Source organism: Manacus vitellinus, unplaced genomic scaffold (assembly GCF_001715985.3).
Source record: "Manacus vitellinus isolate BGI_N305 unplaced genomic scaffold, ASM171598v3 scaffold_20_pilon, whole genome shotgun sequence".
Lineage (NCBI taxonomy): Eukaryota > Metazoa > Chordata > Aves > Passeriformes > Pipridae > Manacus > Manacus vitellinus.
The window spans coordinates 6,166,953-6,239,041 of NW_021939471.1; positions in this window are offsets into that span (position 1 = coordinate 6,166,953).

A 72,089-nucleotide genomic window follows, 5' to 3' on the forward strand; every position below is an offset into this window, starting at 1 on the left:
CATCAAACAGGGAAGTGCAATAGATGGGTTCTTAGGATCTATGTGCTCTGCTTCTGGTACCATCTGTGTTTTAGATGTCTGCAAGTGCCATGGCTGTACACAGAGTTACACAGAGAGGAAGGAGATAAAAATAGGCCTAAATTCAACCACAGAGGAAGAATAATTCACCTCCTCAGTCCTGCTAGTAATGCATTTACAGTAACACACTCTAGCAGGGCTGCTTCTCAAGAGAAGATTGTGTCTCTCATACTGTGGTCTCACTTGTGCTCTTTTACTCTAATGTTTGTTATCACAAGAACAAAGGTGCAAGGGGGAGTTGGGTATGGAGGTGAATGAACACACTGTACAGACTGTACATAATTTCTGTATCATTATATATATGTACATATCTGTATTTCTTTATATATTCACATACATATGTAATTATATGTAGGAAGAATACATGTATGGATGTAGTCTATGTATTATATTTAGACTACTTGTGTTCTAGTTCATTGCAGTAGGGCAAGGTGAATAAGAATTGCTTAATGACACCTAACTTTTCTTCTGAGTTGATTCAAAGTACAATTTTTTTGCATTAATTTATTACTTAACCTTCTCCCTATCATTTACTTTTACATTCAGTTTTCTATTTAGTTCTGCCTCTGATTAATTTTCTTATAGATGCAGAAATTACAAGCTTTTAAGCTTTTATTTTTTTTAAACAGAATTTATTTGCCAGATTGGCTTTCTTCCACAAAGTCTAACAACTCCAATGCTCAGAGCTTGTTAGGACTGATTCTTTTCTAACAATATCCATGCATTCAGGAGTGTGATTAGTTCTCCTAGAAAAAAAAAAATCTATGCAGTCGGTGGTTTTAAAAAATGTATAACATGGATAAGTGTCACACAGCTGGCTATGAAAAGAGAAGGGTACTAATCACAACATTTAGATTAGATTATAGATGCAGTTGAACTTTTTCTCCCTTGCTGCAACCATTCTTTTTAGAACAGTCACTGCTCTGCTATTCTAGCAGGGAGAAAAACACTTTTAATTTATACAGCTTGAAAAGGCTTGGCCTTACTTTCAATATCATCTCATGAATTTGATAATCGTGGCTCGTTGAAGAATATAGGCTCGAAGATAAGAATTATCCTTAGTTTAAGATTCCACAAACCTCTAGAAGAAGAAAAATCTAAGAGGTAAATGACCATAACCATGTTTGATGGAAGCAACTGTAATATATTAATTAAAATCTCAGACTGCCTTTATGAAGCATGGAATTAGTGACCCTCAAGAGCATCACTGTGAAGCTGGTCCTTAGAGTTTTGGCTCAGGCCTACCCCTGCTCCCTTAACAGACAAAGGTAATGCTTCTGATATTTCAAAAGAAGTCAGAGCATTCCCCCATTCTGCTTTTGGTTCTCCATTTCTAACAGCCTGTCAGTTATGAAGAAGGGCAACAGGACTTTCTTTTTGTTGTGGTTTAGTTCTGGCAGGTAAACAGCTCTTTGCTCACACACACACGCACAGGGGATGGGGAGACAATAGGAAAAAAGGTAACATCCTTAGGTTGAATAAAGGCAGTTTAATAGCGCAGAAAATAATGATAATGATATAAAAAATATCCTAAATGAGGGAGGCACAATCAGTTTCTCTTCACCCACTGACTGATGTCCAGCCAGTCCCCAAACAGTGGGCCACAACCCCCAGCCAACTCCCTCCAGCTTTATATGCTGAGCACAGCACCATACAGTATGGGATATCCCTTTGTCCAGCTGGGATCAGGTGTCCTGATTGTGGCTGTGTCCCCTCCCAACATCTTATGCCCCCCACCCCCCTTGCTGCCAGGATTGTATGAGAAGCTGAAAAGCCCTTGACTTAGAGTAAGCTCTCCTCAGCATCATCTAAAAGATCTGTGTGTTATCCACGTTATTCTTGTCCTAAACCCAAAACACAGCACTGTAATAGTTACTAGGAAGAAAATTAACAGCTTAAACCAGAACACTTTTCCAAATGGCTGGATTGTCCCGAGTTCTTCCCAAAACAACCACATGTTTATATTGAATCTTTCATAAGAATCTTAGTAGCAGGGAATGGCATCTTCAGCAGAGGTTGTTGGGGTGGTTTTTCAGACTTTTTTTTAATCTGAAAATACCAATTTTCTAAAATGGCCATTGGCTTAAATGGTGTCTCAGATCAAACAGGAGATAGAAACCAATGTAAGAACCTCATAACTAGAACACTTGACATAGCAAAGATGCAGCAGTGCAGAAGCTACTGTAGCACTTTACACACCAAGCTGTACAACACCAGGTTGTACAGCAGCCATTGCTGTCACCCAATACATACTTAAGCATTCACACAAAGTGGAATAGGCCTTTTAGTCTGAATGTGGAAAACAACAGATCCAGAGCAGGGCGAATGCCTAATTCGCAGGCACCTGCTTCTCTCTGTCTTGTTTTTTCTCACAAAACTCTGAGAAGGTTCATTTCCTTTGGAAGCATAAAAGCAATCATTGATAATATGCAGCAGAATTTTCTAAGTCTAAATCCCCAGTTTCTTCTTCTATGCCATCACAGGTGCAGGTAAAAAACCTTTTTGCCAAACAAACTTTTCGCTGTGGAATGATGCCCCTGAGGTAGAGCAGGCCTGTCAACAAAAAGTTCTTGAGGGGATTTCATCATCCCTCAGCAAAGTCAGGACATTTATATCACTGCTATCAGCTTGTTTAGCTGTTCAATTTATTTTGTGTTGTTCAAAGAAAGAATGATAAGAAATGCTTGGGGAACAACTACATGTCTTTGGGCTAATTGCAGGTGTTAAAGCTGCAGGTTACTCCTGAAAGCCATCCTCAAAATTATACCAGGTGGGTTCTGACTGTGAACTTCTGTTTTACTGGCATGGGCTGAGTGAGGTCAGAAACCTGCAACTCCTTTTAACCAACTATTTCTCTCTGGATTTCATCACATCTTTATGTTAAAAAGTCTCAGAAACAAAACAGGATGGTACAAGTTAGTTTAAAGTCCCTAACTCATTCCAGTCAAAGCATTGTAATTTTCCAGTCTTCAGGATGCTTTTACTTTGATAAAAGTTAGTTTTGGAGGGCTGCCTCTCATGCTTTATTTTTTTGATGTATGTTTTTTTAAATATACATGGAGCAGGTAATTACCAGAAGAGGCAAATGAATACACTTAAAGATATTTTATTCAATGTAGCTTGGTACTAGTCCATTATTTCAACTTAAATGTAGCAAATTACTTTTTCCCCATTTTAAGCATCAATTTTTGTCTGAAGATTTTTGTCATGTGATCCCTTCCTTACTAGTAAGCGCATGTTATTTGCTCTCCAATAACTTTTTTAATAGCCACCCAATGGGGTCATATATAACCTTATTTGTTCTATCTGCATCTGGTCAAACTGTTCCTAAAAAAATCATTTATTGAAAACATTTTACCATTTTTTCCGGTTCTACAAAATACCCATAAGAAGAATGTGACTTTTATTACTTCATTCCTTATTCATAAGTGTTTGTCAGATCACTTATGTGAACAAATTATTGCCTGTGGAATTTTCTCAAAACTCCCAATCATTCCTTGCCATCTGGACAACAAGGCTGGCTCCATTAGTCACACAGTCTTATTTATATCCTTTGATATGCAATAACCATCCTCTTGGAGACCGAATTGGGGATGTCCAAGTTAAAAGCAGAATTCATTATAGCCTGAGTTCACTCTCAATAAATCTGCAATGGACTCTCAGGAGCACACAGAGTAACAAATAATGACTGAGGGAAAACATGAATAAACTAAGTTTGGAGAAACTGCCTAGAACTTATTTGGAAATTTTCTAAAATATCTTTCTTTTTTTTTTTTTTACTCCCACAAAAGCAAATACATACTTTTTCCTACTTATATACAGTATCTGTGCTCAGTCCATTCCTGAATGGACCAGGAAGATAGATAATCATCTGCTGATTGTCTGAATTGAATCTGGTTTGCTTTATATATCATATAAACCTATGCAGATGTGTTTGTGTACTGGGGTGTATTGACACGACATAAGTGTACAGTGGACCACGAATTCCTTGTATTTCTCATCTGATTTATGTAGCAGCTGAGGCAATAAGTCTCTAGCCAGGAATGCTCATAAAAATAAACACATATATATTACATATTTATAAACATATCTCTTGACACATTTCACGCAGTGTTTGTATGGAGACGTTGCTTCACACTTCTCACAGTGGTCTGCACTTACTCACTGGGCTCTTCTGTCACACCACTATTTGTGGATCAGTTGTGATAGGCACTGATGAGAGGGGAGGAAGCAGCAGGTCCCTCAGGTCTCCTGCCCATGCAGATCTGTCCCACTGGGGATGCAGGGCCACTTGCAGCCTGTCCTTGTTCCTCACCTTTCCTTAGCCAGCTCTGTCCCCTTCTGCTGCTTTATTGACTGTCCTGTCCATTGTTCAACTGGATTATTAAGTACACATACTTCTGGCTCAACTTGCCTTGTTCTGTGGCTTAGACTTTTAAAGAATTCCCACTACCTAATTCTCTCGGTATTTTTAATAGATGATAATTTCTTGTTATATATCTTTTTCTATTAAACATTTTCATTTAGAATTCACACCTGGAGGTTTTCATTTACTTTTCTAATGGCTCATTAAAAAGTGAATATCATGGTTTAGGAAATGATTTGGGAACATAATTCGTCATGTAAGCTAGGCCTAGTTGCTAATTATCATGTGTTAATGCTTGAAGGGCCTGGCTGCTTTCTGAGCAACCTAAATCAGTGCAGATATGCCACAGATTTCCCTCCCTATATTTATGCTAAGTTACTGAGATGTGAGCTGGGAGCCTGAAGGTCCTGCACAGTCGGTAAAAAAAATAACCTTCAGGTATGAGAATTGAGCTACAAAGTAAGGAACCACATCTTGGTTAATTCTTCTGGAAAAAGACAAGTAGTGGAAGTATTTAGTAAGTGGTAGTTAGTAAATAAGGTCACTTAGGAAAACACTGAAAGTCTAAATGTTGTGCATGTAAATGACAGAGCCTGGGTTAGAACTCTGGGCTTTTGTGCTACTCTCTTGGGCTCCTGTGCTCTTCATGGACTCTTGGATTCCAGAAGAGAGTAAGCACTTGGATCTTTGGAAGTGAAGGACTAGACTGTGATGTCACTTAAATTCAAGGGTAACCTTGGAGCACATCTCAGCTGTGTACCACAGGCAGGTGAGCTTGGCAAGCACAGCCTGTGAGCCTCCTCACAGGCATCAGCCCAGTCTCCTGCTTTGAAACATCTGTCCCACCCCACCAGCACTCATGTAGCTCTTTTTATTCTGTTCTACACATCATGCATTTTTTTCATATTGTACACCCTAAAAACCAGAATCCTCTACAATTTTTATTTTGGATACCACTGGTAAACGTATATCAGCAGTTTGTTTGTTTGAGAGAAGAAATATTGTCTGAAATACCATTTTTAATCAATACATTTTGTTACTCAGGAACAAATAAAACATGCTGGGGGCAGAGTTTAGCTTGGAAACACGAGATGTCAATGGGACTGAGCAAGGCCTAAGAGGGGATAAGAAAGAGGAGCCTAATACTGTAACAATGCAATAGATGGATTCTTGACCAGGGGCTTAACAACCAGTGGTCCAAATCCAATAAATTTTATCCACAGGGTTGGCAGAAAGCTACTGCCAGTGAAAAATAATTGACTGTGCCTCAGGGCAAAAGAAAAAAAACTTCATCACACACAGAGCTTCAACATAAGGCTCTAGTGATTTTTCTGTCACAGTTGAGCTGAAGGCTTTGATGTATCATCCAATGCTGTAACCTCTGTCCTAATGAATTAATAATTAAAAAACTTATAATGGGAATACTGAGACAAGTTATCAGGTTACCAGAAAGATTAGGAGGAGCCTGATTAATATAATCTTGGAAACAGTCATAGTCGTTCAATATGTGTTCATCCCCTGTGTGGTCCTTCCCATTCGCTTTGAGAGGTTGCTGTTTCTGTAGAATCAGGTCACATCAGCACTCTTAAGGTAGTCCTGGGCAGAGTTAGAGGGAAAATCTTACCACGCAGTGTGTTTGTGAATTTTCTTATGAAAAAGGGACTGACATGTAAAAACTTCTTCAATCTCCAGAAGTTTTCAGTAGACGCACTTTAATATCACTGAATGGCCTTAGTTTCTGATATTTGAGGTATTATAGAGAGACGTGGAGGTGAGGCTCACCTGTCTGAAAGGACTTGTTAGAAGTAAAAGAGACAAATCTGTGACATTAGATGGCCTCTAATGGCTGACCACTGCCCTTGTCCCACACAAGCAATCCTTGAGCTTCATGTGGAGCACAGAGCTGTGGTGAAAATCCAAGAAAATTGAATGGATCTATATTAACTAAATTAATTTAATTAAAAAACATATATTAAACTAATGCAGAAGTTAGTTTAACAGTATTAAGAGGATTAATTTTAAGTCAGGAAACAGTATTAAAATTATTCCAGTACAGAAGAGGTTAGCTATGAAAATGAAAACAAGAGCCTTAGTATTTTCAGAAAGTGGTAAAATGAATTAACCACTTCTGTATGTAGTGAATAAATGAGATAGTTAGATTGGGTTCTCATGCTGCCAGATGATCAAGAAGAAATTCTCTCTATCCCCAAAAAAATAAATTCTGGAGAATGATGCTTGAGTTATACTTGTTAATACAAGCTTAATGGTCTTCCAAAGTGCAACAGCCTCTACATAGGGAGAAAGATTATCCATCCTTTGCAAGATAATGCCATCCATAATGCACAAAAAACTAACTCTGAAGCAGAAAAATTAAAGCAAATGATTGTATATAAAATAACTCAGCTTTCTTTTTTTTTTTCCTTAATCAACTCCTGGCTTTTTTTTTCATAACTTGAAACTGAGGAGCTGCTTTCAGTGGGACACTTTTGACTGCTGTTGCTTTGACATTTTATTTATTAGCTCTGTAGTTGTCACATGTTTTACATATTGCTGGATGCAAGAGTTAGAATGAAAACAACTGCAAGAGAAGTACTAGAAGAATGGCTTAGACATAAGGTTAACCTTCTATGGAAATTCATAGGTTTTAATCTTTTTTTTAAACATAACTCTTTACTTTGTTTTATTTTCTAATAGGGTATTAGAAAAGCTCTGGTAAGCAATTTAATCAGCACATTGAACTAGAATTAGATAAAATATTAACTGTATAGTTTTAAAACAACCAGAAATTACATAAACAAAATTAAGGTGGATCACATGGAAACAGCCAATCAGGAATGTTTCCTTATCTGGTTTTTATAGAACATTTCTGTAGTGTTAAAAATCCTTTCTCATTATGGAGAGGTCAGCTGGATTAAGCAAAGTTGGATGACATAAATTCTCTTGAAGCTTGAAGGCTGAATTGATTATAGTGTATCAGTCTGGAAGAGATAATAGTCCTGATAATTGAATTCACTTCATTTCTTTAAAAAACATAGATAGATGGTTACAGGAGTGAGGATATATAATTCTGCCCTAATTCAGTCCTCCAGTTAGAAAAAGTTGCTTGGATTTCAGTGAAATGGCACCATTTTATAGCCAAACACCAGATCTACTGTTTAATTTCTTATATCACATATGGAGTAAAAAAGTGAATGGTCAGGTTGGGGAATAGGTTTACTTGGTTTTTTTAAGCTTGATTTTGTTTGATATTAGTACATATTTATGAATAAGTATTGTTGAGTATATTCCAGTCATTTTAGGCAAGATATTATCCTAACCTTCAAATTCATAAAAGCGTTAAAGAATATATTTGGCAAGTGTACCCAGACATAATCAGTTCTTTCCCAATAAATTAATTAGAAATTCTTATTCTTTAAAGATACTAAGAGGAAAATAATCAGTTGCAGACCGTGTCCGCAATTTTATCAAACCCACTATTTCATGGACTGAACAAATGGATCTGACCACACAAAACATACCTGACAGAAGTGCCGCTGAAAAATCTATAGTAAGTTTTAGGCTGAAGGAAATTTAAATGACTGAGCTATAAACGTCTACATAAGAGGATCTGGAGAAACTGCTGACAGGCCCCTATCTCCGGTGATGCTGCCAGGTGCTGTTATAATTAGTTCTTTGGAAGCAAAGAGCTGTTCATTTCTGCAAGCAGAGTAAAACCTTGTGTGCAGGCCAGGTCTGTTAATTTGAGACTGAGCGTTATTTCAGCGCTTGGTCTACTTAACAAGAGGAACCTTTTGGTAGAGGTCTTTGGTGCTGAATAAACATCCTCAGGTCTAGACTTTGGGTTCCCTTAGTCAGCAGAAACTGGCAGGGGTTAGGAAGATCTGAGTGTTTTCAGCTCATTTATGATGTAGTTTATGAAATAAACCTATGGACAGATATTTAAAGTAACAAACTTCTGGGGAAAAAGGGTTTCTCATTCAGCATTTCAGCTGACAGGGTGTTAGAGTCAGTAAGAAAATCACTCTTTTTTCCTTTTTAAAGTTAGAGAGAAATGCATGTAGCAGAAAAAAAAAAAAAAAGCCCAACACTGGGCAAGGTAGCTTTGGAAAAAAAGGGAAGAGCACAAGGTATCTCTTAATATGGAGATTCAGTAATATTTTGTAAGAAGATGCAATTCAGTCAATACAAAAAAGCCTGAAAAGAGTTTAATATTCTTTTCCTGCCTCTGCTAGTCTTACTGTCTTTGCAAGCTGGACTCTAATTTATCTATTAATGAAATGCATATGCAAATATTTTTGACATTTTGGGGTGTATTAGGAGGCTGAATGAGTGCTATTCATCACTACTCACAAATTGGAGTATACGTTCTATTTTTTAGATTTACTGAGAAATAAAAAGGTCCAAATGTATCTGCAGTGTGATTGAAGAAAGGTAGTAGGGTTGGTAGAGTTAAATTATTCTTAAAAAAGGAATAATTACAAGGTAGTTTCGTACTTGGGGCAAAAATTTCTATATTTCCTACAGCAGAGACACTGTTCTTAAATGAAGAATTGGCTGCCACTGCGTCCCACAGAAAATCATGGAAAAGCTCCCCTTATAAATAATCCATAGTAGAGAGATTAGATGTATAATTATAGAGATAGATATTGGGAGGAAAAAAGAAAGTTAAATTTGATGGTTTCATAGCTGCAGCTATGAAACTCTGCATCTCATTTTAATGCTTGTACATTAGACTCCACAAATGACATTAACTGTATATCACTGCTGTAAAAACATCCTCTTTGTCTCACTAAAAATGATTTCCTCTAAACTGTAAGTAACAGTCAGCCTCAAGGACCTTTTGTGTCCAACACTAATAAATTCTAAACAAAGTTGTAATGTCACGTGGAGCAGAGCATTTCAAATGCCTTTTGCATGATCCAAATCAGGCTACTTTGGGGCTGCTGTGCTAATCAGGAGTTCAAATTCCTGGAGCTGCAAATGCTGAAGACATCTCAGCTGTGAAATCGTGGTCATCCTCGCCCTGAGATATCTCACCAGTTCCTTGAGAGCAGTTCATGCTTTCTGGGAGCCAGCTGGAAAAGCAGCTCTGAACATCTATGTCAAAAATTTATTGCTGACACCACCAAATTAGGGCTCTTGCTCACTGTGAGTGGTCTGATAGCAACAAATACAAATTTGCATTTGCCCTTAGTGCTAATCTGGAACAGAAGGTGAAACACAAACTGGGAAGCTGGCAGTAATAAAGTTACAGCCTTAACAGAAAAAGAAACGTGAAAATAAAGCTGATAGTTATCCAGCTCTTACAGTCCAGAGGCAGTCTAGAGGCAGATGTTGAAATAACATCTTTCTACCTTTAAGCATATGAAATAGCTAAAATTCAACAAAGTAACAAATTTCTTAATGGAGGGAGGGTAAACTGTGACCCACAGGCTGTCTCTGACCATGGGGCTGTCACACGGTGAAGTCCTACCTCACCTTGCCCAACACACATGTAACCATTTACCCTATTTACTCCTTTCTTTGTTGGTTTTCCTGATTGTGGGCTGCAAGTCAGCTGTGCCTTCTCATTTAATCTGAAGTTCACTATCTACAGCTGCTGCCAAAGACCAAAACCTTTCCTAGACCCTCAGCTCTTAAGATTTCACAAATCACACACAAGCAACAAGCTAGGTGTGCTGCTCAGTTTTCTGGAGTTCTGAAGTGGAAAGAGCATCTGTTGTCTTCTAAAGGTATGTTTTTTACTATTATTTTACTAACTCCTGGTTTTGAATTCAGTGGTACTGCTTCACAAATTAGTCCTTTTGTGGCTTCTAGCTTTTGCAGGATAATGTTGAAAAAAAAACCAGAAAGGAGACATCTTAAGTTCTAAGAAAAGAAGTGCTTTCTTGTCCTTGTTGAGTTGGTTTATGTTTTTAATTGTGAATCAGAGGAGTTACCTGGTGTGACTTGTGCACTCTTTAATCTAGCCTAGATCCAACCTGACTGTCAGATAAGTGAACTGCAGAGAGGGTAACACAGAAGACTTTTATGCTTTTCTTAGGACTTCTTGGCTGTCTCACAAAGTCACCTCCCTAATGGTAATTCTCAGGCTGCCTCCCTGGTGTTGCTTCCTTCCTTGCTTCTGTGACTGTCCCACCCCTCCGAGGGTCAATTATGAGAAGTTAATTTGCGTTGTAGAGCTGTGCATTTGCAGAGTTGGAGTGTGTGTGAGAAGAGCTCCCTGTATGGGCTCCATGGTCTCCACCACCAGCTGGGCTCTGGGGAAGGGGGAGATCATGGGGTGGCTCTTGTGGTTGTGATCTACTCAACTTTGAAAGTGAAATTGGGGTAAAAACTTGGGAGGTAGAGGTCTTCGACCCTCCCCAGGCAGTAATTTTGGTACAATTCCCATGTCTGCTCCTTTCTGGTAGAATAACACGCTTTACTGTATGGTTTTTTCATATGAAGGAAATCCATACCTGCTACTTGAATCTGTTGATATTTGTTTCACTTTTTCTCCCCTATCCTTGTCTGCATATAAATCACTCAGGTGATGCAGCTGACAGATCCTGTGGCTAAATTTAATAATGAAAGCATGTGTTTTCTTAAGCTAATTATCTCTGCCACCCTTGAAATTCAGATTAAATTTCTGCTTCTGAAGAAAAATATGTTTTAAACTACAGATTTCTGGGTTTGTCATAGTCTTTCAGTTCTGTTTCTTTTTTTTTGCATATAGATACATAAAGGGTTCTTCTAATGAAGCATCTTTTTGCGAGGTAAAAGTCAGGGCCACGGTGATTATAGCTAGTCAAATAGGAGGACTGTAGCTGGACATTTATATTGTATGCAAGTGTTCTGAGAGGCACTGAAAGAATTTTGTAAACAAAGCTGCCCATATGTTGCATCTTGAACATTTTAACAATGAAGTTGATTATTTTTCCCCCTCTCTTTGTCTGACAACACTCACAAGGGTTCATGATTTTTCACTGATAAAGCTCCTGCAACTTTTTCTTTTTATTTTTGTAAAAATACAGAATAAAGGCACATCTAAGACAGCATTTCACAGAATAGATGAGCTCCCAGGAGGCTTAGTTTCTTAGGTTGGCAGATGATAAAGGAAGAAGCTTGTTTTGATGAAAGAATTTGGCGAATGTGAATGAATAATGACAACTAGTATGTATAGAAACAGGAATGTTTTTCTCTGGCTTTTGACCATGGATGAATACCTTAAAACTTGTCATCAAGATAAGTAGTTTGAAACTGTATTAATGATTAAAGTGAAAGGAGACTGTGGGAGGCAGAAGAGGAAGAAAAAGGGAATTCATACAGTGCTGTGGGTGGCTTTTTTCTTTTTGAGAGTTTCATAAAACATAAAGGTGATAAATACAGGGTAAGGACAGAACAGTTGAAAGATTCTGGTAGAAAGAAGAAAACTTTGTTTGGCATTTACAGAACATCCACAGAGCTGGGCTTGAGAGTAGGAGTATGCAGCATATCTGAATGGCAAGAGCAACAATCTATCTTAATTTGAGCCTATAGGCATGTAAAATTGTACCAAGAATTAGGCTCAAAATATTAAATAAATGGAGCCATAACTGAAAGAAAACTGGTATGAAGAAGCAGATCGTGAAGACAGCTAAGAATGGGAGCTGTAAAGTAAGAAGAAAGGGTAATGAAGGCAGATAATTGACAAGTTGGGAACAGAGAAATTAAAAAAGACATGTTCTATGAAATACAGTTTTCTGTCATTGATTTCTTTCACTGGGTGAATCAGAATTCAGAGAGTATTTTCCTCCTTTACACCACGTGGCATTAGTAGAACTGCAGTAAGCAGCTTTGCTTCTTCACTAGGGGAGAGAATCTCCCCTTCTCCCACATGGGAGAGAATCAAGCCTGACATAAGTAATCTATTTGATTTTCATACTTCTTGTTTTCCCGGTGGACTTTCTTTGTGAACTTGAACAAAATCAAGAGAGAAGTAAAGTGTACTGATGTCAGGATTGTGTGGAAAGAAATAGGAAACAGTGGTTTTGAGTAATTTTTGTTTAATTTTGTAGAAGGCAGAACTGCATCTGCCTTATTGTGATGCTGGTTTTTTTCTTTCAATGTTAATTGTGTGTGATTTGGGCAATTTACTGTGATTTTTTTTTTTTTTGGTCTTCTATGTTCAGAGTTTTCTGTGCATTGATCCCCAAGTTCTCTTCTTTCTTGTTTAATGAAAGTCTACCAGCTTGTATTGGTGGTTAAACAGTGTGTCAGAAGCTAGATATCATCTTTAACCTTATTTTCTATTCTGAAGTGTAATTTTAACAATTAACCTTTTTGTGCAATGAAAAAAAAGTAATGCAGCAGAAGTGACATTAGGAGGGGAAACTGTGCTGTTATTAAAGCTGCTATCAGGATAAATTAGTGTCTTCACAGATAACTGCTTTCGTCTTTTGTGCCTCCTCATGTTAGAGTGAACTCTTACCACCCCCATATGTCAGAAATCTTTTCATTAACTCTTTTGGGGAGTATCTACCAAGTATGAGTGTCTTATCTGTATGCAGTTAAACTAAAGCATATGCTGGTGTGAAAACCACAAGCAGTAGTTTTTTAATGATCTTTTATGTATGTGTTCAAAACAAAACCATTAAGTCCTATTCTGATAAAGTCAGAATCTAGCTAATATTGGAAAAAAAAAAACCCTTTTGTTTTTAACTCTAAAATGGTGTATGGCATTGTTTATGGAGATGAAGGAAATACATTAGACAAAGTATTATGCCCATACCAAACACGTCAAACAATTAATATTAAGAGTTAGTGATTCTCCCTGCAGGCTCCCCTACACTGGAGGGCAGTGTACACAGATAAAGAGCCCAGGCCAATAAGTGCCCTGTGCATTGCTTTACTGTGCTTCTACTGGGTGTGTGAGTGGTCAAAATCACACCAACAGGGGCTTCTTAGCTTCTTAAGCAAAGGACTAGCGTCCCAAAACCAACACTATCACCAAATCAAAGACATTTGTATCTCTGAACTGCTCATCAAGATGAGGGGCCGGGGGAGAAGAAGAGGGGCTGCACCTTAGGGGAGTCTCTGGGAGAAATGGAGGGGGAATAGCAGTTCTATTTGCCTTGGCCTCTAAATAAATTGCAAGAGGGGTTTCTGAACAAAAGCTTTGTGTGAGCCACTGCTGTCCTAAATCACATTTTGCAGATAAGGGTGTGCTTCAGCTTGTCCTGCCCTACCCCATCTCCTGTGTCAGGGAACACTGCCGTGGTCCCCTGCTCAGAAAGGGATTGCTGGCTGAGGTGGTCTCCTGATGGTCTTCCTTCAGCACCTGGACACACCTGTAGCAATTCCTGATGGTACCAGCTGTTCAAAAGGGTGGAGAGAAACAGCAAGTAAACAGTGTATAAAGCTGTTCTGAGAATAACTCTGAAGATGAGGAATGATGGGAGCTTTTATGTGTTATCTCAGCTGTTCTTCAGGGGACCTAGTGCCCTGCTATCACAAAATGCCATCTCACCTTTCATCAACCTGACAATGCCAGATTTGCATGTAAAAGGCCTATGAGGAAGGTTTGCTGACTGCATCTGGGACTAAAATCTTAAACCTGGTGACAAATAATATGTTACACAAGCACTCATTACATGAGTTTAGAGATGTCACTGGATTTGAGGCCAGGAGGGACTAGAAATATCAGCTACTCAGGCTTTCTGCTTTATATACACCATAGAAATTCCACCTAGTAATTCCTTTGTGAGGTCCATCACTTCTAATTAAGATGGAATACAATCTTAAGATGGTTAAATGGATTCAAAACTTAATGTGATGAATAATACAGATCATTGCTTGTTAAATTTAATGGGGAAGATAATTTACCTGTGTAACAAATGTAGCACGCATTTGTTTAAATTTGGCATATGATCCTTCAGCCTTCAACCATCTGAAGTAGTGATAGAGCAGCTCATTTGCCTGAACGTTTCTAGTTTAATATGACAACTACTCCTGCACATGTACGTATTTACAGTGCTATACATCATCTGGGTTCAATGCCTATGTGGAATCTACCAGCTCTGCCTAAGAGCTGCATCCTTTGAATGCCATTACTTTGTTCATGGAGGCTACATCGTCCCCAGCCTCAGCAAAACCTGCCCAGGCGTGTTTGAAGGTGATGTCGTCCGTAGCTGGAGGCAGTAAAACAGAGCTTTCAACAGAGCCTCTCGTACTCCCTGCTTCAAAAGTCAGCTCTGGAGGGGCTTCCAGGTGGATCAGACAGTTTGCTGTCTTTGCCTTCCTGTGTAGGCTGCCTTTCAGCATGATGAAGTTCAGCTCTGTTTACTGAGATTGTACTTGATCCATTATCATCACAGAATGAATATTGACAATCCTATTATTTGACATGTCTCCAAAGAAGTACTCCTTGATTTCTTTTTTCAGTCTTCAAAACTTAGCTTGGCTTATCCTGAACAGCAAAATCACAAAAGTTAGCAAATTTTTGCACATGTAGAGATACAAAAATGATAGAGCATCATATCTGATATGGCTTCCCAAGAGGTGATTCTGTGTGGCACAATTGTGAGAAGTGGACAATTTCAGTAAAGTAATGACACATTTGGATTTTAGGTGGATAGTAGGTGTAGAAACATCTAGTTAAAACTTGCTGGTATCTCTGTATACAACAAAGTTCTTACATTTGACTATCAAAAACCATTTGTTTAAAGTCTTTTTATCAGGGACTGTCCAATATTACTGTGATGGAAGGAGAGTTCAAAACTCCCATAGGCTTTATGCAGCAGCTTTTAAACTCTTGATCATTACAACTTCCCTGAGGGGTCAGTACAGTTTGGTTTGTTGTGTAATTCTGCACATCTGGCTTCATCCACAGAAGCTTTTTAGCTTGCAGTTATAGGTATTTTGCACCTGTAAATTTGTGAGAAATATTATTGAATTCAATATACGTTTTTAGCACAGAGGGGTTGAAAAATCAGAATCAACTGAATAATGAAAGAACTCATTATAACAAGGCTCAAAGTCATTTAAAAACTGGATAAAAGTCATTTTTCCAAGTGAACTCCAGAGTGTCAAACTGAAGCATGTGAGTTCTAGGTGTGACAATGAAGTATGAAGCCTTCAGAAGGAAGCAGGTTCTATTGATTCAAGAATGTTACTGTCTTCACGAAAGTCTTGAGTTTCAGGGAATTAATAGGTGTTTGTGAGGTTTTGTTCTTTGTTGTGATGTTTTCTCTCTTTAAAATGTCTGATGACTTTCTTACAATAATGAAATTGCTGTCCCACTACACAGCAATTCAGTGGTTGCAAATGATGTTCCCACCGCAACCAGCTTTGTAAGCCAGCTGTGTGCTTTGCTCTGCACTACAGGTCTTGTCAAATCTTGGATTATAAAACACATTTATAGTCCAAATTTCCCTCATGTTAGTAAGGATATTGCATCTGATAGCTACTTATTGCAGGGAGAGAGTAATATTTGCTAAGTCTTCTGAAGACTGCAGAATGTGACAACTCATTTGATGGCTTTATCACCCTTACACTATTTTTAAAAAAGTTTTATTTAATGATAGAAGTGGCACTGATTCAATGTGCACAGATAAACAAACATCGTGTATTCTGAAAACTATTGATAAGCATCTGACAAAATATGTGAAATTTGGAGAAAAAAATTAAATGCCATATACATATCTAAAAAGTTGCATTATATTTCTAACGTCTAAATGAATTATATTTATTGAGTAAGATGAGCTTTTTGAGTGGGAGGACTCCATGCTATGTTTCTTTTTTCTTATTCTGATTTCTTTTTACCTAGCAGGATAGGGGTTACTGATGTTACCGCTGTGTTTGTTAATTTAGCAGAAGTTAGAAACAGTCACTCAGGCAACAATATATAATAACCAATAAGATTGTAATAAACACGTTGCTGTGTTAGACATACAGAGAAGAAAATGTGCAAATAACAATGCAGTGGGTGTATCTCTCACAGGCTGCTTTTTTGTCACAGCAATTTAAAAAAATCAATGGCAGACAGAATGAAAAGAGGTGAACAAGAAAACATCATCAGTGTTGATGAGCATGTGTGGGAGCATGCTGGAGCCAGGCTGGGAGTTGTTTCTATAGGGAAGATGCAGCTGGTTTTAGAGGATGAACTTCAGTTCCCAAAGATAAACCTGTATGGAGATTTAGAAGGGGCCAGTCTGCACTTGCTGCATGAACCCTCCGTGTGTGCAACCAGTTAGTGTTTGAGTGCACGTGGAAGTGTCTTTGGGAAAGCACAGCATGTCAGATGATATTTAGCCACGAGCTTTGGCTGGTCCCAGGCACCATGCCCTTGACTCTGTCACGTCCTGTAAGCTGTGCTCTCTGTGCTGCTGAAGGCAGGAGCAATGTGTGCTCTTCCTGCAGCACAGGGGATGCTGCCTCATTTAGCATGCACAACATACAGACCTTCTGCTTTGTAGCCACAACTCAGGGAGCTGCAAAGCAGCTAAACTCTGCCACCATTATCCTGGCAACTTGAAACATCTCTGTTACAAAGGTGGGGAGGACAGGTGAAAGAGATACCAGAGCAGAGAAGTGATAAATAGAGATTAGTTTTCCCCATTTTGTAGTTTGGGACATTTATTCCTAAAGATCTGTATCAATAGGAGTGTCTGAGAACAGACCACTTGATGCTGACAAACACAATCTTCCAGAGTGTGTTGTGATGAGGCACAGCAATACTTGGCAATGCAGTTTCCTCCAAAGCTCTTGATTCATGCAGGGGGGGCTTCTGCTCTTTGTGAGCTCAAGTCTGGCATCTTGGTAAGAGGGAAAGCACTCTCTTGGTATACAATGAGAATGGGAGACAGATGTCTGATTGCTAAGTATCTAATACAATTTCTAATGGATAGGGAAAGACTTTGTGCGTTTTCATAATCTTAATGATTGAATGTGAAGATATTTTTAGTCTGTGAATAGAATACTTCTCAGCATCACCTACTTCAGTATATTTCACTCTTTGGAGTGCTGAACAAATGCAGCTTGTGCAAAGTACTTAATGGGGAAATCAGTCTTATTTCTTTTTTGGTCTGTAAAAGGGGAGTCTGTCTCATGGCACTGTCTGTGAGTGACTTGATTGAGCTATTTACTATTTTGATATATAATCTTGTATTGATCTAATGCTGGCACTGAGGAGATTATTTATAGTGACATGGATGATCCAGGCACAAAAATCCAGTGTCACTGCTGAAGCCCCTTGCTGGCTGAGGAGCAATTGTGAGCTTTGCTCTATCAGAAGTATTTGCCTCGATGCTGTGGTGTAATGTGAAACGTTCACAATGCAACAGATAATGTAATGGCCAAGACACCAAACTCTGTCTGTGATGCCAATGGAAATACCTTTCTCCAAGACTGCTGCCACTGGCTTACAGTTTAGGGGCACCTTGCCCTTTTTCCTTAAGATCTTGGCAGATTGCACACCACTGAGTGGTGGTTTACATGCTTTACTGCAAAGCACTGGCCCAGTAGCTGATCCCGTTGTACAGCGTCACAGGCTGCCACTGCCTGACTCACACGGGGTTTGTTAGCTCTTGCTAAGTGTGGGAGCATGTCCTATGAGTTGCTGCTGATAAGAGCCGCCTTTGGAGTTTTTCAGTGTTTCAAGGACATGATTATAAAGGCAACCTGCTAGAAGAGAAAGATTGTAAGGAAAAGGATGCAAAAATGACCACCAGTATACCTTAATAAAATAAATTCTGCGATGGGTTACATCAGTATAATTCTTGATGAACGCTATCTTGTTTTTGTCTTAGTTTATGCTGTGCTTCCATGGGAGAAGAAAAAACACCCAAATGTTTATTTAAAACTGCCAGGTGGCTAATTTCAGTGAAAAAGGAAAAGCTGAGATGGATTCTCCTCCTTGTTGACTCAGAGCAGGTGCATGTGTGAGCGACAGCCCTGTGCCATACACCAGGCTGCTGCTGGCTTGAAATGTTGTGTAACAACAAATGAGCGCAGGATCAAACCCACAGCAAAGAAGAGCCTGTCACAAATTGGTGTTGTCACTTCAGACAAATAACTAGGATGTCTGTTCCTTCTTACATAGCATGTCACACCAGTAAAATCTCATTGTGTTCTATTCAGTTAGAATGTATTTTAGTTTGTATTTCAATGTGATAGATGTATTTCAGATACTGGTTCTAAGCAGCTCACAATGTCCAGTTCCTCAACATGTTTAGAGATGGAACTCCCCTTTAAACTGGAGACTTCTTGGAAGTTTAAGGGCAGAAAACAAAAGCTGGAGGTATAAAGCAGCTCGCATTTCTCTGGAGAATGTTAGGAGGTAAAAAAAATAGAAAGTATTGCCTAAAGAAAAAGCAGCAGGGAACAAAATGCTTTTTCAAACATCCCCATTGCTATTCTAACCATAGCAAAAGAAGAGAAAATAAAATTAGTTGTTTGAGTAAAGTTTTTTTTTTTTAATTGGGAATTTTTTTGTTTGTTTGTTGGGGAAGGGGGTGTGTGTGGCATTTGGTTGGTTGATTGCTTTGGTTTTGGTGCTGTTTTTGTTGGGGTTTTTTTATTACATATGTTAGTACTTGCTTTGTACCCAAACAGAAGTTCGAAAAGGACCAGCTTCCTATGAACCAGTCAGCAGAGTATCAGTATCCTCATATGATAAAGCCTTTAGATTCTTTTCCGGGTAAACATAAATTTGATTCTTCTATCAAAGTAGGTAATGTGTGTGTCATCCATACAAATAGCACAAATGCATCTTTGCTAAGCAACACTTAACAAGTTTTCTGTGTCATCCTCCTTTTATTTAGTACCTCTTACATTTGTTTTTCTTTCATCTCTGAAAGCACAGATCATTATATGCTATTTCTTAGATGCTGATATGAGAGCATCACTGTCGCTTGAGTTTTATATCTTATAATCAGTGAAATACTTTGCTATCTAGAGACATCTAAGTTTTCCTTATTGGTGCTCCTCTTCTCAATTTTTGTGGGACTTCCTGAGAAAAGTGACTTTTAATGTTCCTGACAGTGTTAGACTGACAAACTCAGCTGAAAGAATTGCCTATAATTTTTTCTATTGAGGAAGTTCAAAGAAAAGAAAAACCTGCTAACCAGGCTATGAAAATGTCCCTTGTAAATGGGGTATATCTTTCAATGTTAATATATGAGGGGAATTTATTTCTTTACTTCCTCTATTACACTTTCCCTCCTTTATTTTATCTAGAATTACTTAAGCAAGGAAACAAATACAACATTCAAAAGGCTAAAGCATTCAAAAAATAATTTTCTTTTCTGATTGTAACTTAGAATTTTGTAAGTTATTGTAATTTAATAGAAATTTCAAGGGCTTTGTTCTGAAATCAAACATAAACTAACCAATACACTAGTGTGTGTGTGTATATATATATATGTACTAGTATAATGCTACTGTACTTACCATTCATTTAGATAAAAAAATTATGGATTGCTTTGGAATCTTAACAGTTGTGCTTGTTCTGTAGAGGCAATAACAGTGTTCTGTCTCCCCAGACACGGAGAGATCTGGTGTATCAGCTCAGATCTTAAAGCTTGTGTAAGCTTCAGATGTCTTGACATGCAAGACATGGTGAAGTTTAATGTCACTATAATCAATATCTTCAGAAAAGCACAGCAAAATGCTAAAAGGATGCATGTTATTAGTAAGGCACATTTTGAAAATATTATATAGAGAAATACCTTGCTATTCAGTCAGTACTTCAGGTGTGTCTTAGAAAATGGCTTTTCAAATTATTCTTACAAAGTAAGGTTTGACAAATATCTCTGATTCTGGCATAAGTGTTTAGTTCTATCATTAGTTTTAAATTAATTTGGCTCTATCACTGACTTGCAGATATGCTATCTAATGATGTGACATGTTTCCAAGAAAGTTAGAAAGATTCTGTCTGATAGTATGGCAGCTTTTTAGATTAGAGAGTTGCCAGAAAATAGTTTCAGTTTTTGGTGACATAGAAATATTTTTCTTTGTTATAACATATTTTATTTTAAATTACATTAAAAACTCAAGGAAATACTTTACTTTCCAGTCTAGGAAATATTCTCAATCTTTTTATGGCCAGAAGATAAAATTAGAAGTAGTATTTATCTTTCAACATGGTAGTCATTTTATACTGAAGAATTTTGAAACTTGTCAGAGGCTGGAGGGTGCCCACAGCTGGATGGCTGCTGTGCACAGTACCTCCTCTGGCTGTAAACAAGAAAGGTGACTGCAGATCAGCCAACTGCTCCCTTTAACTCTTGTGCTCTGATGACATCCCTTGCTGTACTATCCAAATTGCAAAACCTACATACAGGAGAGGACAGAATCCAAGGAATCCTCTTTTTCAGTACAGTAATAAGTACATAGATTCCTGCTGCCTTGTACTGAGGAACTCTTGTGTGGTTTTTTGGTTGGTTGGTTGATTGTTTTTTGGGGTTTAAGAGTTGGAACCTCTCCTTATGATTCAAATTCCTGATATATCTGACAGAATATGGATGAGACCCTATCACCAATCCATATACTACTGTACAACAATTTGTTGTGACATTGTGGCGTTCTGTCTGCATTACCTGCTATTAGATATTAATTCAGAATGAAGAAAGCTGACCTGGAAAGGCAAAAATAAGCAGATTTGGTATATACACAGTAGTAAATTTAACAAAACATGACTTACCAAAACAGAGCCCATGTCTCCTTGTAATGCACGTAACAATAATAAGGATTAATTTCCTCAAGAATTTCACATTGGAAGTTTTTGAAGAGAAAATAATTAATGGGATGCTAATAATTTGTAATGTTACCTAAAATAAGCTATTACCTTATCACTATAAAACCTATTTTTTTCTTCACACACATTAAAACCCTTTTCAATAACAAGGATTACACTTCCAATAAATGCTTATCTAAAACCTTTGAAAGGATGAAGGTAATGTTCAGGAAGCAAGAAGGCAGTTCAAAACAAAAGCAAGCTTTAATCTGCTTTGTTTATGTCATCTGATAAGCTGGCTGAGCAGCTGGCAGTGGGTGGCTGGCACAAATGAGTCTGTTGGTGTATTGCACCACCAGGTCCCTTTGTGCCCAAAGCCGTTTACTCTCAACTGTTTAGCAGTTACAGAAACCCAGACAGCCCTTTATCACTCCTTCATCCTGGTAGAATGAAAAAAATAACCCTCCTGTTGAACAGGGAACAGGGAACAGGGAACTCGAATGAAAACCTTTGTCACTGTGTAAATATATTCACCATGTTAGTGTGTCCTAGGCTTGCCATTCAACTGGCTGTGTCTTTCCTCCATGTGGACACCCTCGTGGTCTGAGTAAAGCCATCCTCCCCCAGCAGCCAAATTAATCCTATGGGCCAAGCTTCAAATGAAGCTGTAATTGGGAGTTTATGGTATCACAGGAAGTTGCAAATATAATTGCCATGAGTAGCTCTGCTTTAAAGAAAGACATAATGTGTGGCTGAACTGCTCAAGTCCAATAAAATATTTAAGAGTATAATCTATTTCAAGTGCAGCATGCCATGTTCTTCCCTGGGTGAGAATGTCTGGGACAGCTCTCCAGCTGGTGGGAGCTGGCGTTGTTTGACTTGCTCAGGCAGGGATGTGCAGATTTACTGCAGCTGAAGATGAAAACAGCTTTGCAGTTTGAGTGTACTTTTTCACGTACAGAAAGAATTTATTCTAATCCCAAATCGTGAGTGAAAGTTAAGTGTGAGAAGATATTTCTTTTCTCCTTTTGACAAGGCTTCCTGCCTCTTTAAAGAGGAGTAGATTACAAGGCCTTTCTGGCTTTGTATCTCTGTAAATTAAGAGGTTTTTGAGGAAGAAGTTTGAGTATTTGAAGCTGATTAAGCAGCCATTATCATTAGCTTAGTTTTAGTAAACTCTGTTTTGATCTGTTCACTTTCCCCTTTGACTTTGTCATTGTCTGACTCCTTTTTTTTTGCTTTTGAGTATTTTCCTATGTATTTCAGCATTCAAACTAGACACATTTAAAGCACCATTTAAAGCTGGAGCACCCTGGTAACCCAACCTAAATGGGAGGGGGTGGTTGGAGGGACTCTCTAGTGTGAAACCTTGCCTCGTTACCTTCAGGCAAAAAGTTTCTAAGCTTGAGTGCAATGACCAGAGTAAGATTAATTAAATGCCCTGGTTCTGCTTCTAAAAGGAGGACAACAGAAAGCAGTTCACTTTACATCCTACGTGCAGCTCAATATTAATCACTTAAAGATATAATGAGGATAGAGGGGTGGGGAAGGCTATCTCCCCGCAGGTAGGTGGGAGCTGACTTGGTGTGTGACGCTGTTACTGTCTCTAGACCCCCTGCAGTTAATTGATTGTCCCTTGGCTGCTTGCTGGTTTTCCACCTTGTTACTTTCTTAGGTTTTCATCTGCTGTATTGTCAATGGCAGCCTCCTTCCATGGCTTACTGCGAGCAGAAAAGCTAATAACTTTCTCAGGCAATATATCTTTGCTATCTTACTGAGAATCCCTTTCATCTCACTTATCAGTAATGGAAACCACCAGTTGTCTTTTAAAATGCTCAAACCTACTTTATTTGTACACAGCTGCCATTTATTGATAAATAACTAAGTAGTAAATAACAGTTTAAGCGCTATTTTCCCTTCACTTTTATTACTTCTAGTGACTTGTATACCCTTCAGCAGATGTGCTAGTCTTGTATAATATTAGAGAGCAGTTAAATTTTTGAGTAATGGAAAACTAAAATAACAAAATAGATGACACTAGGAAAATTTGTCATTTTTCTCATATTACAAAGGAGTAATAACCATCTAGGACCTGACTTAAAACTGAAAGTGTTTAGGCTGGTTTTTGCATGGACGTTTTGTGGCTTAACTACACTCTGTAGTTTTGATGCTGCTTTTGAGACAGGAAACAAAAAGACTCATTAACAGTGAAGGCATAAACTTAGCATGAAATCTATAGTTCTTCTTTCTGTACTTTTAATCTCAAACTAGAAAGCAATTTTTCAGGTTAAGGAACAAGGAAGAGGTGGAAGGCTGTGGGAATAACCTTGAAAAAACACTAAGATTCTCGTGACAGTTCAGCTTTATAGATACAAATCTAGTAAAATGAGGAATTTAGGGCTAGCTGTTGTATCTGAACAGGTGTACTAGTGTACTACTTGAGCATCATTAAATGCATTGTTGAGCTCTCTTTCTTTTATGGTTCTTAATGTTGCGTCTTAACTTTGTGAAAGGCTGTTAAAAAGCTTCAGATGCCAGATATTTAGAGAGCAGCACAAGTGGAATAAGTTGCACAATATTACTTCCAGCATCATGACTCAGTAATTTCTAAGCAAAGTTATTCAGCTTATACGTCCTGCATTATATGCAGAAGTGTCATATCTGACTCTCAAAGCAGTGTATTCAACTTATTCCTGCCAACCATAGAGCCAATGGGTATTTTGTCTAGTATTTCTTATTAATGTTTTCCCTCTCTTCTTTCCAAAGGGAAAGCAAGTTAGCTTCCCTCTCACTCCTTATTCATTGGAAAATGTTTATATTCACATCAAGCTTGAAATCCATTGCTGCTGGAACTACAGTGCATCTTGCGTTGCTCCCTTTCCCCTCTATGCAAGACACGTGCTGCTTTTAGACCTTGTCATATGCATTGCTATGACTTATTGTCTATACTTTTAAATAATTCAAAAGCATTGCCTAAGGTACACTCTGCAGGAAGAAGTTATTCATGTGCATTGGGTCTGTTTGAGGTCACTTCAGGCTGAACTTCAGGTCTAAGTTCAAAGAAGGAAGGTGATGCTCATGTACAAATGGCCCGGCGAGTTAAGGACCAGGGCGGTAAAAGTAGACATGTCCTAGGGTAATCCTGCCATGTACAGGACCAGCTGGACTTCAGGAGATTCCTAGAAGTTCTAGAGGAGCTCCCAGGAGCACCTGTGGGAGAAAGAAATGCTAATTAACTCTTTAGGATGACACTATGCTGTGTATTGTCACTAGCTATCGTATGTATTTGAGAGCCAACACAGACTAGCACTCCCTGACAATCTAGCATAATTAAAACAAGATGTAAATCCATTTCCTGTGCTCCACTGTTGAATTGAAGCTGACCTTTGGTGTACCTGGCACTGCTTGTGTGACATAACTGTCTTAACTAGGAGGTGAGAGTTAATCTGTCCAGGGAACCCTTGAGCATTTGGTGTTTCAGTAGCACAACACACCTGAGCCCCCTGTGACTGTGCTGCTGCTCTCTGACACAGAGGAGAGAATGAAGCTCAACAGCTTGCTACCACTAGAAAGACACAATAAACCAGTTACCAGGGAGATGCAGACCCTGAGCCTCCACTGAAAGAAGTTTTCACTCGGTGCTGTTCCTAGCATTGGAAATGCAAAGTTCTGTTTTGTGTATTTTATGCAAAGCAGATTGAAATCAACATCACACTTCATTTGGCTCCCAGCAGTTGAAGAGGAAAAACACACAGAACTATAAACATATTTATTTTGGAGTATTTTTCAAAGGGGGAAATCAAGCACCTGAGCCAAGCTGTGGGTTTGTGCACTGGACAGACTTAGGATGAAAAAGTTACTAGATGTTCCAAGCTGCAAGAGTTGCAGAGTTGCAATTAACCAGTTAACCCTCTGTAAAGTTTTCAACACCCCCTGGGTGTTTAAAAAAGGGACAATGCAGTTACTCCTAGACAGAAAGAGGCTACTACAGATGTATGGTCACCCAAACTTCTACACAGTAAACTCCCTGATTCTCTTCAGAGACAGAGAGGAAGATTTTCTGTCTTCTGCTCAACACTAAAGAAAAGTAATTGCAGGAATTTCACAGGTCTGTGCTAGTGAAAACCTCACTGACAATGTAATTGCTTTAATGCTTATATTTGTGGAGCACTGAATTCTTGGATATAGCTTCTTGGTTCCTGACACTCTACAGTGTGGTAGGTGTTTCTGTAGTTTGTGTGCAATTCACATGGCATGTTATGGATTAAATCAGATTTTATGGGAGACAAAAGTAAATGAGTATAAACAGTAAAACTTAGTAGAAATAGAGATAAGGGGGTTGCTGGGTTACTTTAACTTTAAAGGTTAATTCTAAAGGTGTTTACTGATGACAAACGTTAATTGTTACAAGAACTTCAAGTTGTAAAAATGGACTTTCATGTTTTGCATCCTGTGAAACTCCATTTCATAAGAAAATGGCATTTCCCTTGCAAAGAACTGAGAGCTCTTTCTCTGGGTATTTCTGCTAGATACAAATTTTACAGTTTGTAGGATTCTTACCATTGTTGAATAAGTATGTGACACCCTAGGAAGATCCATGCTGCTGCCTGCAGCCAGGCAGTACCTGTGAAGTGCTCTGTGGCAAGAATCAAATATCCCAGGCTCTCATTTGACAGAGGCTGGTAGGGTTGGAGCTGTTCTGCTCCAGTGTCATCCCTGCTTTCACAGATGACAATTTATACATTTTTACAGCTGACTTCACATTTAGAATCATAGAATACTTTGGATTGAAAAGTACTTTTTAAAGGACTCTAGTCCAGCCTCCCCCCCCCCCGAAATAAGCAGGGACATCTTCAACTACATCAGATTGCTCAGAGCCCTATCCAATCTGACTTGGGATGTTTCCAGGGATGGGGCATTTACCAACTCCCTGGGCAATCTGTTCCTTCATTTCACTACTCTCATTGTAAAAACTTTTTTCCTTACATCTAGACTCAATCTATCCTATTTTAGTTTAAAACTGTCTTCTTGGATGGACAACCAATTCCTTATTCAGTCTACCCATCAAATTTTTCTCTCTCCAATATAGATGGAAGTATGTTGTTGTGGACTGTGTCAAAAACCTTAGAGAAGTCCTGATAGGAGATATCCATAGCTCTTCCCTTGTTTTACCACTCCTTCAGAGAAGTCCACTAGGTTGGTCAGGCAGGACCTGCCCCTGGTGAAGCTGTGCTGGCTGTCTTGAATCACCTCCCTGTTCTCCATATGCCTTAGCTTAGCTCCTAGGAGGATCCGTTCCTTGATCTTTCCAGGTGCAGAGGTGAGGTTGAGCGGTCAGTTCCCAGGGTCTTTCTTTCTACTCTTTTTAAAAATGTGTGCAATGTTTCCCTTTTTCCATTCACCAGGATCTTTCCCTGATATTTGAAAAAATCCTGATGGTCAGGTGTAGTGGTTTGGCAACTACACCAGTCAATTCCCTCAGGAGTCTGGGATGCCCCTTGCCAGGTCCCATGGAGGCAGGCATGCTCAGGTTCCTCAGGTGGTCACCATCCTGATCCCTTACAATGGGAGGGACTTTGCTCCCCCAGTCTCTGTCTTGTGGTCCATTCACTTGAGATGTGTGGGAAGAGAGATTACAAGTGAAAACAGAGACAAAGTTGAATGCAGCAGTCTTCTGCTCATCCATTGTTACCAGTTTCCCAGTCTTGCTCATCGGGGAGATGCACTTTCTTTGACCTTCTTTTTCTCTCTGAGATACCTGTAGAAGCTCTTGTTATTCTTTGCCTCCCTTGGTAGGTTCAGCTCCAGCTGTGCCTTGGCCTTCCTCACCTTTACTGACTTTACTCAGTAAAGTCACAAGAGACACCTTCCTTCTGAAAAGCATCTGCCACTAAGCTTTGTCCTTTTAATTTTCTCTGCTCCCCCCTGGCAAGTTCTGTTTTCTTGGTGAAATGTATATGATTTCTGATAATCCCTGTAATAATGGTGATTTTCTATATCCTTTAATGTCTTATAGAGACAAACAACATTAGCTCCATGGAAGTCCTTTCACCTCTTTCCTTACTGCGTTAGTTTGAATATTGAAGACACTGCATGTGCAGAGTGCACTGTAAGATGATGTGTGTGGTGTGTTTATATCTCCAAGTGCAGAACAAATACTGAGTACAGAAGGCAGGTGCCAGGCTGCTGTTTAATTTCACAGTCTGGTATTTTCATTGCATGACAAATTTCATCCTTGGATTTTTATAGCCATTAAGAGGTTTAGGTAATCAAAAGCAATTGTTAAACAAAACTTGTTTGTTTCTGACAGACAGCCTTCTCTTTCTCAAGGATCTTCTGTCATTTGCATTTATGTAAGGAGTAAAGCATGGCTGTCCTCTGCCAGCTCTCTTCTTCATGGTGGTTTCCTCTAGCCTGAGAAAGGGTGGCCACATCTCAGTTCTCTGAGATACAGCCAACCTCTACCAAGACACATCCTTAGCTAAACCTCCCACCTGCAGGGCAAAAATCACTCAGCACCTCTGCTTTAAACTGCAGAGTGAATGTTCTGCCAAGTGTAGGTATGGCTAGTTAGCCATAAATGTACGTTTTGGCTGTTATAAGAAGACCAGCAGTAGTCACAAGCAGTGCTTGCTTGAAACTGCAGAGATGTTTAAAATCTTCTTTTTCTATTTTTGTCACCTCCAGCTGAGCTCCCCTCAGCATGCTGTTATGACATCTCGCTCCCACCCTCTCGCACATCTGGCAGATAATAGTCATGAACCTAAAGCCAAATTGAAATTATAATACTTTTCTCTCTTGACTGCATCAACTAAGCTACCATCTTACAGGCTAAGTAACTTCCTACCCACAGCTTGTCAGCTCATGATGGTGCCTTACCAGCAAATAATTTTAACACAAAGCAATCTTTGCAAATGGGACCTGTAGATTATTTTCACAGTGAAAATCATTAGCAAGGATAATTAACTAAGACTGTGGTGATGAATAGCACTGCACTACTGATCAGCGTAATAAAGAACAGAAGCCACTAATTACAGATAGCAAGCCTTGAAGCCAATGAGAAATTTAATTTAACGTTGCTACACAGACTCCACACAGTCTAATGTAACTTTGCAATTATCATAATACAGTCTTGCCACAGACAACGCTTCTGGGAATGGTCCAGGTACAAGGATGTGTGTCCATCAGAATAAAAGGGTTTGTGATCTATCAATTACAGCATCTTGAGAGAATAGATTAAAACTCCTGTATCTCACCACGTGCTTGGCTTCCACAGCCCCCAAATGGGTTCAGAGCTTGGATCAGTCTCCATGAGCTCCAAAGGTCTCAGTGTCTCTAGGCAGTTTTTAAAGCAGTACCCCGACGTTGTTAGGGATGTTACATGCATGTTTTCTATTTAAAGACATCTCAAAATGTCTGGTTCACTGTGTCAAGTGCTCTTTTCACTTGGCATGTGTCACAGTCCATCACATTAAAATGATAGGTCCTGGGCAATGCCAAGTGATGGGAACCAACCTTATTATCCCCACATGCATATACAGCAAACTGTGTTTGACACTGACTGTGAAATGGCCTTCAGCTGCAGCGTGTTGTATTTCAAACCCTGAAAGAGGCTGAGTGAATTAAATGCTTGTGCTAGTAACCAAAGCTGTGGGCTACTTCCACAAATTAAGGCAAACCATATCTCCTGTCAGCTCTCCAGCCTCCCTTTCATATGCACTTGAGTGACACACTGGGGGAAGGAGAAAGCAGCAGGGATTGCTGGTTTTGCATCTATTTGATCATGGGGTTTGGAAGGTTTTTTTTAGCCCCCCTGCATATTATCTTTGGTTACAGAATACAGTGATTATGAATGGTTCCCTGATATGTGCTGTCTTGTGTACAGAATGGCTTTGTTGTAGTAACTGCAGGATTTGGAGGTACATTAGCTGAGTGGAGTTGGAATAAGCAGGATTTACAATTAGCGTTGCTGCTTTGGACAGGAATATAGATCTGCTGTAATGTCCTCCTGTAAGGTAGAAATATCTAAAAGGAGACAGTAAGAATAAGACACAATAGTCCTCAAAGGCTGGCTACAAAGAGGTAGATAACATAATGTTCTCTATGTCCAGTCTGTAATGGGTAAGCATTAATATGTTTGTTACACAGATTTGAGGAAAACTATCTATCTGAAAGGTGCTGAGATAGTAATTTGCATAGCTATCAGTTCACAAGGCTTTTTGAAGAGTCTCTTAAAATAAGGTAGACAAATGCCTGTCAGGAGTTGTCTGGATTATAATGCTACTGCCTCGAGGCAAAAGAATGGACCATGGGGATTTGAGGCCCCTTCTTGGTCTATTTTGTATATTTTCCTATAATTAATGTTCAGATGAACTATAACACTTTTTGTATCTGTCATGTAAAGTTCCAGCATATTTCTGGATTTCTGTTTTAATTTCTTCACTCTCCAAGTTTACTAGAGATAACTAGTAACCCCCCCTGAGGTGGGGCAGGGAGGAAGTGTCTTCAAGTACGGGTTGAAGCAAAACTGGAGTAAGATGAAAAGAAAAACCTATGAAAGCTTACCTAGCCGAATGGACATAGGGAGCTGAGCTGAATTCTGACCAGGTGACGTGTGACCCTCGTGCCACTTCTGAGTGCCTCTGTTTGCACTGAACATTTTATGCATTTTAATGCAGAGATTTGGTGCTCAGGAGCTGTCTATCGCTATGGGGGTTTTTTTCAGAGCCATGTACAGGGGAACTAAACTGACAATGGCACCTATTTGATCATGAGGATCAGATATAAATCCAGAGTCAAGTCATAGTGCCTCACCACTTGTGTTTGCTTCCTTATTTAATCCATATAACAAGTCAACAATCCTGACCAAGTAGGTACAGTGGAGGAAACAGTGCAGTGTTTGCATAATGCATCCCAGTTTTGTGTTTTCAGCGTGATCTCACTGAGCTGGGAGTGAACACAGCTGAATTTCCACAAACTTGATCTTTCTGTTAATCTGAAAACACTGTTTCTATGGCTTTCACTTGCAGTGACTTTTTGAAAGGCAGCTTCAGGAGTAAGTCTAAAGGAGACATAAATATGGAAGGCTAATACTAATCTCCATCTAAAAACCTGATAATTAACTCCCAGAGTTCACTTGAATGGGAAAGAGGTAGTGTGGCCAGTCAAGAAAAGGTACAGACTGATTAAAGCACTACTGTTGGCATCATATGATATTAAGGCAATAATACAAATGAGTTTAGCCCTCATTAGAGTATGAAGAGAGCAAAAGGTTTTGGTCTATTGCTATAGAGATGATCAAAGGGGGAGTTACAGTTCGAAAGTAGGTTAGTCCTCTGCTGAATCTAAGGTGTCAGCACAGTGCTTGTACTTAACAAAACTACCACTCTTTGTGGTACTTGTTACTTGTAGAGCAAGAGAGCTACAGGTGAAGCTTTGAGAAGTGACACTGACATAATGGTAACAGAAAAGGGATCAAGATTCCTGTTTTATTGCCAATAATGGTAAAAAAATAATAATCACTGAACAAAATGTCTCTTTTATGGATCAAAATTTGTATAAATTTTATTTTTCCCTGTCTGTAGCTTTGTGAAAGATCTCTTTAAATACTGAATTTACTTAGAACAGGTAATTAGGCTCACTCAGCTAAAAATAATCTGTCTTTCAAAGACTTGTTTTGAGATATTTAACATCACTGGAATGAGCTGGATTAATTGCAGCAAATTGTCAATCATGTTGTTTCACTGAAGCAAAAATAACCTGTAGACTTCAGTCACTTCTGTTCGTTTTCAATGGAGATTTTTAGACATGTCTTCGAAACCTGAATGATAGTGAAACAGGTGTTTTCAGATGAAAACTAGATAATTCTGCCTGCAGAAGAGAAGGTGAGAGAAAGTGTATTTAGTGTGCATGCTGCCAAAGGCACTGGCCTGGGAACTTCTGAACTAACACTGAGAAAAGCACCAGAAGTTTCAAGTTTTCACAATAATGGCAAACCTGCACTATGTAGAAAGGAATGCAAGCTGAGGTTTTAAATTGACATCTTCCTTATGCTTAATAGTATCAATTACCAAATAAAAGGTCTATTCCAATGTAGTCTTAGCAGAAGAGCAGAGGTTACAGGCAAACAGAGCAGAGATGAAGCTCACCAAAGAAACATAAGAAAATTCATTGCAGCATTCATTTATGAAATAAGAAAATGCATAAATTTACCTCAAAGCAAAATACGTTCTGGCTAAATCTTGCTTTTCACCATTATCTCTTAAAGCAATATCTTAATAAGGAGGGTGTAAGAGATAAAACCAAGAAAATAAAACATTTGGGTAAATTCTGAGGAACCTCTTGTGTGTGCTGCTGTTTCCTTACACATTTGAATATTGATGAACTTTTGAAAGCAGTGTCTGGATTTCAAAATGAACCAATTCTTTGGCAGTCAAGAGGTTAGATTCCCAAAACACCTTTTTTAAGGAGACAGAAGAATAGCTGTCATCTGGAAAAGATCTTATTGCAGTTTCAGTCTGGTCACTCAGAAACAGAGAACACCCAAGCTCTCTGGACACACAGGATTACATGTACTCACCATTCACTACTGAGGGAATGACATGGAAGATGTAAAGTGTGCTCAGTATTTGACAGTCAGACAAACCACCACCACCAGCAAGGACCCTCTTTCTCTCTTATGTGGTCAGTAATTAGATTTGGAGCGGCCTTTTCTCAGTGCTGCTCAAAGTAGTGCAAAGAAGGAGCATGAGACTCTTCTCATCTGTCCTATTGGTTGTCCCTTGTCCTTCCACAAGCAGTGGACAAAAGAGTGATATCATAGAATCATAGAATCGATTGGGTTGGAAAAGACCTCCAAGATCATCGAGTCCAACCCTTGGTCCAAATCCAGTCCATTTACTAGATCGTGGCACTCAGTGCCACGTCCAATCTGCGTTTAAAAATCTCCAGGGATGGTGAATCCACCACCTCTCTGGGCAGCCCATTCCAATGCCTGATTAATGCATCTCTCGATGGTATTTCATGTGTGTAGTTCTGTGCAAAGGAAGAGCAAACATTTGCACGAGGCCCCATTTCTACTGTACTTGGTTTCGGTGGGCAGATCTCTGAGCAGTCTCATTGCTGAGAGTTACATTGTCATGGCCAAAATGAATCAGGCCCAAACCACACTCTGCCATGACAGAGTGTGCTGTCACAGCACACACGCTCAGGAAAGCCTCAGCGCAGCCTGAGGTGTGCTCTTCCAGCTGTCCTGAGACAGACTCTGAGCAAGATTAATGTGGGAATCTCTGCTAGCCAGTGCCAGTCAGTGGTGATGTTTCCTTGCTGCAAATCCAGGTTCGGGCTTTCCCTGTTGCAGCAAGCTGGGTTGGCCCTTGCTGTCCTGCAGCTGCTGTGACACACCAATTCAGATGGCTCTCTGCTATGGCTAAATAGGTTATCTGGGTCTCCTGCTTGATGCACACCAGGCAGACACGCCTCAGCTGAGAGAAAATGGGAAATCCATCATTGCTCTGTATATTCTGGGGATAAGGCTACGTGAAAAAAGAGTGCACTTGAAAACCTAACCACCCATGTTTGAAATCTTTATTAGGAAGAGATGGTTTATGTTCCAGGGTCATATACATCAATACTTTGTAAAGGGTGGAAAGTTAACAGATTTTGTGATAAATGATTGGTTATGATTTTATGATTATTTTATTGTTCTCTTTCTGGATACTGATCAAGGTGCATATTTAAAGAAATAGTAAGAAATGCTGACATTTGGTGAAAAAAAAATTAAGAGATTGTATAGAAATGTCTTTACAGAGGAAACCACATCATTTGAATTTATATTGGGAAGAAAATTAAAAAACAGGCATAGGAAGTGCAGTCTGGTCTATGAAGAATTCCCAAACCCTAAGACTTCTGCCACAATCAGTAGATCACACTTTATGTCTGGTGTAGCAAACTGCTACAGGAAAAATTAACTACTTTGTTTTTGTCTTGTATTAGTAGATTATCCCCAGCACATAATCAAGAAGCAGACACGTTTAGTCCTTTCTCAACAAACATCCAACAGAGCCACAATGAAATATGTAGATGTTACCTTGTTAATACAGGTGGATGCAAATAAGATAGCCTGGTTTAAAAATAACTAAGTAAATACACTCATGCAGGACAAATGGATATCATGTTTGCATGGAGCAGTCTGTGCTCACAATACCTTTAACAGCAATCTTCAGCCCCTAAGAATGGAATGTAGACAGGCAGCAAGTATAAATACAATTGTGTCAATCATCTTTATTATCAGAATGTTATTTGAGATAATTTACTGAGAGAGATGTGGAAGAATTCCTCAAATATGAAATGATTTCAAATAACGCATCTGTGAAAATTTGTGTTAGCTTTTCATCTACACCTAGCATCTGCTGCTGACTTGAAAAAAAACACAGAGAGCATCATGGGAAGTATACGAAATAAAGTATTATTTTTCCTTGGCACCTTGTTATTTTAACAAAAAGCGTTTCACTAAATTCAACTGGATAGATAAAAGAATTACTGTATCTCTGGAGAATCCATGTTAGTTCTAAGAAAATCTAGATTATGATTTACTATTTAATTTTCTCTGATTCCTTAAAAGAACTTTAAAAGTAGAAAATATTGTGAGTTTTGTGCTCTGGGTTTAAATTGCAATTAGATTCCAGCTGGAGACTGCAAAATACAGCAGAACCCTTATAGGGAGAGTAGTTGCCTTGGCTTCTATTTTGAGACTTCTTAGCAATATCACCTTGTCACAACAGCTGTTCTGAGAGCTGGGATTGGTGTGAATTTCTCTTCTGCTGCCTGGCAAGCTTAAAAGTTGCACTATATTTTTCGGTTCATTTTAGGTTCAGGTATCGCTAGGAGCTATCTTCATGTTCGCCAAAAGGAACGAGATGCAAAGATTGCAGAGCAGGAATTCAGAAACTTATGCAAACTGCTCTCAGTTGGAAGCCTCAACCGGGACTTTAGTGCAAAAGCACGAGGTAATAGAAGATCAGTTGCTAAATTTGCCAGAATAAATGTTCAGAGTGACAAAATTAGTGCCAAGTCACTCCTTTGACAAAATGAGTAGGCTGGCAGTAGGCCTGAGAAAGAGGTCTGAGTAAACAAGAACCAATTCAGTACCTGTTCAAGTTCAGTGATTTGCTAGTCTGTGATCTCATTTGGCAGCAAAGCCCACTGTAGCTACCAGGTCTTTAGCTGTACTCTTGGAAAACTGATGTTCTCAGAGTGGAAAGGCACAGTAAAGAGGCTGGGATAAGCAGGTAGAAAAGGTTTCTCTTGAAACTGAAGTGACTGACATAGTGAATAACAGGGACATTTGAGATCATTCTTCTAATAACATTGCCTACAAGCTTCTGCCGCTGCTGTTGGCTTGTCCTTGCTGTCACTTAGCCATTTGGTTTCTTGACAGTCTTAACCAGGGAACATTTTGATACAGGGTGTCCTTGCAGGTGGTAATTTTAACCATAACCTCTAGGAGCTTTCTTAGTTACACAGCTGAAATGTTAAGATCCAGGAAAAAATATTCTTAGTGTCATTCTTGCAGTAGTCTGTCCAACCACAAAGATTCTTGAGAAGAATGGGTTAAGTGTCTGTGACATCTGGAGAAACTGTTATGTCCTCTGCACCTCCGTGCTGGCTGAGAGTGTAGTAGGTGGTGGCAGCTGCCAAGTGCCAAGGATGGCTGTGAACTGCTCAGCTCCTGGGTGCAGGCCACGAGCGAGACCCTGAGCTGGAGGCTTTCCAGGAACACCAAGATAGACAGAAGATGGTTTAAAAAGAAAGTAAAGCTTGCTTTTAAAAAAAAAAAAAAAAATAAAATTGGAAACTCACAGTTCAATTAAATATTTATTCCTTTGCTTCTGAAGATGTCTGATTTTGAGGCATCTTTTTCTGAAGCTGTAGACAAACAGTTCCCTTCTTACAGAGTGTAGATGTCTATTGTGAATGCTGAGTTTTCTGCTCTGAACATCCTTCCTAAGGTCTACCAAAAGTGTCATAATTAGGCAGCAGGGCATGTTGAGCCTTATGTGCTACGATTAATTCACACAGCACTGCAGTCTGCTTGGTGCAGGGTTCAGATGAAACATCAGCATGAGTGTAAGAGGAAAGGGAACATGCTTTCCTCCTAGTTGCCAGCCTTGTCATCAGTTGTTTTATTCTTGTAAATGTTTACAGATGTGAATAGAACAAATCCCTATGTCCTGGTACCAATGTACCTTTTATCACTTTCTCTGAAAGCCGTGTCTCAGTAGCCCACCAAAAACCCAGTTTGAAAAGGAGAGACTGTTGTTACACTACTGATACAGTAAATCCCAGAGTCACCATCTTTATAAGAAAGTTAAGAGTTCACCTATTGCTGCTTAACATGGGGGCAAACAGAGAATTAGAAATAGATCTGCTTTATAGTCTGCGTTTGTTTTCACCTTAAGCTTTTCTTTGGCAGGTCTGTAACACTAGCAAAGTCAGTGTTGACTCTAATTTAAAACACCAGTTGTGACTGTGTATGTATTTAAGCTTGTTTCAGAAGAACAAGTATGTAGCACTGCTAAGAGCAAGTAAATATCCATTATTTATAATGAGCAGAAACTGTTACATTTGTTGTCATTAACATTTCTGTTGATAGTGCTGTAAGAATAAAACAAAAATTTTGAGCAGTCAACCTGTTTCTGAAAAGCAGGACTGAATAGTTGTGGTCAGAGAAAAACCAGATTATTTGCATCTTTGCCATTTTGCAGATTATTTATTTTCAAGGACTTTTTTTATTCACCAAACCATTATTATTAGGAAACAAAACATCTTTTCCAAACATCTCAACATAGATAGCATTAAAAATAGTTCCTAATAGTTCACTAGGAAGCCCTTTGTGAGCTGAAAGAGATCCAGTCAAATAACATACTATTTCTATTGAGGAGCAAAGAACCAAACTGAACAGGTTCATCCTCTCTTTCTGCAGAGCTGTGAGGGACTCTGAGACTCCCCCTGCATCACTGCACAGGAAAAGCCTGTTGTGGTACAATTTTGCAGGCTCAAACGTGGTCTCCCTCTCTGGGGCCAGAGCTGGAGGCAGGGGCCAGAGACTCCCTTGGCTACCTCTGGTCATCAGGGCTCTCTGCCCGTGGGACCTGCAACTGCTCTTGTCTTCAGTGCTGGCAGAGATGCAGGCACTCACATGCTGGTCTGGAAATGTACCGTGCTGTCACAGATCCCCTTCAGCCCTTTGCTCAATTTTCTGCTCAAATCTGGTAATACGGAAGGTTGAAAGGCAAATGCTTTAAAAAGGCACATCTATGGACCGTAGTCCCTGCTAGAGCAGCAGAGCCCGTGCTGAAAGCACAGGGCAGCAAGAAAAACAGTGACAAAGAAAATTAGAGCCAGTGCTGGGATCATCTTTCCATTTACAGAGTTCACACTTACATTAAAGAGCTTTGATACCAAGGGAAGCTGCTCAATTCGAAGTATGAACATAAAGCAGAAAGGAAGTCACATCCCCTATATTAATATTTTGGTAAGTGCTGAGTCTCTGTAGCTCAGTTTGGCAAGTCATTTATCTTCTCTCATTAGTGATTAAGTGTATCTGTGCAAATATTTTTCTCTGTAAGTTTTGTTGGATTTTTCTTCCACTCTGCACCAAAATACCTCCTTTTTTTCCCCTAGAGAACAAAGAAAATAGATTTTCTGACCATATGGCTGTTGCAAAGTGGTTTCCCTGGCAACTGTAACCTACAGAACTTCTTAAAACTTTTTCCCTCTGTGGATATCTATTTTTTTCTTCTTTTTTTTAATGGTTTGATTTCAGAATCTTCTCATCTTCTCCAAAATCATTACAACAGGTGGAACAGAGGTTAACCGTGAAGGCCCTGGGGTATGCTAGGGCCCTAGTGTGTCTTAAAGAGTTTGGATTCATTTGCTCAGATTTGTTCAAATGCTTTTAGCTCTGCAGATGTTTGGCTCAATTTGTAGGACATTTAACAAATTCCTCTTGGAACTAGTGTGGTATTCTTTACATAAGCACTACTAAAAGGTGTCCAATATGGCTTAGAAAAAAACAAAGACAACTTGAAGATGAAAAGTAAAGCCAGTGGGACATCATAGGCACAAGCATCCTCCTTCTTGCAAGAAGTTGGCTGGATCCTGCTCTGTTGTGGTGCAAGACCTGGGACCATTCCATGCCCTTTCCCTCACCTACCCCTAGTGCCCCATAGTCTCTGCACCCCTGTGGAGAAAAGGGGAGGGAAAACAAAAGCAGCTCTTGCTTGCCTCCTCATTAGGAAGGCATGGCTCTGCCTCTGAAACAAACACAAAGCAGCTGACCCTCCTCCTGTTCTGAGGGATAAAATTATGAGAAGTGCAATTTTCTGAAAGCCTGGCCTTTCTGTTGGTTTCAGTGACAAATCAAAAACCTGCTCCTAAAAGATGTGCAAGAGACCATTTCTAACGATAAATACAGTATTGTCATAAATATGCACGTGCATACATACAACCTCCCTGCTCTCAAGGATTTTCTGTGAAGTACAGTTTCCACCTATTTTTTCTGTGAATTTACTCTTCACTGTATTTATCCTAGACAGGAATTAGAAAGATAAGATGCTTCGGGAAGTAGGCCAGGATTCCTGTCTCAAAGAAGTCAAATTACACAATCAGATTATAAGCAACTTGGAGGAAAAAAAAAAAGCAAAATCATTTTTTTCCTCATTTCTTTAGCTTTTGTTTTGTAATACCGTAGTTCTTTAAAAAGAGGGCAATTTGGTAACCACCTCAATTAATCAGTAAGTTGTCAAAACCTCATAAGTTGTTCCATTAAAATATTAATAATGTTTTTCAATTTCCTATTGTCTTTGAGTGAAGTAAACAAAAGAAAACAAACAAAAAAATAAATCCAGAAAGCCTTGCTGCAAACAAATCCCACAGGCTCTCATCATTAGCCAATAAAACACACAGGACAACAGATGCTGGATCAGAATTTTTCCAGGGTAATAAATGCATTCAGTGTCCCCAAGAAGAAGATTTTAAAGCACGTTTTCTGCAGCGAGCTAAATAATTCATCCTCAAACCCTTTGTTTTACATACAGTGTTAAAACACAAAAGAACACTGAAATAGACAGTCATGATGTGCTGCTAAAGTAGGGACAACATTTTAGAAGTCACCAAACTCAGTGTTTAGAGTAGTTATACAGGAATATGAGTCATTGCTTCAGTGTTTAACTCTTTATACCCTCTACTTAGAGTGCTTAGATTGCTGTTGGGAACAACAGAAGGAGGTTTACTCTGGAAAACCTTAAAAGCAGTTGTTCACAGGGGTTTGGGTACAGACTTCATTATATTGTTAGTATTTGGATATTTGCTCAAGCATTTGGGGGGCCTTTCCCTTTAAGTAAAAGACTTACTTCTGGAGCTTGGACCAGCTTTTATACTTGTTTTATCCTTTTGGGGTGCTATCCATTAATTTCTTCCTCAGATCTCAACCATTCAGTTTTCTGATCTATCAATGGATCACAATTTCCACCTTTATCCCCATGGACACCGACAGAGAAGCCAGAACTAAATTTACCTGCTTTACCCTGCTGCTCACTTGTCATGTCCCTTTAGATGTCAGATGCAGTTGTCATCCTGCCTTTGACTACTGAGCTAATGCAGATTGCTGTTATCCTCTAAGAAGAAAAGAACTGGAATGTCCCAAGGGCTATAAAGGAGCAGTTATTTGATTTAATTTCAATTATTTAGTATAGAAAAATCTAATCTTTGGGTGTAGTTTAATATTGGATTGAGTCTCAGCCAACATAAGAAACCACCTACAGAGACACAAATAAAAGGATCTTGCCAGCCCATGTGTTTTTATAAGATGCACCTTACTGTGAGCTCAAGGAGGCAATTAATTATTCAGACATCTTCAATCACCAGGCAACTTTACAGAGCTCACAGGGAGTGAAACTTTTGACAAGACTCTTTGACAATAGTCTTTTGACATCAATTGGGTCAGAGCAGGGGCTTGTAGAAGTCACTGGTAACCCAAAAATACCTGGTACTGTGGGGTTGTTGTGGAACGAGTGAGCAGTTGACCACAGGAGAAGAGCTGATAGTGGGCAGAGAACTGGTTCTGTGTGCTCAACTCCTTTCAGTTGCTCTCTAGAGAAAGGCAAGAGGAGAGTGAATGACTGTTGAGGAGAATGTAGTATGCTTTCAGGGCATTTTTGTGCTTATATTTATATCTGTGCATCATCTATTGCATTCTTATAGAATTTTTATTTTTTTTTTAATCAGGATAACTTGAGAGCAGTTACTTGTTTATCTGTTAATGGCTTCTAGATGAGATTTCCAAGTAGTAAAATATTTGAGCTGAAATGATTTAGAAAGGAAAAAGAAACATCTAAGCTGCTTTCAGGAGCTGTCAGGATTGTTGAATGATGTACTCAACAGGAGTTTACTAGAAAAATAGTTTGAGCTATTACTTCTGAAACATACTTGTTCATGGAAAATTGTAAAGGGATTTTTGGAGATGACGGTATTTCTCACCTGCAGAGAAGGTGTTCTTATGAAAAAAGCTGAAAAATAAATGTATTGCGACTTAGACCTTACAAGGGTATATTTGTGCCTTCTGCAGAAAGTCACAGAACAGCTCAGATATTCTATGCCAAATTATTTTTCGTTGCATAATTCAGGCTGCATAGCACATATTTTATTATTAATTCAATGTGTTTTCCAGAGTTACTACGTTTTAAGGTTCCCTTAGTATGGGCTCATCTCAGGTAGCTGAGCTAATTGCTTGCTATCTTGATACATTCTGCTTTATTTGTTTTCTTGTGTTTGATAAACTGTGCTTATTCCCTCATTTGGCATTATTTGTGGACTCTGATCCAAACCACTGTTTGACCATACACGTGCTCATTCTTGCTCAGTCAAAGTCAAGGGGCTTTTCTTCAGTGTGAGGTTGGCTGTGGAGCTCTTTGCCTGAGCACCCAATGAATGGAGGAAAGTTTTTAATAGCTGCCACACTGTGTGGCAGACTTCAGCTTACCAGACATCTGCAGGAAATACAATAGAGCAGAGAGGAAACAGTCCAGGCAGTTCCTGAAGCATGTGGAAGATAACTTCCTGACAGAGCTGGTGAGAGAAGGTGCCCCCACTGGACCTGCTGGGACTGGTGGGTGATGTGCTGGTTGGAGACCATCTTGGGCACAGCAATCAGGAAATTATAAAGGTTTTCAGTTCTCAGAGAAGTAAAGAGGAGGGTCAGCAGAAATGCCACCTTGGACATCCAGAGGGCAGAACTTGGCCTGATTATGAAACTGGTTGAGAGAGTCCCTTGGGAGACAGTCTTGAGGGGCAAAGGAATCCAGGAAGGCTGGACATTATCCAAGAAGAAAATCCTGAAGTTACAGAAGCAAGTATATATCCAGAGATGAGCTGGTGTGGAAGAGGGCCAGCCTAGCTGAACAGATTACTTTGTCTGGAACTCAGGGTTGGGGGAAAAAAGAGAGTTTATGGCCTTTGAAAGAAGGGGCAGGCAACGAGGGTATTGTGAGATTATGCAGGGAGAAAATTAGAAGGACCAAACCCCAACTAGAACTTAGTGTGGCTGCTGCTGGGAGAGACAATAAGATATGTTTCTATGAATACATCAGAAACAAAAAAAGGGCTAAGAAAAGTCTCTATCATTTATTGGAGAAACAGGGGGAAGCATAGTGACAAGGAATGAAGGAAAGGCTGAGGTACTTAATGCCACCTTTGCCTCAGTCTTTAATCATAAGACCAGTTGTTTTTGGGGTGTCCAGGCCCCTGAGCTGCAAAATAGGGATGGGGAGCAGAATGAAGCCCTTGTAATCCAAGAAGAAATCCTTTCCTATGAAGGAAAGGGCAGGGCTTGACTGAATTTGAGCGTGTGACTTGAGATATGGATTCAGTGTGAGGATTTAACTTTCTTCTTAGTGCCTCATCCAAGCATTGCCTTTACCTCCTCCCCAGCTAAAAAAAAAAAAAAGAGGAAACACATAAAACATGTGAAATCTGGGTGTAAACTTTGGTGTAGGGCTGCACAGTCACGCTGGGCAGAGGCACTAAAGCAGAAGGTTACTAGGAGTAGGGAAAAGCCTTGGACCCAGGTAAGAATGCTGAGAAAGCAGAGCTGCTCTCAGTTGCCAACGGTTAGGAAGAGGCCTTACACAGAGATCTCACTCTCCTTCTAAAAATGATAAGGCTCCAAACTGTTGAGAGCATTTGAGAGTGGCTTTAAAGCTAGAAAAACACTGCCTTGGTCAAGGAAGCACTGACCTAACACATTGGTTTCTATGATGAGGTTAGTTTAGGCTTATTTATTAAATTTCCTGTCAGGTACTTGTTGCAGTCACGTGAATGATGTCTCGGTGCCCTAAAAGAGATTGCAATCTTGAGACAGAGCTTTTGCAGCTATTGAGATTGGAGAGATGCAGTGAGGAAAAGTGTCCTGCTCGAGGTGTCTTTAAGCACAGGAGCAAAACTTCGGACTCTTTGGCAAAAAGTTCTGATTTTACAAGAAGAAATGTCCGTCTTAATGGCCAGTTTTCCTTACTCTTCATCTACTGCTGAAATTAATTTCTTTAAAAATGGGAATGGGCTTTTATCTCACTGGAGCTGTGACTTGTGTTCTGTCAGCCATTGCCTGTTAGAGAGGTAGTTCAAAGAAATGTGTTTCAGTTTCCACAGACAAAATTCTTATCTTGTTCATAACCTGCAAGACAGGCAAGTCATAAAAGGCTTGGCAGATGTCAGATAGGATCATCACATGGCAGTAGCTCCAGTGGCAAGGTCTCTCTCCTTTTTTTTCATTAGTTTATAAGAACTATTCCTAACATGTCTAACCAGAAGTATTTGTGAGATGCTTTGAGGGTTTTCAGTAAAAGGATTTCAGGTGGAACTGTTCTTGACACTCTCATCCATGCAAATTCACTTGCTGCTTTCACAGAAAATCTTACTTTATTATAATGCAAATAACACATGCCTTTAGATATTCTTCTCTCTCTACTCACACAGTTTCTTTTAAACTCTGTCAGTGATTTCTTTTTTGTCTGTTTTTCAATTGAATAATGATGCTCTGATAAAGAGGTCTAGTCGTGTGTCAGTGCCTGATTATCATGTCAAATCATGATTTTTAGAATAAGTCTGTAGTTAGGGCATATTTCTGAAACCCATAACATATTCTGCTGCTTTAAAGACACGCTGAGGTTACTTCAATGCTTTTAGCATAGTCTATTTGAAAATAAATACTCTATTGGAATAGTTTATCAAAATAATTTATGTACAAGTACAATACAAGCATGCAAATGTTCCTATGATAAAATAGGTGAATATCAAAGACTTCCATTGAGTTTTTACACATTAATGACATATATTTTACCTACAACAGGAGCACTATCAAGGTTTGGGTTGTTCTGTGAGGGTAGCACAGAGTTCTATTCTGGGTACCAGTGGAAGCAAACTCTTCCTTGTCCTTCATCTGTGTCTCATTACTGATAGCATCAACAAAGTCTCACATTTACCACTGTGTTTGGTGAAGAGTGCTGTAACATGAGACCAGAAAAATCTGGAAAGAAGCCTTTACACCTTCATGGATGCTTACCTGGGAGCAAATAAGGTGCTTGGATTCAATCTAAATTAACTGTATCTGCAGGGAGAACTCAACTCTGAGTTAAGTCACGTGCAGCACACCCTTTTCAGTTACATTATTTACTTTTATTACAGATGTTAATCCAGATATCATGAACAAAAAATTCAGCTTTGAAGCAGAAACAAATGGTGTGAAATAGGATGTAGTGTGTCTCCTTATTTTTGACATTTGTCTTGAAAGTCTCAGCATCTAAGAAAAGAGACTTCAAATACTACTTGGAGATTTCTAGAATTTTTTGTCTCCAGCTGCTTTAACTGATGGAAAATTCAGGTGTTAGAGTTTGAAAATGGGAAAATTGAAGGAAATTTGCAGCTTTATACTTCAAAGTGTAGATCATGGCTTTATGGAAGAGATGATTACAGATCACCTCTTTGCTTCATGTAGGCAGCAACTTAACATCAATCCATCTAATGCTGTGCTATTGAAAATCTGTGATGAAGATAAATTCAAAGCAACTACCAAGTATTTTATCCCCTTTCACCACAGTAAAGCTATATACCTTCTGTATTTGATCCAAAGTCTTCTGGGTTTTTTCCACATAGGGACTGCCTGTAGACTAAGAGAAAGATTTTGGAAAAGTTCTTCAGACTTCCAAGGAAATTGTATATTGTGTTTAGAGAGAGGAATTTGAATGTGCAAAATCACAGGATTCTGTGTGTGCCACATGCAGAACAGCTTTTTTTAAACAAACAAACAAAAAAAGCACCTCATATAATCTGAGATCTAAAGCTTCTAGGAAAAAGTTAAGATGGCTTTTCAGTAGACTCGGTCTTCAGGATTGAAGGATTAAAAACAAAGGCAAAAAAAAAGGTATTTTGTAATGAGTTTCCTGCAACATCATTTTTTGGAATCAGTCCTTAGTAATATCCATTCCTTTAAGCTTTGTACTCAAGTATTAAGTCAATATTAAGGATGTGGTGACTGTATCATAGATAAGATGTTGCATTTAACTGTGGTTGTACAATCGAGCTTTAAAAAAAAAAAATAATTGTTAAATGGCCCTTGACTAAATGAGGCTGATTCAACTGGGTGAAATTTAATTTTTGTGTCAGTTGGCAGAATACCAACAAGCTAGAAGCCTTCTCTAATTCAGCAACTTTTGGCAGAGGAGTGCTGCTGAAAAGGAAGGATTAAGTGCTCCAATCTCTGTGTTTGGTGCTGAAGGGAAGAGTTTAGTTCAGAGAGCAGTTCAGCAGCACGGGGAACTGTTCTCCTAGGAGTGGTCTGCCAGAGATGTGAAGAGATACTGAGCCTCTCTTTGTTGGTCAGCATTGAATTGTTCAGGGCAAACCTCCTTACTGAAGAGATGATAAAATGCCCCAGAATGTTTTAATGAGTGGAGGAATGTCCCAGTCTGAAGTGAGGGACTGGGGAATGTTTGTTCCCTGCGTGTAGTGCAGGCATATGCTACTTGCACAGCTGGTCCTGGAACTCTGTCAGAGGCATAAAGCCACCTACACAGGAAAAACTTTGGGTCTTGTAGCTTATAGAAGTGCATTGCTTCACCCAAATTGAAATGGCAGCCTCTTATGCCTATAGTAGCCTCTTTTTTTTTTTTTACAGGTATTGGTTGAAAAATGCTAGGTTGTGGCAAATTGTATCATAGCACAAGACAAATTTGATCTTCAACTTTCTTCTTTGTTACAGAAAATATCTTGTTTCTAGTATAATTAATATAGGAATTCTGTTTCTCTGCTGTCCTTTACTTTTACAGAGGCTCTGTATCATAATAATCTAAAACACATTCCATATATTGAGAAATTTTTCTGTGATAAGTTTAAAATGTGATTTGAGAACAGAATGAAAAGGCAGAGAGGTAATATCAAGCAAATTTAAGGAAAAATAAATAATAAGAAAAAGAGTGATTTCCCATCTCACCATCCATTTTATATGCTGACAGCCTCTTTGTCAGTTTGTCACCAGAGATGATGTTTTCTCCTTTTCCATTTACTCTCATGTTTAAATTGATCAATATTTGTATTGTGTTCCTTGGCATCATCTTATCATTTGTACGTTTACGTAAGTGTAAGTTCCATTTCTGTATATTGATCCTTACCCTGCTCTGAAAAGCAGATATAAGTTGTTCTGTCTGCCAACGCTGACCTTTAGCGTAATTTAAATATCATTTCTGAACACTGATGGCAACATAGGGGAAAAAGAAAGCAGGAGGTGTTTTTACTGTTTGCACATCTCAAAGAAATGCCAGTGTCCCACTGTGGAAGAGGCAGCATGGTAGAGAAGGGATGGTAAAAGCTCTTGCTTGAGAAATCAGAGCCTCCCCTCTGTATCAGCCTTTGTTTCCAGCATGTAGATGGTATTTATTCTGATTGAAAGTTTCCCTTGAGAAAGAAACCCAACAAGCCTGACAAGTCATGTCAATCCTTCTTGTTGTTTTCTTCTCTACCTTCCGTTTTCTGCTTTAGACTGTTCATTGCTACATATTTTTTCCTACTGTGCAATGCGGTGCATTAGAAGTTGTGCACAAACTGTGATATGCAATTTGTCCTGCTTTTTTTCTTCTATTCATATTATATGGCAACCTTTTATCGATCATAAAGTTTGTCACCCAGTCCTGCTATGTTAAGCCAATTAAATTTTTATGCTTGCCTTTGTAAGCTGAGGATCTCTCTTTTGACAGTGAGATCCACTTGTTTGGAATACAATTTATCTACAAATGTAAGTTAAAATAAGTTTAACTTGGGACCACTGAGGCAATAAAAATAATGTGTTCAGTGTGATGCATTTTTTCCTTAAAGATTCCTTTGACTCCAGCGTCCCCTGCATTTTCTCTACTGACAACAGCCAAAAATACCTCAGAAAATGAAAATAAGTGAGATGCTTCATATCCACATCTTGCATCTTCCAGCAAACATTCACTTAGCTGAGTTAACGAACAGCTCAGCAGCCACACAAGACTTGTTTATGTTGTTATGGGCTGTCTGTGTAATCACTTCCAGAGCCAACAGAAACCTAGAGGAAAAATTTGCCAAGCTGCAGCTGGAGCACTGCAAACAATCCATGACATTTGGTGAAAGTTTAGATTAACATATGTTATAGCAGACAACAAGGAAACAGCTGGGGAATATGACAGCTGTTATCCATAAATAATGCTACGTTATCAGCACCTATATTTATACGAAATTTTATTGGGTAAAGATGCAAATAAGTATTTCATTACCTAACAACGTGACTGCACTGCAGGAAGAGCCCTGACTATTTCCAGTGTACTCCACATGCTGTACAATCAGCCTCAGGTCCTCCCAAACTGCCATCTAAACACCCAGAGTTGGACCTCTTAAGCAGTGAAGTGCTTCCAGATTTTCAGAAAGGTTTTCTCTCTACTGACGTAAAAGAGTTGAAATTATACTTTTGTTCTTCAGGGTTTACATTCTTGGGCTTCAGATGGGTGTATGGCTGCTGTTTGTTGTTTTGAGGTTTTTTTGTATAGCCTTCTGAAATTGGGAAATGGACATCTGTTACTCTTTAGTCAGAATATTTTCTAGTTATTGGTATTGGGTCTCAATATTTGCCATTCTTTCTTTCTCCCTGATACAGCAGGATACAAACTTGACAACTTTATTCACAATATCTGGTCAATATGTAACAGAAAACTCACTCATAATTCTGTTAACCAAGTGGGGAAAGGGGCTTCTCTGTGCTTCAGAATTGAATCTGCCTGGTTTGTTATTTCAAATCAGTGACAAGTTTAAATGTAGTAAGAAAAGCGAATAGGACCCCCAACACTGACCCATGGCGTGCTGTCTTTATGGATTCTCTATTATTTGTAGACTCTACACAAATATATGTGGCAGTCATGGCATTAAATAATTACAGTATAGCATAATAAGTTTGGTATAGCTGAGTAGGATTCCTTGGGATTTTTTTTTCTAAGTGTCAATTTAAGTTTTGAAATAAAAGTTGTGCTAGCTACTTGGTTGGAAACTGGCAGCAGAAGTTAAAATATCCACAAGATGTGAGATTCAGGACTTGACTACTCAAATCCATCAGCTCATTGAAGACCTGTAATAAATGAACTAACCATTAATTATGGATGGTTTGCCTAAAATGATAACAATGATTACTGACTGCTGTTATCTGGTTTTACAGTGAACATTAACTTAATACAAAGGTTTGATATGAATTTCTTCCAAGTTTTCTAGTTAACATCTGTTCAGTTAAAAAAAAAAATTCTCCTGGACAACTGTATGAATAATAATTGATATTTTCCAAAAGTGATCAGACCTGTAGAAGCAGTTCAAAGACAACTTCTGTCATATCAGCTGTCCAACTGGGTATTTTTTCACTAGAGTGGGAATAGGCGTGGATTTTACCAAATAAAGAAAGAGAGTTGACAGTCTTGCTCAGGAAAATAGTAGTTCCTTTGTAAAGCTAGGTAGTAATTTATGTATTTTAAATACAAAGGCTCGTATTGGCAACTGTTTATGCTAAAGAAAATATTCACAGGGAATATATGGAGCTTAAAAGCTAACAGATGAATGAAAAATGGTCTTTTTATCATCAGCATACTTGGCATATTGCTTTTAAATAGCTCTAATACAGATAGAAGACACATTAAGAAACCTATTTAATTCAGGCACTTTGCCAAGAATAGGCAATGATGATGTTTACAGTTTATTAATACTGAATAAAGCAAAATTATATTCAATTTTAGCATCTGGAGAAAACAGAAAGGTCAGACAATTGAAAGGCTGCCCAGGTTCTACAAAATGCAGGAGCTGAGGGTGTGAGCCGGAGAACCACAGTACAAGCATCAGCAGAGATTTAAACTGAAAGGAATCTGATCTGAAATGTTCATAGTATTAATTGCTGTATCACGTTCTTTGCAATGCAAATTATTATATATGCTGACTCCCTTTAAAACGAGCAAAGGCTCTGTACGAGTAAGTGAAAGCTGGAAAAAATAATTGCAACTTCAAACTGAAAATTGGCATACCTGACCCAAAACTACTTACAGGCAATTTGCTATGCCTTGTGTTAAGAAAAGTGAGGCTCCATTTAAAGTAACCAATTCGTAGCAACACTGAAATAGATTTGCAAAGCTGTACCAAGTTGCTACAGTTACTGGGAAGGAACAAATTGGGTCATTTGTCCTTGCAGAGAGGTTTTGGGTTCTTTTCCCTACTTGTGTTATTTCTTTTCCCCGTTCCTTGTGCACTGAAAACCTGTTACCATCCGTTCTCACAGTCTTCAAATATGCCCTGGGAAAGCTGGTGCATTGAATGGGTCTACCTGGGATACAAAACATTCAGAATAATCCATCACCTCTCTCTTGGTTTTGAGATTTCATTTCGCCCCCCCCACCATTAAGTTGTCCTTTGGTGTCCTGGTACCTAAGAGTGATAAACTCTAATTAAATAACATCATTTGGTGACAGAGAAGGTTCCCCACACTGCCTTGTCCCAGAGAACAAACAAACAAACAAAAAAGAATCCTTCACCTCGAGGGTTTCTGTGGGAATTGGGAAGTACAAGAAGAGGACAAGACAGCTCAATGTGCTGCAAGTAATCTCCATCTGGGTGAAAAAAAGGATTGGTGTGCTAGGAGTGAGGAATTGAAGTAAACACATTTGTATATACACACAGTAGTAGTAATGCTAGTTTAAGCTCTGCTAGTAGAGTCCATTAGAAGGTTTTGGACAAAGACTCAAACTATCCTGCCATTAATCCTGGGAAGGAATCTTTGTAGTCAAAAGATATTCTCATATTGGATAGAATTTCTTGAATCAAAGATTGCAGATTGAAATTCTTGAGGTAGATCTTATCTTCAATTCACATTGATGCCAAACACTCCTTGCCTCAGTTATTTTCATGCACAGTTTCTAGCTGGAACCTGATGGGAAAATGTTTTTGCTTTTCTGGCTTTTGGGACTCATTAGTGGCTGCAAGGACTGCTGAATTTGGACAAACAGGTCACCTCCAAATGAGTTCAAACATGAACCATTCAGCCACAAAGAAGTCTGCCTGAAAGAGTTAAGAGCAGTTGAAAGGGGGAGCATGTAACTGAACCTGGAAGCTGATCACACAGCTGTGGAGGTGTGCTCAAAGTTTTCTTCCTGCTAAATTATACAGGCATATACAGTGGACTACTCAAGGAAAAAAATGGCATTGCTCTGGGCTGTAGAATCATACAAGCACCCACTTAGTGAGGCTGTGGGTTACTGCTATTTCATTTCACTGTGCAGCCCAAAGAAAGATTCCATTTTATTTTTTTAAAAGCTTCAACAGTCTAAAAGTCTCAGTACCACACAAACATTCACTATCTGTCCTACAGTTACCTGTATAATCTGAAAACACAGTGAGTCCTTTCCACACACAGGTCTGTTTTCAGTCCTGCCTTTGATTTCCCCCACTTAATCTCTGTCTTTCCATGTTCTGGTTTTCAGTGTGGGATAATAACAATCAATTAGAGACCACATAAAATAATATACTCTGGAATGGTCTGTATTTATTTTTAAATAAGAGATGGTGAACTTGTTACTGATCTCTCAAGCAACAAAAAGGACATGGTTAGACGATAATTAACCTGACTGAGAATGCAAAGTAACAATTAAATTGCTTCTTCAGCCTTTATGTGCAACACAAGTGGTCTTCTTGACAAACAGAACTCAAGGACATTATTTATATATCTAGTAGTACCTTGTGAAAGCTCACTTCTTTGAGAATCTCAGGTGTGTCAGAAGAACCCAAGCTGTCATTTCAGTGCAGAGAAGTGTGAAAAGCAGAGTAAACATTCAGAATGTTATAGAAGGATGTCACTAACCAAATCTGACCAAATGTGAGTAAATGTGGTCTTTAGCAAGTTATGCTTTGAGATATTTGACCAGGGGTTACTAATCAACATGTGGCAGGAAATGGTGGGAATGTATTGGGATTCAACATGTGAAACTTCAGAGTGGCAAACAGGTGGGTTAGGTGAAAAGGAGGATATTACTCGTCAGCAATACTGGTCAGCAGGAAATAGCTACCTACTAATAGCAGGTAAGGGCTCCTGCTCTTTGTGAGAGAAAACCACGTGCAAGAGCAGAAATTGCACATCTGCCAGGAAAAATCTTCACAAGATTAGAAATATAGTTGAGGAAGGTACATGTTACTAGGTAACGGGGTCTTTGTGATGCTCACAGCTTCTGTCTTCTACAGACAACAGAATGAGGAGCATGAGGATTTAGACGGAATACATTGATGTATGCAAAGGAAAGCCAGGCATGGGCTGTGAAATTAGAGGCCATCTACCACCATTTACCTTTATTAATCAGAGATGTCAAGCACTGAGGAAAAAATTGTATAGTATAATAATATGGTTGATGGTGAGCATGGAGACTACTGTAGGGATTATAAAACTGTTGGCATAACAATAAATATGAACAAATGTTATAATAATTTCCTTCTCTCAAAGTGAGTAACTGTATGATTAGTGGAGTTATGTTTAACCATAAAAAAAAATTAATGACTATAAGCAAATATAGTCAATAGAAAATAAAACACTTCTTTTACAAGGATAATTTGTTTCAGCTGGCCACTAAAAATGATGTAATCATGTGAGCCATGAAGTGAAGATTTTTCTTGCTGTGCAGTAACTCATAGGTAGTGAAACATCTTCTCTGAAGCTCGCACTAATTCACAGTGCTCAGTTCTGCTGCTATTTTGTTCTTGGGTCTGGCTAGACCATTACAACTTTTATAAAGATGTGTGTATGTGTTTTCTACAGGCTTTGAATAAAGGCTGACAGGCCCAAGAATCTAAGCAAATTAAGTCTTTTGACCTCCTTTACGACTCTTTCACAAAGCAGAACCTCATGCAGAATGGCCGTGGACAGACACTTGCCAACTGTACCCTCAGATATTAGTTTACTAGCCTAGTAAACTAGATATTAGTTTACATACATATTCCAGGGCCAGGATACATCTTGCTTTTAATGAATTAATAAATACTGAGATGATCTGATAATTGCTTTTCCACAGGTCTGTATCCTGCAAGTAGCTTTTCAAAAAGTGAAATAACACGATGGCAGCTCTCTATCCATAATTCATTTATCTAAGCATCTGTTACTATATATAGTTAATCTACTGTCACTGTTTAAGTAAATAGCTAAATTAGAATAGTATAGATTTCTAAAAAAGCCTACCCTAAACCTGCCAGCACTTCCCATTTGCCCCTTCTCCATGGAAAAAAAATATATCCCAAATGGGAGTGTGGGAACTGCCCATGGTGCATCACTGGGAGTTCATGACCTACAGCTCTGATAGGTTTACATCATCTGAGGATCTTACCCTCAATATTATTTATACTCTTAACTTCAGCAAGCTGACAGATTTCCCCATCTTCCGTGTTTTAAATTTTAAGTCAGAAGAGAATGAACTTGGAGGATAATGAGGAGAAAAGGAGGCCCAAAGGAAAGAAAAGGTGTTAAGGAGAATATCTAACAATGAAAGCCAAAGTATCCTCTGTGGTATTTTTTTTGCTAGTTTTTTGTATTACCCTATGAGCATACAAGAAATAACCCTGACAAGGTGGGTGTCTCAGTGAAAAGGTGAAAAGTTTTTACCGTCCTGAAAATTCTCTGGGTTTTTTTACTTCTTCAAGGGTGTACTGCCATGTTTTCTCGGAGGAGCTATGTTTTTACATGCATTTGCACAGGCATGCACGGGAAGTGCCTTGTGTTTTGACAAGGAGAATAATATCCCATTTTTTTCTCATAATTATGCCTTGCAGAGACATTAACACACCTTGATGTTTTCCTAGCTTGCTTAGTGTTGCTGATGTGACTTTGGACTTGAGAATTCTCTTTGGTTTTTGATATTTCTTTTCTTGGAGAAGGAAGACCATTTGAAATGTTAATAGAGAAGCAGAAGCAGGTAGATCAAGCTGTCATTTTGTGCAGTGAAACAGATTACAGATCAAGGACTCAGTATGTAAAGCAAGCCTGCTGCTGGCCTTTGGGATGAATGTCACTCTAGACAATGTAAAGATATGCCATGAGTATTAATACTGGCATCCCATTCCTCTGTGTTCATCTACTGTTAAGTCTGCAAGCACAAAATTTACACCATTGTGTTGGTTATTTACTATAGCAACCTACTCTACCTGTACTCTATTTTTTTAATAATCCTTTCATAAACTATGTAAGTGAAACTCTGCATGAAATTCAAAATCTTCTGTGAGTGTTTCACCTTACTGGACAAAGTTCTCATGTCCTGAGCTGTTTGTGATGAGGAACCTACTCACTGCTTTGGTGCACAGAGCGTGGCTGAAAACTAAAGTGCTGCATGTATGTCTTGAAGACTGACAAGGCTGTAGGATTGGATCCAACTCAACCACTTGCAATTCAAGTGAAAACTTATCCCGTCTCAAAGTGAATTTGTTTACAAAGAGAAAAGAGGATTAGGAGATATTTTTATTTTACTTTGGAAAGATCTTATTAAAATTGGTTTCAGATAGTTCTGGCCTTTTTGGAGGGCACGCACCTCTTGCAGAATGAAACCTTCAACTTTGAAACTTCTAGAGGAAGCCCAGCCCAGGATGACATAGGAGGTTGTATGAGAATCTAGTTTTACTGATGTAGTCTTCCAAGGCTATTAAATAGTTTGCATTTTTGAAAATCAACAATTGCACATATAGATTTTGGATTTTTTATATATTTTTTACATCATTATAAATCTACTCTTCAGTTTAGTAACATTTTTTTTGTTTAATAACAATTTTTATTGATTTTCAGTGAGCTTCTCAACTGTGGCAAAAATCAGACCAATGAAAAAAACAGTATTTCATTCAACAAAATTCACCTCCATGGTCTATTCTATTTTTCTCATTCCCTCCTTACCTTTAAATATGTAATTCCTAGAAGTCAGGGTTTGATACTAAATCTGATCTTTGAGATTTTGTTACATACAGTGACTACATTACAGGATGAATTCCAGTGTGTAAATGTTATGTTATTGAAGGATAAAACCAAATTAGTAGAAAACACAGTAAACCTATGTGGAGTAAATATAAAAATACTTAATGTGGTTTTGATTTTTTTTATCTGAGGGATGTGTGTCTATACTATTACATTTGTTCACAACATAACAACGTATTATTTTGTTGCATTTAATCAAGTGTATTCTGGTTGAGTAACAGTTGTGATTTTCTCCTCTTCATATAAAATAATCTTCCTTTAAGCAAACCTGATATCAATGCAGAAGAACAGGAATGATTCAGATGTAGTTGAACTATCAAGGCTGATGAATGTCTCAGAGAATGAAAGAAGGTGCAGGTGGAGCATGTTTCTGAAGTCTGTTCAATGCCAGCACACACAGATCTGAAATGTGAGGATCAACTTAATGGGCAGGCAATTCTGATGAGCTCCCCTTTCATGGTTATTTTATGCCTGAGCGTTGCAGCACCTGTGCTGACTGACTGCATGATTCTTTCTTAGAAGATCTGCATATATGTGTGGTTTGTTCCCCAGGACAGAAAGGGACCCTGCTTGTAACGAGTGGGGGAGGCATGTTGGAGGAAACTATATCAAAGTGTATCACACACTGAACAAATTCTCTTGCTAAATTGAGTTTATCCCACTGTAGTCTGTAGTGCTAATGGGTTGCTAACGCAGTGCCAGTGAGATCACTTTTCTGCTGAGCAATCCATTCTGTGACTTTCCAAATCACAATGTCAATTAGTCAAACTGCTTGGATGTGACACAGAATCTTTTTTCCACTAGAAATGGAAAACCCAGTCTTTTTGTGTTTGGAATCCTGAATAAAGGTTCTGCTTTCTTAGAATTAAATGTTTGAAATAATCTCACTCACATCTACTGTGAAGAAAGATGAAGCCCAGTTTCTTACTGTGCCATTAAATAAATTTCAACTGCTATCAATTCCCCCTAGGTGAGTAAATGAGAAGTGGAATGATTGAAATTGTGGGTGATAATAATTTGAACTTTGTTTCCTTTTCTACCCCTTTAAGCATGTAATTTTCCCTTTAGCTTTCATCAGCTCTGATTTACTTAATTACTGCACCATTAGTATCCATTCTTCTTGATTTCAAACACCTCCCCTTGCTAAATTTTTAATGGCATTTCTTTAAGAACACAATTTTCCATGTCTTTTAGAATTATCAACTGAAAGTCTGGTCAGTAATGAACAGAACAAAAGACCACAGTGACCTGCATGCTCTGTGTGATGTTGTACTTGCTATGGCAACTGCTGCTGATATTCAAGACATTTAATAATTTCCAGGACTACTTGTCCTTTCCCAGCCATCACATTTCTTTATTGAAGGCTGTGTGACCAAAATGGACATAATGTGAGATACATGGCCCCTAATCTATTTTGGATTATCCTTAAAGAAAGCTGCTTCTTCCCAAATGCCATTTCTTTTCTGTACTGCTCTGAAGGGCTTCTCCCCAACATGGATCTATTCCAGGAGAAGCTTTTTTCACTTTACTTCTGAAGAAAAGAGTTTAAAGTGCTTCTATTTGTCCTCTGCACCATAGAGTTACACTGGACAAATGCTGGATGTTGGAGGAAGCCAAGAATTGTCTGTTCTTTTCCTGTAGATGTTCTGGAGAGAAGCAAGTCTAAACTATGGGCAAATAAAATGGCAGTAGTTTCTGTCTGTATCCCACAGAAACTATTCACTAATTTGAAAATTAACCAGCCAGTCCACCCACAACCCTCTGCATGGTATGTGAGCAGCTGTCCTTGTTGAAGAGCAGGTTATGAGTTAGGCTTGGATACACATTTTTCCATGGCACAATTTTACCCCAAAGATGAGAACAGAGGTTTTACATAACTTTTGCACTGGCTGTTTATTTTACATAGAAAAGAAACACAAGAAAGGATTCTGTGCCTTTATTTTAGGTCTAACCCAAGAAGAAAATAAGCTTTGGAATGGATAAATTCTTAACTGAGGCAAATTTTAGAAGGGTGACATTCCAAAAAAAGGCCAAATCTCAGCTCTTGCTAGCTAATGCAACTCCAACTGCAGAAAGGCAACAAGTAAAGAGTGGGCCAACATGCCTTCAAATATTGCACGTGCTTGGGCTTTAACTACTTAACCGCTCTGAAATCATCTTGGCATTGTTGACTTGGACAGGTGGCATAGGAAATGTGTAGAATAATATTGTCTCTGACCATATTTACTGTGAGGAAGCAGTGAGGTTCCCAATTAAAATCATAAAAAATGAAAAGTCAGCAAGAACTGACTGCACATTACATGGAGACCAACATAACCTGAGGCTGGGTACCTGACATAACATAACCTGAGACTGCAACTGGAACAAGGGAGAAATGGCTTTACACTGGTTCATCTTCTGTTTCACTGGCTGTAATGAATAGGAAATAATGCTAATTTAACCCATTGTTTCTTTTCCCAAAGTAGTCCTAGTGGTTATCTTCAGATGTCCTTCTCCACAGCTGCCAGGGTCAATTTTCCCCTGTGCTGGGAGAGCTCCTGAAAGTGTCCACACTTCCTTATGGAGCAGTTTGCATTTAGTACTTTGCTAACACAGTGCAACTGACACATTTATTAACAAAACAGTTTTTTGCTGTCAGGCAGAACAGTTGGCTCCCTTAATTCACTGAGTATGTCAAGTATTCTAATTCAACGAGAGCTCTTTCTCCTGAGACATATCCTGACTACATGGTTCCTATAAGTGGATTCCTACTCAGTCCTTCCTGCACATTACAGTATGATGCAAAGGCAGGCATTCTCCTGTTGTTTCTTTTAAACACTGACTCCTACCTTTTGTTTAAAAGTATTTTAAAAGGAAGCTCATAAAGAGATGAAGTAAAGTACTGCAGTCTAATTATTCCTTTAAAGAAAAATTGTCTTGTGAGCAGAACCTGGTTTTAAACCTCATTCTTCTCTTTTGCCTTATGTTCCCTAATATCATCGTACTGCCAGTTACAACTAGTTTCCTCTGGTTCTCTCGTTATTCCTTGACAATCTCACTCCTGCAGCAAGCCTATCTCTCTCTAGCATCCCCAGTTTATTTGGCTGGACAAATTGCTGTGGCATGTTCAAAGCACATGTGTGCTGATTTGCTAGCTCTTATCTCTGAGAATGGGAAAAAATCTTTCCCTCAGCTGAGGCAATAATTTGGATCTCTTTTTCAATAGTCAACTGTTTTCATCATATTTGCAGCAGTTTCACACCTCTGAAAGCTATGCCTTTTAAAAAGTGACCAAGAAGTTCAAGGGTTATTAAGGGGGACATCCATATGGAGAGACTGAATAGATTTCACCTTGTCAGGAAACTGGAGAAAATAACATGACTATAAATGAATTTGAGGAACGGGAGAACTGATAATGTTAATCTAAAAAAATATTTCTTCTTTGACAATTAAAACAGTTTCAGAATTGCATGTGGATCTATAATATTTGTAGTTATTCATTGCTGAGGACAAATGTAGAGCCTTTGAAAGAATTGCCAAAACTAACTTGAGTGAAAAACAATTAAGATTTTTTTTCACCTTGCTTGTATTTCTGAACACTAACTGGTGACTCTTCAACATCCACATGAAAAGCATGAATATTGTCCTTATCTCTGGTAGAGGGGAAAAATAAAAATAAAAAAATCCTAAAAGAAATGGGAGAATTACTATTGGAGAAAGACTTGATTCGATGATGTAATTTTAATCGTATCTCCACTAGTGTTTGACCACTACAGTATGAGGGACAGCAGGTCTCTCTATGACATAGAACAGAGAGAGCAGTCCTTCCCTAAACTTGCTATAGATGTCAGAGGAAGATGGTATGGAATATTATTTTTCCACCAGTGAAAGCATCAGAGAACTGATGTCCTTTACCTTAACATTGTGCTTCACAGAGAGAACATCAGCCTAAAGCCCTTGCCCTGATTTGTCTTTTGCTTGTTACTTGTTTCTAACACGTTGGTTGGTTTTTTTGCTGTTTTCTATCTGCTGATGTCTCCAAACTGTATTTTCTTAAACTGTGATGTGTGTAAGCCCTAATAATTTTTTTTTACATTGATAATTTTTAGTTTTCTCTTGTATATGTTTTCATATTTTTTTCCTTCCTATCTGTATTAGTGGCATCAAGGGAGCGTATTTGCAATAGTTTGCTTATTAACTTGTGTCACTTATGAAATGTGACATATTCTGTATAGGAGTTTTGGCAATATAAAAGTATTGGTGTAGTACAGTGTATTAAAACAATGTACCAATAGGTTTTATATTCCGAATTGTCTAGCTGGAATAGAAATATTAATTTCAGGGGAAGATACAGTAGTTTAGTGCTGAGAAATAGGAAACCTTAGCCTTTATGACTTTCTGAAAAGCAAAGCAGAGTGATTCACAATACCAGAGATTAAAGTGGGAAACAGACTCTGGTGCTATTTAACCTTCTTCTAAAGCAGTTGCTGGATGTAATTTCCAATAGGGGCTGATGGGTGAACCCACAGAAGAAGAGCATGACTCAAAATAAATGTTTCCAACCAGATAAAACAACTGGCAATACCCCACAATCCCATTAACTCTAGTGATAGCACTCAGTCCTTTCAAGAAAAAATGTCTATTGCCACAAAATACTATCAAATGGAATGGATCTTCTTTATTACATGGTAAAGATGAATATAACCTTCTGAACATACCGTATTAAAAAAAAGGGGGGGTTGAAATTCATAGAGTGAAAAATTATGAGCTAGGATTTTTATAAGATTTGAAAGGTCAGGAGGGTAAGCAGATGGCTAGCTATAGAATTTATTACACTTTTAGCAATTGTTTTGATGTTCCAGGTGAAACCTTGCAAGCTTATGAGGCTTTAAAATTCTATGACCCTATATTAAAGTGAGGATTATTCTCATAATGTGCCTGTGATTTTAGAGATCAATCTATCACCCGTTTATTATCTGACAAAAACTCACGGGATTCATTGTGATTAATATCCCGAACTACAATTTTTACTATTCTGCAATAGTGCATCCCTTTTTTGTCCATTTTGAATTTGTTTCCTTTATGAAAATAATACAAACAAGCTTATGATAATGAAGTGGTGCTCTGGTACCACTCTGAGTGACTTTCCAGCAACCTTTCAGTGCTCGAAAATGACATGATTTTACAAGGCATGTAAAAAGTTATGTATTCAGTAATGGTTATTACTCAGACTGTCTCAGGTACAGCCAACTATGCTTAGCAAAGTCAGTATTACCAGGGTCTCAGTGCAGTACCTTGAGAGACCGTGAGCAACTTCAGCACAGAAGTGTCAGCTCAGGTCTCACCAGTGGCTATACAGCAAATACAGGGATGCAGAACGGCTACTTCTGTCCTTGCAGTAGTCCTCTAAAAACCTCTCCTTTGGTGCAGTGTGTCCCAGTGGGTGGCATTTCACATCTCTTTAGACATATTTGTTAAGTAAAGAGTTGTCCAACCCTATAAATGGCATCTGAGACTATGCACAGGAATTGAGCTGCTCTTCTGGGCTTACAGGGGTGCACCTCAATCCAGGGGCAGGACCTTGCACCTGACCTTGTTAAATCTCATGGCTATGGGCCAACTTCTTGAGCTTCTCTGGGTCCCTCTGGGTGGAATCCTGTCCTTCAGGCATGTCAACTACATGCCTGAAGGACAGCTTGGTGTCATTTGCAAACTTTCTGGTCCATGACTGCTGTTCCTACTGCAGTATTAGTAGTGAAATAATGGTAAAAATTCCCTGGTTCCCCACACAACTTTAAAAGCATAAATGCCTTGTTTCTGTCTGGAAAAACTTGCTAAACATTTTTTATCTTTTCAAAGATGGCACAGCTTCTCTGGTTGAATTTCCCATGATAATAAAGACAGGATATGGGAAAATTTCAAGTGGTTTCTAACTAATTCAGCTCACCCCTGGGTTCAGGCTCCCATCTGGAGAATACTGACCAAGAACAGCAGATGGGACAAACAAGGAGGTCATCAGTATTTTCTTAAACTTATGAAAGAAAGTATTTTTTCAGGATCTCCCAGCTTGGGAAAGAGAAGGGTGTATTTCTTCCTCAGTTGAAGAGGCGTGCAAGTTTCACATGCAGTAGCTCATTTTACAAGTTTTTGTATGTGGTGATGCCCATTTACAAGTCGGTAGAGAAAACTTATTACTCTGTTTATAAATTCAGCCAACATCTGGATTAGTTCCTTTTTTTGCCAAGACGACTTTTAATTTTTCAAGAAGCAGCTTGCGTGAATTGTGAAAATGAAATAGTGAATTTTCTTCAACTCAAATGTTCTAGCAAGATTTTTGGTGCTGTGTGGTGTCAGAGGAAGGAGTATGGCTCACAGGAGGCCAGTGTTCTCCTGAAATTATGCAGTTTGGTTTTCAGAAGCTGGGTCTTGCAGCCTTACTGAAACAAGGTGCAGCAGCTCTCTACTGGTAGAGATCTATCCTAATGGGTGGATAAATGGATATGGTAAGAGCAGTGATTATGAAGAACTTGTGCTGATGAAATCACCTCCAGCTTTGTAAATTTGTTTTCACCGTGGAAGGTGTTATTTTTTGTCGTGATTTTGGGCACTGATTGTTGAGCTTGGGTTTGGATTGTGCTTGTGTTGTAGTGGTAGGACCTCATTGTGTTTTAATGCACAGTCACCACAAGGCTCCACTTTAGGCCCAGTGATCTTCATCATCTTGAATGACTTGGATGCAGGACTGGAAGGGATACTGAGCAAGTTGGCAGATGACACAAAACTCAGAGGAGCTGTTGACTCCCTCAAAGGCAGGGAGGCCTTGCAGGGAGACCTTGAAAAATTAGGGGGCTGGGCAATCACCAACCCTGGATGTGTGTACAGACTGGGAATGAGATGCTGGAAAGCATTGCCACAGAAAGGGACCTGAGGGTCCTGGTCGATGGCAAGTTCAATAGGAGTCAGCAGTGCCCTGGCAGCCAGGAGGGCCAACCGTGTCCTGGGGGCATCAGGAACAGCATCACCAGCCAAGGGGGGGATTGTCCTGCTCTGCTCTGCACTGGGGTGGCCTCACCTTGAGTTTTGTGGTAGTTTTTGGCATCACAATATAAGATACTAAGCTCTTCTAGAGCATCCAAAGGAGGGCAATGAAGATGGTGAAGGGTCTTGATGGGAAGCTCTATGAGGAGCAGCTGAGGTAATTTAGTCTTTTCAGCCTGGAGAAGAGGAGACTGAGGGGAGACCTCACTGCAGTTACAACTTCCTCGTGAGGGGAAGAGGAGGGGCAGGCACTGATCTCTTCTCTGTGGTGACCAGTGACTGGACCTGAGTAAATAGCATGAGGCTGATTTAGGGGAGGTTTAGTTTGGATATTAGGAAAAGGTTTTTCACCCATAGGATGGCTGGGCACTGGAACAGGCTCTCCAGGGAAGTGGTCACAGCCCCAAGCCTATCTGAGTTCAAGAAGTGTTTGGACAATGCTCTTGGGCACATGGTGGGATTCTTGAGACTGTCCTGTGCAGGGCCAGGAGTTGGACTTTGATTCTAGTGGGTCCCTTCCAGCTCAGAATATTCTGTGGTTCTATTCTGTCATAGTAACTTGAAGTTTGTTACTTAAGGTGAATTATCAATAATAATTAGATTTCTCTTAAAATTTCATTGTTTCTATCTGTATAGTTTCAAATCAGACAGAGCCTGAACACTGAATCTAAAGGGCTGTTTTTTAAATAATTCCACCCAATCTTCCTGTCCTCACTTCAGCACCTCTGTGTTCACTGGAGTTGGTGCATAGTTTCTGCACAAAAAATGAGCAGTTAACTAAATGCTAATTAAAAGCAGCATGTCAGTTTATTGTACTCAGTAGGAGCAGTCACAAAAGAACATAAACCTGAATTAATTTCTTATCCTTTTTTTTTTTTTCCCTTAGACCTCAGGAGGGTTGAGGGGAAAAGCCTATTAAGATAACTCAAATGAAAATTTGAGATGGGCCTAAGAAGCTTTCAGTCCTGTGAAATACTTTCCTAGAGCCCCCCCATACCTATATAGCAGCTCCTCTGCCTGTCAGATCAATATGCCACAACTTCTGAAACCCAAAAGCTGCAAGATGTCTCAGGCTCCCGTCAGTCCTGGTACCACCAGCCAGCAACAGGCTTGGTCCTGTGAGGTTTGCTGATGCTACTGAGACCTGAAGGCATTCAGCAGCTCACAGGCATGATCTGTATCCATACTGATTAATCCCTACAGGCCTGACCCAAAGTCTATTGCATTCAATGAGGTTTTACATTTCGCTTTGATAGGCTTTAGGTTAAGCTTTAAGATATGGGATAAAAGCAGATAACGAAGGCAGGATAAAAGGGAGATGAGGTAGAAGAATGAGAAAAGAACTAAAATATGAGGAGGAGAAGTTCTTCTTACACACGGACCAAATTCAGTTGCTTTATGATCTTGGGCTGCCTTGTAATATTTGTGGGTGCCAAACTACACAATCAAGGCAAAGAAAAATCTGGTTATTGTTGACAGCATTCAAATATGAATCTGTATGGACCCATGACAGACCTTCACTGGCTGATTGGAGCATTTGCTGCAGCAGAAAAGGTGAATATGCATAATCACAGATCCATTTTTGAACACTTCCAGTAACAGAGGAGAGGAAGGATTTTCCTCTGCTTTTAAGTGGAAAGAGCTGGTTCTTTTAAATGTTTGGTAAATACCAAGTGTTTGCTGCCTCCTCTATTTCATTGAAGCCTTTTAAATACAAATGCTTTCTCGAGGTTAAGTTTGCTAGCCCATGGTAACAGAGGTGTGCATATTTGGGTTGATTGACCATGCTGTAGTACATGACTTTGGTGAAGCCTTTCCCATCACTCTCTTGATTTGTGCCCTTGCTTGGCTGTTCATGTAAGTCAGGTTGTGTGGTCTTCTCAAGGTTTGATGTCACCTTCCAAAAGGTGATTTTTAGCAGAAAAGTCACCTCCAGAGACACCAGCTGGGATCCAACATACCATGGGGGGGGAAACATTTTCATCAGCCTTCTCTTAATTCCTTTACCCCCTACTGTCACTATCTAATGTAAGAGACATCAGTATGATGGGGTAGAAGAGCTCTCATTTGAAAGGAAATACAGGAGCACATACTGATAACATCATTTTGATAAAATCAGTTACCCACAGGGTAGAGTAATACTTCACATGAGCAATAATGACTTTACTATAAGATCTTCAAGCAACCAAATATTTTTAAGCTACAAGAGAGACATTTACTATAGAGATCAATCTCATTACATTTTATTGTAATTATGTTTTTTGTTTCTTTGTCCCTCTAGTCCTCCAAAGAGTATATTAGAGAAAGCAAAAGCTTAGAGTCAGTTTTGGCGCCAGCTGGATTCATAACACATGCTATTTGTAATATCTTCAAGAACTCTTTAACCTGAGGTAGTCTGGAAGGCTGGAAAGCACAGCTTCACCACAAACAAGGGGATCCAGGCATTTTCCACATCTTTGTAGCTACAGTAAAATTATAAATATGGTACCAGGACATGTATCAGTGTACAAGAAGAGGGCTGACAAGACTGGAAGTCAGTAGAAAATATATAAGTATAATGCATTACTACATATCCTTCTCTTGCTCAGCCCTTATGCTCTGCTGTACCAGTCTTTTATCACCTCATTTGGTTCTCTCTTTCCATTGTTCTTTCTTCCAGATCTTAATTTCATCTGGTTGAGAAGAAAAAAAGGCTGTAATGAGAGGCACAGCTATCTTTGGATTTACCAATGTCAAAATGAATTTGTAATCTTTTGTTAATCTCTGTAAGGCTAACAGACTTTAATTGTTTCACATACCAACCAGTTATTTTCTTATAAAGCCTGAGAAAACTTACCAGGTTTCCATGCTTTACTCAAAGCATAAAACTCTCCAATACTATCAACTAATGGAGCTATTCCCTTGGCTCCAAATTCATCCTTCCAGCTTCAGTGACTTTGTGAGTGGGATTATCTTCTAAAAGCTTCTGATCCAATTTCTTTAGTCCTGAAGGTCTCTAGCATTCAGAATACCCTCATTTTGCTGGTCTAAGTGAAATAGAGGATCCCAAGATACTACCATGTCTTTTTCATCCAAATTTTACCTGATCTCTTCCCTAGCAAAGTCCTTTAACATACTAATAACGCAGTGGTTACACTCAATTAAACCACCCACTTGGTTCATCCCTCAATATCTTAGGCTGTGTGTAAGCTGTTACTGAATGCATAAAGTATTATTCATTGAATTATTACTGGTCATGTGTGGCATTTTAACACATTAAAGAATTTCTTCATCTTCAAAAACACCTGTTGTAGCAGGCTAAAAAAAATCAGTGGGCTCTTTCCCATCAGATAGCACAAATCCCTTTCTGATAAATACAGTTTCTCATTGAATTCCAACCATCTGTAATAATTCAGGACCACATGAGCAGAAATGAGCTTTGCCACAAGTCTGTGACAGAGGTTTGAAAAGACATGTCATGAACTTTTGCTCTGAAATCATAAATCTCTTTGAACTATAGGAGATTCCCCACCACCTATCACTTCTTGTTTCATTTTTGTTAGATGATCCTGACAAGTAGAGAAGCACAGGTCTGACTTTATTGCATGATCGTGTCAAGCCTTCTGGGAGATCCCATTATTGAGGGAGCTGATTTCTTAGCTACTTTAAAAACCCCCTCTAATCAATCTTTGTAAAATACATGCTACACAGTCACCAATATGGATCTTCCAGAGCTAAACACAGGTAAATGAGTTTAGGAAATAAGCTCAAAAAAAGATATCTGTATGGCCTGTATAACATCTGTGTATTCACTGTGCACACCAGACCACATTCCCTATTGTTGTTAGAAAGTCAGTGTGTACCAGCCCCCTTTTTTCCACCCAACGGCTTTTTTCTCCAAAACCCTCCAGGCATCTCAGTGCATGTTCCAGATCCCTGGTGAGACAGGAACTGACAGCTGGAAATGTCTGAAGTGATTTCAGCTCAGTGGAAATGAAGTGTGAAAATACGAAGCAAGCCCATGTCGTTGTTCTCATGAAGTGATTTTCTGTGATATAAAGAATATTAGCAGCTCACCAGTTATTTTTGTAGCCTTTTTCTACTACAAAGCACTAAATGGCTGAAAATTAAAAATGCTGTTACATGGTGAAGTCATCACATGAGATCTAAAATATTTTTAATTCTTAATGGGAGCATATAGTTGAATTAACTGATATCTCACTTTGTAGCGCTTGTTAACAGTTCATTTTCATTGAACATTCAAAATGTGTGTAGGTTGCTTGTTAGACTAAAATCTGGAAGATTTCTGACATTCTGAAATTACTGGGTTTGGTGTACCCCAGAGGTGGGATGGCCAAGTATAGGTTAGATAACCTATCTCAGCTCTAAGTCCTTGACAACTTCAACAGTGTTACTCAATTCCAAGTACTAGAATTGTGTTGGGTTCATACATAAATTGAACTAATAAATAACCCTCCAAACTATTAAGATTTCTCATTATGCACAGTTTTAGCAGCATATACTAATTTTAAACTGTACTCCTTTAGAAGTAACTAAAGATGAATTTATCAGTCTGTGCATTAATATAGTTCCATCATAAAACCTGATCTGTATCCCTTAAACTTCATTATTTAATCCTTATATTGTAAATTAATGCTTTGAGAAAGCAGAAGCTGTGATGCTCATACTTGCCTCTCGAGGAGATCTGTTAGCTCTGTCAGGTCTTCACAAGTGGACACAAAGTTTTCAGTTTTGTTGTTAAGGTTAATATAAAAAAAAGTCAGGATGCCGTGTGGATCATCTCTAGGTCTGGCACAGTAGGTCCCATGTAGTTAGGGAAATACAACAAATGGTAGGGCAGCTTTTCTATTTAATACAATGTTTTAAAAGTGCCATATAACTTCCTAAATGGTTCCATGGAGGACTTTCTGAAGTTTAAAAAAAAAATGAAATTTTTCAATTCTGAAAGAATAAACAATAAGACTGCTCTTTTAAAAATTTATCATCTTTGGGGTAGTTCAGGTCTTTTAAAAAGTTGATCTACTTTAATCCTTTATCAAATGTTATAATAAATAGCTCCAATATTATGATTAATATAGAGTTCATTCTTCTGAAATTTTCTTGGAACATATTTGGCACAAGGTACAGTAACTGCACTAGACTTTAACCCACATATTTTTACCAGCTTATGTGTCTTAATCCCTGAACATTGTGTGTATTCTTTTGTAAACCACTCTAGTTTGGATATATTGTCAACATTTATATGAAAGGGTTAATGGAAATAAGGGAAATAAGGACAGCTAATATTGATGATAAAGGGAATTTTTTTATATTGTTCAGTAAAATTACTTGAGGCTACCCCTGAAAGGACGCACCATAGAGCCTTTCTGTGATTCTCTCCTGAGAAAAAGGGCCATGACTACAAAACAGGAAAAAAAAAATCAAAATATCATCCAAGATTAGATCTGTATTAAAATTAGTAACAGTTCTCAACAAGTAAAGCATGTAATGGCACATCTGGAGAGTGCAAAAAGGGTTTCAGAGACTGTCTTATCATATCTTGAATGGTCTGATTGATGCTACTTGCAGACACGATGTCAAGGGCTATGAAAGAAGTAATTGCAGAGTTTCTATTTGTCACAATATTCCTTGATGGGGTTTCTGATGTTCGTAATTTGTCACAGTGGTTCATTGTCTTGCTGGATGTCAAACAAAATGGAGATGCCAGAGAGCTGATGATTTGCTTTCAGAATGTCGGTGTCAGGACTGTGGGAACAGACTTATAATGAATATTGGGGTGACTGTGAAAGGGCAGCGTGGGGGGGGGCTCTGGCTGTAGGCAGCAGAACTGGGTGGTTCAGGAGAGAATCAGTGAGTGCTGGCTTTATTTGTAATACACTGCTACACCCTTATTCAGACTCCTAGCATCCTCTAGGATCTCACCTCAAAAGTATTTGAGGATGATGTTCTCGCCAGCTAAACCACACATATTATGAATCTACTCAAAATTTGTTGAGTGGCAGGTCGGTTTGGGAGTGTGATTTCCAGTCCTGTCATGGTGCTTTCCCCTCACCTTACAAACTGTGGGTAAAGGTGTCTCTCTCTGAGACACTTCACCACAACACTGTATCACCTAAAGAAAAAAAAAAAGAAGAAAAACAAAGCTATTTCAGAGTGGTGATTTCCTGTGATGTAGTAAAACTAATGTAATCTCTGGTAGGCTGCAGCTTAGTCAGGGTTGAGCCAATGACCTTACCCTTGGGGTGCCCAGTGCAGGTTTTCCCTCTGCCACCAAACCCTTTTATGTTTTCTCTCATGCTACCTGGTCTTTCTCTCTGTCTCACTTGTGGAGGTATATAGTGGGAACAAAAGCATTTCACTCCTCTTATTATCACTGTATCACTTATTTACATTAAAAACTCTTTAAGCCATAGGCAAGTTCTTACCATACAAATATGTATTGCCTAGTATAGAATGATCTTAACCTTGATGGGAGGGATATTAACCTTGATGGAGATTAAGATTCTTTTATACAAATAAAAATAAATCATATTCTTTGTTTTGATGATCTTCTGTGTGGTTTTAACACAAGAAAAAATATAGAGGAGAATCTATGAACAGAACTGGAATGAAATCCTGACACCTCTCGGAAACTGTTCTGTTAGGTCTATTTTATTGTTATTCTTCAACAGTTCATGCATAAATAAATGATAGGAAGCATCATTGATCTGCTCTGAAGAAAGACAACTATGCCTCCTGTTGTATCAGAGCATGGAAAAACAACCTAGTGATTAGACATGTCACTGATGGCAAGTCCCAAGCATAAGCTGCTATAATCACTCTTGGGGAAAAAAAAACAACACAAATGGACATAACAGAGAAAGCTGACTGTCAAGGTACATCTCAGTAAAGTGCCTATGCAGTCTCAGGGAGTGTAAATAAATAGGCAGAAAGAAAATAATACAAAGGTAAAAATAAAAAGTTCACGTTCTAAGTTGAACAGCATTTTGGCCTCTTGCTGGTCTAGTCAGAGGCTGCCATAATGTGGCCAGTGAGGGAGCTAATTGTCACATAGAATGGACCACATGAAAAAAACTGTGATTAAAATACTATTTTGAGCTGATTCAATTGTTTCTGACCATAAAAATTAAAATATAGGAAGAATGAAGATCAGGCCTGAAAGACAAGTCTCTTTTATCTGGAAAATTTCAGTACACCATATATAAAGTAGATGCCTTTACACTTGGTGATACATATTTCTATTCTCAGGTTGCTCATTAGTCTCTAAGGACACATATAGCCCATCTGCTGTGCCTTGCTTCCTGCTGACTGAGCAATTGCACCTGGTCTGCCTTGAAAACCACCACTGCTGCAGAAAGGCTGAGATAGGAGTTCAGAGGGGACACCCAGTTTAATCTAGAGGATGCACCTGCCAGTGGTTTATCTCAGAAGTACCTTAGTATGTCAGGTAAAATATAGTATGTGGCTATGACTCCCAGGCAAGAAGGCAGCACCACAGGAGGGTGTGTTATCAGACAAATAGCTAAACTGATTTCCCAGGAGGGCAGAGGCCCCTCTGGCTCCCAGCCATATGGACCAGGGCCTCCACTTCTCTTTCACCACCTGCTCTCTCAGGGAGGCTCTGGCTGCAGCGTTTCTGTGAATGCTTCATAAAAATACCAGGGGACATACGAAGGTAGACAGATGTGGAGAAGAGAAAGTGAAGGGAAGATTGATAAGTTTAAAAAAGACAATAAGGATTTTTAGAGAAGCTTCTAAAATAAAGAATGAGGTGGAAAAGGAGAGCAAAGCAAGCTAAACAGTACAGCAGAGACAAACTAAAAAAAAAAGTAATAATTTCTGAAAAAGTCCCATTTTAGTTATTCATTACAAAGCTGAATACTGATATTACATGCGTACTCTACTGTTTTTTGTTTCAGGAATAATGGGCAGACTTTTACATTGGCTAGAAGTATATATAAGGTGAATTCTCTCTTTGCAAGAGTTTTGTGTAGAAACTTCCCTAGAAACTTTCTCCTTATAAGAAAGGCACAGTCCCTGCAGTACCTTGTATGTTCCCCATGGACTTATGACACTCACTGGTGTTATGTTCATGCTCACTTAATTAAAAATAAACATAAATATCTTAAATGAAATTTCACTGACAAAGTCAGTGGTGATAAATATTTTTGTTAAATTATTTATTTTTTTTCAAAGCTGACTCTGGAAGGAGATATTAAATATTTGCATACAACAGCAAATACCAATTCTGAGCTTGCCTCCTCTGTCAGAGATAATTAACTTGGGAAGAAAAGTGAAATCTCTTTTGTGTGTGTGTGTGTTCATATTGCAGCTCCTCATTATTCTAAACTCTCCACATGCCCTGAATGGTATCAGACATCTTTGTCCAAATGCATTTTTGAGTTTCATAACAGGCAGATAGGGGTAGTTAATGATGTCACTATAATGGATCATTATTTTTTAGTGCTAAGCTCCCAGTAATTTTACATTTTCTGTCTTTCACACCTGTAATCTATAAGAAAAAAAAAAGTTTGGACTTATCTAGAGGGTGAGGGAAAATTTCATACCAGGCTGTCACGTACTGCAGCGCCATCTAACCAGACAGTGATAAAACTGAATAGTCTTATCTATAAATCACAATAAAGCTTGACACAATTCACCTCTGCCTTCAAAGCCTGAAGAGTGGTTAGATTTTCCTATTAGAAATAAACCCAAAATGTATTTATCAGAAACATCTGAGGTCTGGGAGAAATAAGAATATATCACTAGAGGACTTTCAGCCGGAATCCAAGAAAAACATCCATCTCTGAGTCTCACCTTATAATAACAGAAACAAAATGGGAGCTGGGGGTTAGATTTCTGATGGAGCAGGTTCCAATCCTTGTGGCTGTATAGGACACCATTCCTGCTGGGTCCTGCCCAGGACATCCAAGTGGGAAGTGTTGGCTTGGTGTTTGAGCTGCTCCCCCTCCTGGAGGTCCTGGGGCCCTCCCTTGTGCACTGGGGTAGCTTTCCAGGAGAGGAGGGTAGACTGAGGTAATATCCATCAGCACAGCCAGACAGACAGTGGCAAAAATAGCCCAGAGGCAAAGTAAAGAAAGTCTTGCTGAAGATCTGGTTTGAGAATGGTCACGTAGGCAAAAAGTGCTCATGGATTTGTGTTTCCAGCAATGAAAGCTGGAAGTTTTGACATTGATCTGCCTCAGAAATCTGTGCGACTCTTTATCTCTGAGAACATTATGATTTATAATTATAGTGGCACAATTTACACTGTGCATCCTAGGATGCCTGTTTTCCATGCTCTTCTCCCTAATGCTCACTTGTTGCTCTCCTCCTGGAGGACCCCTTAGCCCTGCCTAAGTACATGGTAAGGAGCCCGTGTTCCTTGGCCATCTCCTGATGGTATCTGTTTCTTGCTTCATGTCCCGGGCCTGGAAGATGATTGAGCAGCACATACCATAAAAAGGGAAGGGAGATTATTGCAGAGGAAAAGGTGGATAACTTTGAAGATCATGCTATTGAGGTGAGATTAAAGGCTGCAGTGCAGGAGTGTTTTGCTGTGAGCAGGGGACCTTTTGATGACAGCAACAGAAGGCAGGACAAGCTGATCAGAGCAGGACCATACCTTAAGGGGTGAAACTCTGAAAAGAGACAACTTAACTGTGGGGTAGACTGAGTGAGATTTTTATCAATAGAGGCACTGTACAATACCCTGTAGGGGGTTCATCTGTAGCACTGCTTCTGGAAGTGGAAGGATTTCTTACAGGAAAGGGCTTCAGCCTGGCAGTGAAAGGTCTGATAGAGAATGTAATTCTTTTTTTTTTTTTAGTTAAAAATATCAGGCACTTGCAGAAGCGACACAGGAAAAACAACAGTCACAAACAGACTCAGACTGGGAATTAGAAAAGCATTTCCACAATTAGAGAAAGGTCTGAACAACCTCCTAATTGTACTAATGTGGCAAACAATACAGTTGGTGTGGACCACTGTATGTTTATGAATGTACTTATAGGAGGAGAAGGTTTTCTGAAAAAGCAGAAATATAGTGCTGGTGAATAAAGGAGAATCTTCTTTGTCTGGGGCCCCGCAAACAGAAGAAGGCTATTGGGTCAAATATCTCAGCAATATACTGAGTATCACAGAGTTAATACCAAACCCAAGACCTTCCTCAGCTTTTATCATCTATAAATGCCAATGTTTCCTACTTTCCTGATGATGTGCTCCTATTTGCCAGGTGAAATATATGCTGGCTGGTAGCTTGGCCCATTAGCTAATTATTTTTTCAAAGGTTGAACATTCTTCTCCAGTCTTAATATACAATATTTTTGCAAGATTATTTCTCTTTTCTTTTTACCTTAAGCACAATTGCCCATGTTCAAAAAATGTATCTCTGTTTGGTAATTGACTGTATTTCATCTTGAACAGTGATATATTGATTTTCATGTGTAGTGAGCTTTCAGGTTGCCATTTAGAAAGATGAGTTTTGGCAAGGCTCCCTTAGACTTCTTTGTATTATTTCTTATCCTTCAGCTGGGAGAGCAGGCAGCCTTGTTCCCGAGTACAAACAGCCTGAATCATCTCATTCAACCCTAATTCTTTTACTCTGCTTTTTTTTGGTGTGGTCCAAAGTGTCATTATTTTGCTGGCCAGTTTATTTGCTGGCTCATGGCAGGCAGTTTACCCAGTATTCCCAATCTCTTTTTTCCTTTTTTTCTTTTTTTTTCCTGGAAACTGTATCTACAGGCTTTACCAGCAACATTACAGGCTGCAAAAATCTCACACATTGCACTGCTGTCTGTGAGTGACACTGCTTCTGTACAGTTTCTGCTTTCCTGGACTGAACACACTCATTTGCAAACTGTTCTTTTGACTACCTTTGTCAAAGATTTTTATCTTATCCAAAGGCTTGGGAGGGAGGGAAGGATCGAGACTCCTTTTTTTTAAATTTATATATTAATTATACCTCGTCTGCTTTTATCAGCATGTATGGAATAAGAAAAGCCAGCCTTCTATCCAATGGTAATTCAGTTAGTTGACCTGGAAAAGGACTGAAGGGAATAACTAATAAAGCAATATAATGCAGCAGGGATATAAAAGTTACTTGTTTGATTGTTTATTATACCTTTCTGTAATTGCACTTTCATGAATTCTGAGGTTGTCAAACTACCTTTTTCTCACATGCAAAATTTAGGGAATATTTTTTTTCCAGAAAATTTCTGTTCAAGTCAGTGAAGTCTGGTCCTGAGTTTCCTGGATATCTGAGGAATGTAACCAGAGTAAAAAATTATATTAATATATTGGGATAATGTCCCTGTGGTGTTTGTGATGTTTCTGTTATTGCCAGTTTTTAAATTATAAGTAATGTACTGTAACTGTAGAGCTTTTCTGAAGCAAGACACAGACCCTTGGAGAAAATGGTGGAAAAAAGAATGTTAAAATTATGGACAATGAGCAAGTCATGGGCAAGTGTATCTGACATTCATTCTAGGGATTAGTAATTTTACTTTAATATGACAGAGATTGAAAGAGAAAAAAAAGGAAGGTTAATATATGCAGAGTCAATCTGTTGTTTATCCCAATAAAACAATTTTGGCTTTTAATTACTGATGATATTCGAGATTCAGATAAAGGTCAGACTTAGAATAGTGTTATAACACTCTTTTTAGCTGGAAGTGTGATAAGGACATTACCAAGAAGGAAGAACAACAAATAAATACTTGCAAAAATAAAGCAGTGAAGTAAATTTTGAGTTTGTATTAGAAAATGTTTAACAGAGAAAAATATCTAATTCAGAATGGAAGGATCTAAGCAGAGCCAAAGACAGTAACTTTCAACTGCAGTGATTCAAGCATACGAGGGATGTGCTGGGATGACAGAAGCATCTCTTAAAAACTCATTCTTATCAGGCTTGTCCCCTTGGCCAATGAAGGAGATGAGAAGAAAACCTGGAGCATTGAGCAAGACTTTAAGCTCATGCAGTAAAATAAAAGTAACAAGCAAAGAAGTCTTTACAGACAAGGTGGGCCAAGAAATTGTCACAGGCAGAAGCTAAAGAGCTCACCCTTGGCTGAGGGGAGACCTGTCTCTCAGCACGAAGCATTAGCTGGACACCACCAGCAGTGTGACTCTTTAGTGGTAGCAGTGGGAGTCCTTAGGAAATGTTTCAGTGAATTCCCAAACATCCTCAGGACTACAGCCAGCTGAACATGTGATTAAAGTGCCTCTTCAATGTCTTTGCAAGATGCTTGTTCACCAGATACAAATGATCCCTGACAGAGATACAGGGCTGGAGCAAAATGCTCAGTGTCCCTCACTGTGCCCAAAGGGCATTCCTAGGTTTTGGCATCTTC